The sequence below is a fragment of the Hermetia illucens genome, chromosome 4, assembly GCF_905115235.1.
Source record: "Hermetia illucens chromosome 4, iHerIll2.2.curated.20191125, whole genome shotgun sequence".
Taxonomy (NCBI): Eukaryota; Metazoa; Arthropoda; class Insecta; order Diptera; family Stratiomyidae; genus Hermetia; species Hermetia illucens.
In genome coordinates this window covers 59,522,922-59,595,010 of record NC_051852.1, presented here as the reverse complement: position 1 = coordinate 59,595,010, position 72,089 = coordinate 59,522,922, and the positions used below count along the sequence as shown (strand labels likewise).

The 72,089-nt window shown below is 43.4% G+C and overlaps 2 protein-coding genes and 1 non-coding gene across 4 annotated transcripts in view; 1 reads left to right on the top strand and 2 right to left on the bottom strand.

Annotated features, from left to right (window-relative positions):
* LOC119655643 (pickpocket protein 28-like) overlaps positions 1–26,550 on the top strand; it is a 40,667-nt gene extending 14,117 nt beyond the window's left edge. For both annotated transcript variants that reach the window (XM_038061621.1, XM_038061622.1), the window contains exons 4-10: positions 5,533–5,647; positions 9,148–9,299; positions 9,353–9,471; positions 9,526–9,614; positions 25,393–25,972; positions 26,033–26,196; positions 26,255–26,550. In XM_038061621.1, coding sequence (XP_037917549.1) covers positions 5,537–5,647; positions 9,148–9,299; positions 9,353–9,471; positions 9,526–9,614; positions 25,393–25,972; positions 26,033–26,196; positions 26,255–26,446 — 1,407 coding nt within the window. In that variant the 5' untranslated portion in view covers positions 5,533–5,536 and the 3' untranslated portion in view covers positions 26,447–26,550. The remainder of the gene's footprint in view (positions 1–5,532; positions 5,648–9,147; positions 9,300–9,352; positions 9,472–9,525; positions 9,615–25,392; positions 25,973–26,032; positions 26,197–26,254) is intronic.
* A 15,616-nt stretch (positions 26,551–42,166) lies between these two features.
* On the bottom strand, positions 42,167–42,330 carry LOC119656340. The gene has a single exon (XR_005250043.1). It is a non-coding gene; the product is annotated as a U1 spliceosomal RNA (small nuclear RNA).
* A 9,096-nt stretch (positions 42,331–51,426) lies between these two features.
* Positions 51,427–67,276, bottom strand: LOC119653944 (pickpocket protein 28-like). The gene is made up of 9 exons (XM_038059105.1): positions 67,189–67,276; positions 60,478–60,634; positions 60,197–60,397; positions 52,994–53,254; positions 52,824–52,939; positions 52,670–52,758; positions 51,971–52,562; positions 51,769–51,920; positions 51,427–51,683 (listed from the first exon to the last, which is right to left on the bottom strand). The coding sequence occupies exons 1-9, from the start codon at positions 67,274–67,276 to the stop codon at positions 51,594–51,596; spliced, it is 1,746 nt and encodes a 581-aa protein (XP_037915033.1). The 3' UTR covers positions 51,427–51,593.
* Between the last annotated feature and the right edge of the window lie 4,813 nt (positions 67,277–72,089).

The following is a 72,089-nucleotide window of genomic DNA, read 5'->3' as shown; positions in this document are numbered from 1 at the left end:
CAACCATATTCCAGGCGGAGATATATGCCATTTTATTGGCAGCAGATGAATGGTTGCGGCAAAAATAAAAGGGTCGCATCATTCGAATCTGTTCCGAAATTCGGGCCAGCATTATCAGTACTAAACAGCAACGATATATCGAGCCAGTTGGCGTGGAGTTGACATCAGGTGCTGCTGAAACTTGGCCGACTGAACGAAACAGTCCTAATGCGGTTGCCAAGGCACTCAAACATCGCTGATAACGAGGGAGCTGACAGACTGGCTTGCCAAGGTTCTGAATCTACAATGGTTGGGGCCAGAACCAGCTTTTGCAATTCGGCCGTGTATTGTCAAGTCTACTCTGAAGGGGGAAATGGCAAGGATTCAATCAGCCGAATGAGAAATTTGAACTTCTACCGGCAGGCGAATATCTTTGTGAAGGAACCCGGGGCCGCTAGAGCAGTATCTTTGTTGTTATGTTGTCTGGCCTCCTCAGACCTCAGACAAAGGTATCTTAGTAATGTTTTCTTCAAAGAAAAGTCTGCGCATTTTCTGTCTCCAGAGAATGTTCTCAGAATCGTGATGGCGTGCGAACGCCGTCGGCGATAGACTGATGAATAGGTGATCTTTGGGACTAGTACAATGTCGCTAACGAAGGTTTGAGTGCTTGGGGCTGCGGCTCCTCCTACTAAATTGAGCTAGCTAAATCTAAATTAAATGAAAAACCTATGAAATGCTACAAATACACATACCAAATGGCATGAATTATACATAGTACCGAATTGTAGTGCTTAAAAATTGTTAATGTACCCTCAATAGTTTTTTCAGGGACCCCTGGCATCCTTCAATGCTTCTTGTTTTATTGGTTTAGTAGTAACATTTTATCTTTTTTTACGGTTTTGTGTAAAACAAATATATTCAAATATTTACTTTAATATGAGATGCAGTAATTTCATTTATTTTATTTGATCTATTATAATTTTGTTTTGTGTGAAACAAAACCTTATTAAAATCAGTTTATGGTTTGTCTGTTTGTCTGTTGTCTGTCCGTCTGTCTGTCTATCTGTTGGTTTGTCACACTTTATATCTTAGAAACGGTTTCTCTTTTTGATACAAATTTTAGTAGGAAGTGGGACCTGTGAATCTCACTGCATTCAATGTGCAACATAGTTACACGTTCCGTCCCCATACATACAAAAGGGGGTGTACATTTTTTTTCACCGAGTGTAGTCATGTGGGGATTAACAAATGAAAGGCTTCGGTTAGTACCTTTCGAAACCAGTAATTAGTTTTGACGTTGGTTGCAAAGGGGGGTGCGGGTTACGAAAAAGGTCAGTTATTTTAAGGACCCGTTTTCAGAAACTACGTAACCCAAAGTTCTGAGAAGTGATATGGTGGTTCTTCTACAAGGTATCTAGGCCTCAAATACTCTCCACATCAAGATCGGTTTAAATAAAGTTAATAACGGTATATTACCATATTTATCGTAAGTACAATATATTTTTTAGAAATTGACCGGGAATCCCTCCTTAGCTTTATCCTTTATCCTCATACTTTGGAGCACGATACTACAAAATTTGGTTGAAAATCGCAATATTACTAACAGAGTTATAATAGGTCAAAGTTTGTCACTTTTGTTAAAATTTCATGCATTTTACGACTAAGGTTAAACCATACTAAAATAATTTGACAAAAGAAATGCATAAGCATTACGAACTAGGTACAAACGAGACAAATGCACAAAACCTTTCTTACCTGAAGCGCTTGTTTTACTTCGAGAATGTCTCCTGTTGACATTTCTAATGCCGGAAAAGATGGTAAAAGGTGGTTGCTGTAAATGTTCTGCTAATTCAAGGACTAGGCCATGCTCTTTAGATGATTTATTGTTCATGACGAGTATATAGTGAGTAGAGTCAGTAGCGGATTATTATAATGAAATATTTGCAACACACAGTGGCTGTCATAAATAAGTAAAGAAACTCACGTCTGAATTCACAACGATATTTTTCAAGTTTTCATTTTAGAAATGAAAAGCTAGTAATTGTTTTTGAAAACACAATTTTTTTAGTAATTAAATTAATATCATAAAATTTAATTCAAAATACACGACTCTCTTATAAGAGGGGTACAATAAAAAGGAGGAAAATGTTATACCCCATTGATAAATTAATCAAATTTTTAAGGTCCAGAATGGCTGCCATTATTTTGCGACATCCATGACAGCCGATTTGGTAAGGACAGCACGTATTTTCTACACATTTCTGGGGGAAAAGTTGACCAAACTTCCAAAATTAAATCCTTCAATGGTTCAATGGGTTGCATTACACATACACTAAGGAGTCGACAATATGTTGTAGTGTGCCTAAATGTCTAGCAATTTAGACATTGGACAAGGGAATCTCTCTCTTTGTGTGTGATTTTACGATGCAGGAAGAATTTAAAATTATATATAGAGTATGTTTCTACTTTAAACATGGGCTGCAGGGCTTTGTGTCTGCAAATAACATTATGAGGGGCACTCTTGATTCGATAGGTGTGGGGAGTTTTTTTGAGGGGCTCAAACCATTTTACCACCTGACAGTAATGGACCTCTTGTGCAGGTTGAACTTTTGTTTCGTTGATGACGCCATTTTTAGGTTGACTGTATAAAAGTTGTTAGGGTCTGTAAGTTTTTCAGTTCTGCTACAAGTTCTTGGTACTTGGTTTATAGTGCACCTTAGCCCGTGAGCATCAAGAGGATGGATGGATGATTAGCTAGAAAAGCACAGTAGTTGAAATTAGTTTGCTTTTTAGAAGCAACTTTGTTAGATTTGGGCAGGGGATGGGGAAAATCCAGATGTTTCCATCGTGTCTCGTCGACGCACGTGCCATTTAGCTACCTCGCCTCTAACCCGCGTTTATGCAACGATATTCCTTGTTGCCAAGAAACGCAATTTGCACTTCCTGTATGTAGTCTTGTAAATACATTACCGTAGCGTTGATATGGTTCATCGTATAGGGGGGTCTTAAAAAAATCTATTATTGAATTTTGCATCTAAAACTCCACACGCATGAAAGGCAGAAACCGTTCATAACCGAGTCGTGGTTTGGGTGTTCGACTTGTTACCCGGTCCTCGGCTCATACCGCGCATCACGTGGAATCGTTGAGGGATTGTTCACCACATACACACCAGTGTACGATCTTTGCAAAGAGAAAACTTGTCCAACCTTATCTAAAATCCGGGTCTTCAAGTTGAGAGAAATGGAATTAGTGCTTTATTAGAAAATATAATAAATAATAATAACGTCGGCAGGACTCACTAAAGCAGGACATTGCGAGACTGATTCAGATCAGCACTGGCAATGCCAGCAGACGGGTGAGAAATACAGTGCAGAGGGTTTACCGGAACTATGCCATCCCCAGTGAGGCCCAGTGAGATACCCGTAGTTGAAATTGTGGACACCCTAAAACAGAAACTTTCTGTCATATGCAGTCGGTTACGACGGTATGGCGAAAGTCATTCCAGACGTGTCCAGAATGCAACATACGCGAGGAACCAGCGGAGCTTTTTCAGATCTCTCAACGAATCCCAACAGAGCGTCCAGACAGTGCAGTTTTCGGTGACGGAAGCGAAAGAAAATTGGGGTGGATTTTGGGGGTTACCCGCCCAGCATGCTGAGCATGCTGAGTGTATCACCGCCGAATGCACCCGCCATGCCAATACGCCTGGCACGAATTTTGCGGATGTTACCGAAGAGGAAGTTCGACTAGCCATAAACAGCTCGAAGAATTGGAGGGGCCCAGGTATGGATCGGGTGCAGAATTTCTGGTATAAGAAATTTACCAGCGTACACAGTATAAATGAGGTCATGAGTCTATCGAGGAATTTCCACCCTTCCACATTGCGGGGATTATCTACCTTATTCCTAAGAAGGACACGGTGCACGGCTGCACTGGTAATGATGCTAGAGGGCATGGTTTTGCAATAAAGTATGGCCTACGTGCTAACTGCGAACTGATACACTTGACGTACTTAGATGACATGATACAGCTGGTACTGACAACCATCTTAGAAGTCTGTTGCGAATAATAGACATGTTGAACCGTGATATTCGGATGGAGTTTGGATAAGACAAGTGTCGAATCCAAGCCATCCGCAAAGGTCATCACGAGCTGCATTTGCAGCTATGACCGAGACAGACTTCTACAAGTACCTAGAAATTCTGCAAGGAACCTATGCTCGAGTCGGTGATCTGAAGGATGCTCTGCTGTTCGAATTCCTGCGACGTGAAAAGCTGGTGCTGAAACCACATCTCTTAGGGAAGAATAAAATAAGCGCGTTGAATGTATTCGCTATCCCTTCACTGGCTTATGCATTCGGAATATTGCCGTGGACGAAAACCGATCTGGAAAACGTCCAGCTGCCGTGGTTCGGATGAACCTGCCTTGTGACATCGGAGGTAGGGGCGTGGTTGACGTGGCGGCACAACATCACCCCCAAGTCGACACGCTGCGCGCTTATTTTTATAGCAAAGAATAGGCCTGTAGGCAAACTGTGGACTGACACTTAATTTGAAGGATCGATCTTTCAATCCTCTGAGTGGGGTGAAGTCGGATCAAAAGCGTATCGATGAATGGAAGTCGAAGGCAGTGCACGGTAAACACGTGAATTGTCTTTGGCAGCCATTTGTCGATTTGCATTTACCGAACAGATGCCTGTGTGTTGGGGAGCTACTTGCTGAGACGGAAGGGTTCATGTGTGCCATTCAGGACGGCGTGGTCGCCACCCGAGGAGAACGACCAGTGTAGAATGTATGGTTCGGCGTTAGAGACGTTGGACCATCTCATTTCTGGCTGTAATGTTATGGCACCGGTGCAATACATCACCAAGCATAATGCTGTATGCAAGGTTATCCATCAAAACCTTGCAGACAAGCATGGGCTGATCACGGGAACATGTCCGGTTTAACGATATGAGTTGCAAGCAGTACTTGATAGTTCTGCTTACAGCATGTATTGGGAACGGCAAGTTCTGACTGACCGCCATACTCCACACAACAAGCCTGACGTACTGTTAGTTTGCAAGACGGATCGCTCCGCGTATATTATTGATGTTGCTATCCCCCATAATAGCATCATTGAACGGAAATACGTGAAGAAGAAAGTGAACTTTGAGCCATTGGCTCAGGAAATCAAGGAAATTTGGCGTCCCGAGCGGCTGGTTGTAGTTCCCATAATATTGTCAGCTACGTTTATGGTACATTAATCCCTCACGGCTTCCCTTGATGTCCTGGGACTTTCTCACAGTCTGGTTCAAACCATGCAGAAGTACACCATTCTGCATACGTGCTCGATGTTGCGGGGAGTTCTCGAAGGATTCTCCCATTAACCTACCGCCGGCCACCACCACCAGCGCCCCTTTAGTTTTTAAGAAGGTAGGATCGTCCGAGCCTAATGCTAAGCACTTAGTTGCTAGTATTAGGTAAAATCTGGCATCTGCCGAGATTTTGATAACTTGGAAGAAATAATAAACAATTTGGAAGTAAAACACTCAGCTTTTGTTTAATTTTCAGGGGCATGGAAGACTATACAAACTTGCAAACATTATGTAAAAATGAGCAAGGGCTTCACATGGACAATTTAACTGAAACCGATAATTGGGAGCATTTTCGAAGTTTTATATTGAAGGTAAGTATTAATTTTATACAATATAAGCTTAATTAAACATCATCAAAGTATGTTTCATTAAGCGCTTATCCCCAAGTTAATTCCATAATTGGAAGCATTCCTCAAAGGGTTTTTTGGAGGAATAAGCCGGATATGACTAGTTAGCAAGACTCCATTCAGTCAGTTCAGTTCAGGCGGGACTCGGCAGGTTGTTTCGATGAGGGAACAGAGAAAGGGATAACTTTTTCGGTCTTTTGCTTCGTGGAAACAACAGGCACGACCTTGACATTTGGCTTAACTTGATATGTCTTCTTAGGATGAGGATAACTACATACTTGCTTTCTGTCTCTCATACACGTATACCCAACTTTATATCTTAGCAAAATCATAGACAATGAAATCCGTATCTACTTCAATACCATTGTTCGATTTCATATGACGGAATAGTTTGACGAAATAGCATACGCAATTCTTAACAGATACCAAATATTTTGTTCATTGCCAAAGAAATATCGTTAAGGAATTTACTTTTTGGGTTTCTAGTTATAATTACGCGATAAAAATAATAATCGTTGGCGCAACAATTCCAATTGGATTAAGGCCTTGAAGTGTGTTAGAGCACTTCATTCAAGACCGTAACGGTACATTACAGTACACTGTAAAAGGCAATGTGGTCAGCATTACGCTCAACCGTGATTATTATCCTGATTTAACTCCGGTACTTATTCACAGCTGAGGCGACTGGTATTCGACGTCAAATCAGGATCCAAATTGCACTGCCACCAGTGAGCTTTGAACCACGACCTTTCGTACGACAGCCTTATGCTCTAACCAGTCAGCTATCTGGACACAATTACGCGATAAGGTCCTTTTTAATAAAGGTCTTTTAACTATTTTAAAACTATGAAATCAAAATCTTTGCTATATCATATACTGCGTACACACTGCAGTGGTAGTCAGTATATGCATCTGGTATACACAAGAAGAGGATGCTATACCATTAAGAATCGCTTCCTTTACCTCTTCAGCTGTTCATTACCGCAGTAGAGAGAGTTAATATTTATGTCTCTGATTGGACCATTGAAAGCATCAATATGCGGTAGCGAAATTGTTATTTGCGGCAGCGTTTGCCTATTTCTCCAAAGTCATGGTGCACTTCTCATACTTTGCCACGGTAGCGGAGCTTCAATATTTTCAGCTCCTTATGTTTATCGATCCGCGTCCACGTTTCCGCCTTCAATCAGGTCTTGTGGCATCCTTGTAGAATGTGGTCGATAACTCTAACAATACCGGAAATAATAATAAATAATAATAAAGGAAATTTAGATGATGGCTCAGTGCTCATTAATATTTTTGGGTGGGTTATTGTTGTCCATTGTACAACAAGAAAGTTTCCTTACTATAGGACTGCTTTCCTGAATGCAGCTGGCTTTTAAAATCGGCAGCATTGAGTAGAAGGCTCTGCTTGCGAGCTGAATTCGGCACGTCATTTCATTTATTTCGTGTCCACCTTTCGTCAGTTATACACCTAAGTAGAAAAAGTATTCTACATTCTCGAAGGTGTACTCGCTAATCGTTATGTTTTGTCTGGTAGGCGTCATTTTTCTCGTTTGCGTGATAATCATCAGCATCTCTCAGGCTATTATTGGTTCTGGCTAGCGCTGTTGAGTGGGACATTGTCATTCTGGTAAGGCTTACCAGTTTTGCCAGAATTTCCAAGTTAGCATCACTTCGTACATGGCGCTCTATACGGCTGTATGTGTGAATTTAGTGTCTATTTGGGTATTGCTGTTGTTTGAAATTATTTTACGATAAACAGGGAATGCTTTCAGAGATTTCTTCAAATCCAGCTCAATGGGGTACATTTAGAAACCGCCTATTTGGATAAGCACAATAGATACTATCCTACTATTGCACTGAGATGTCCCAGAGCAACTGAACTGAATTCTTCTCATTATTTTAGCCTTTATCCCGTTGAGTTGCTTGTCAACTTGTCTGAATTGAACTCGCCAATTTTCTCGGCCGTAAGCTTGGTCGATTACCATCTTGCCTATTTCTTATTTCGATTGGCTTAGGTAGTTTCTTACTGACTTCGATGTTCGGATTATTTTAGCTATTGAGTTCTCGTCGGCGCGACTACTTCTCCATGCCATCGGAAACGTCATTGCTTCTATTTTTCCACGATAAATGCAGACTCATATTAATCTGATATGGGAGGACATAGGACATAGGACGCAGTCAATGCGTCGATTGCAAACGACGCCACCTATGGGGGTCAGTTCATTTACGTTATGCTGATGCATTAAGCAGTTTACCATTGGCTGACAGCATTGATCCGAGATGCTTAGATTGCCTAGGATTGGGCGTCAAAAATTCCGTTTCGTTCACATTTTACCTTTGACTGTATTGCGTGAGGCGATGATTCCACTTTTGGATAAGTTACTTCTTAGAGTACTGTGAGGACGTTTATTGTTTGCCCTCACAGGACCAGTCGGAAATAATTGTTTTTTGGGGTCAAGTACTGCGTTGTACTGTCTCCAAGTTATTACTATGTCAGCACTCGACTCTGAGCAACAATGATTGTTGAAAAGAGGGACGAAGACGGCTACGGCTTCTTACCAGGGCAGAGGCAAATCCTTAGACGCTGCCTCATCTCTGAAGCGGCTCGCAGGTATTGTAAGCTCCCTTTTATAATTCGTGAAACACAATAACGGTACGAATTACATTCAGCGTAATTCCGTCCATAGTTCGGACCAAAACTATTCTTGTTGTGTTTTATGAATTATAAAAGGGAGCGTACAACACCTGCGAGCCGTTTCGGTTGCGCTGCTCCCAGGGCAGAGGTGAGGCAGCGTCTGAGTATTTACCTCTGCCCTGGTAAGAAACGGTAGCCGCCTTCTTCCCTCTTTCCATTTTTGAACTTTGTGTGTTAACTCAAAAAGAGGAGTCCGTGGACCATAAAGAGTAGGAGTAAGTTGCTCTCCATTTGGTCCGGTCCGACATTAAGTGGATGTGGATTTAGGGACTCCTCAGTCCCTAAAAAGAAATTATTGAGTTTGGTTGGGTTGTAAATTGCTGATTGATGCATTTCCTATCCCGCTCCATGCTCGTATGTATATGTTGGAGCAGGATGTAGAGTATTAATTTGCACCTAAATTCAAAAATCGTCGTCTAGGGGTTTGCCAAACCAATCATTGGAACATGGCTCGACATATTTGCCTTAACTCAAATAAAAAGTGGCTCGCAATTTGTGTAGAACCACTAATTTTCTAAAATGATTGCAACGATCTGGAATAATGCACTTTCATATGGTTGGAATTGTATGTATTGTCCTGGATTTTGTGGGGAAGGATTGATTCATCCATTGGTTAGTCACTCCAAGCCAAGCGGGTCATGAATCCGCTGGGATTATATTGGATAGTATATCCTATCTATGTATGTAGGTAGACATTTCGATCTAACAAGAGAAGTAAATTATATTTTAAATTGGTTTTAAAACATTTTCATGTATCCTATCTAAGGCGTCACAACCCTGTGAAGAGATGCTGCTTTCATGCCGATATGGATCTGTGGAGAAGGATTGCAGGGATGTATTTGAATCAACTTTAACTGATGAAGGACTCTGTTGTACCTTCAATGTTGTGCACCCTGACTTCATGCTCACCGAGTACAGGTAACATTTGATATTTTTTGAATTTATAGTAAAAAAAAGAAATACTCAACCAGCCGAGACAACGTTGTTGATCCTAATGCTTACGTCAACATAATAACTCCCATCAATTGGACCCCCGAAGGTGGATTTCAAGAAGATTTGCCCGATGACTATTTTCCTAGAAAGGCTATAGGTAGAGAAATGAGATTTCATTACAGCTTTTGAAGTCTTGGTAATTTTCCTGCAGGAACTGGGGTTAATATGGGCTTAAGTTTGGTTATAAATGCTTCTACCAACGACTATTATTGTTCTACCTCACGGAGTGTAGGATTTAAGGTGAGTTACCAACCAATATTTTGCATTTACTGATTTAAGGGGTATTCCCGCCCTTTCGTCTCAAAAAAGCAGATCATCTTTTAAGCAAACTGTGTTTTATATAATATAACGATTTAATTTCTTTTGGGTAACATTGATACACTTTTGAAATATAACAAAACCATTTTTTTATTGATTTAAAATTGTTATAGTTAATTGTGATATGATTTAAATTCTTTAAAACAAAGGTAGTCCACTTCCTTTGGAAAAATGGTTTGTATTATGTGAAAACAAAAGAATAAAAAGATTCAGGACCAGTAAACAAGCTGCTATCGTTCCTATGTCAATCGGATTTTATACAAAAAACAAATCGGGAAGATAGACATACAGACAAACAGACAGCGAACCGATTTGAATAAGGTTTTGTTTTACACAAAACCTTAAAAAGACGGACGGTTGAAGAAAAAATTAGGATTACTTTTTATTATTATTATTTCAAAATATTTTATTGTTCAGAAGTTGTAAAATTTGATAATTTAATTTAATTGTGGTAGGGACGATAGCCACTCATGAATAGAATATGAAGTTTAATCGGTTGACTAGTTTCGGAAAAGGTTAACTTTCTTAAAGGAAAATCATTGATAGTTGCAGCTTACAAGCTAATCAGCAAGGCATGCATCATAGAATAGACCTTTTGATTTGCGGAAATTTCACTTTTGACCAATCTAGCCGTTCTATATTGAGTCTTGTTCCTTTTGAGGAGTCAAAGCCAAATAGCTCACGGGGCAAGGAGTGCAGGATGTGTCTTCGGCTAATACAAGCCTTCGATTTATAAAAATCGTTATAATTATCAAAGTATTGTTCGAGTTTTCATGAAATCTTAACACTGTTCTTCCCAAATAAAGCAAGTTGGAATACCGTGGGCTGGACGCTTCGAGTATAATGGTTTCGTGTTCATCTTGTGTGAACTGCGCATGTTATTTATATAGCATACAGGTCCCAAGATAAAGGAGGAGGGTTTGAGGTAAAGTAGTTTTCTTAAGATAAGGAAAAGAAATAAATGAACTATAGTTGGACTTATAAAAACATTTAAATTGGCATTTGTCCCATTAGAACCTAGCACGTATAGTTCAAAAGCCCACGGACCCTCTTCCCGACCAATCGGACCGAGGGGCGACCAACCTAAGAATGGGCTAAAGGCAACATCCAAAGGCCCGCATCACAGCGATGATGTGTTTTAACGCAAAGTGTGTGCGACCATGCGAAAATGTATTACAACATTCCGATTGTCGGATACACTTCAGCCAATAACGTGGAGGTTCTACACTACAGAGACATGGATCTTATATCGAAGACAGTGTGGATCAAGACTGAAACCCATTAGGTCAGATTGTTACCGGACAGGACTCTTCGGACTATATCACAGGTTGCAAGGATAACCGCTTTTTGCATCTCCATGTATAGTCCAGCCCTAAGATCGAGCGTTTTCAGCGCTTTATGTAAGTTCTGCGGGACTAATCACGTCGCTGAAATTACTACTGGGATTACTTCGATCTTTTGTAGTCTCCAGGTCTGCTTCATATCGTCCGCCAAGGGGCCGTAGTTCCGGATTTTTTCGTGCTGTTTTTCAACAGTGTTCCGGTCCAACGGTATGGCGACGTCGATTATAAAGCACGCTCGTTCTTCCTTCAGAAACAGAACTAGATCGGGTCTGTTATGATTAACACTGTGGTCAGTGGCAATAGTATGATCCCACAGTAGTTTGACCCGATCATTTTCCAAGATTCTCTGCGGAGTATACTTATAGTAAGGATGGTAGGTTGCCACTAAGTTATACTTCAACGCACGGTTTTGATGGAGAATCTTGCAGACGGAGTTATGACGATTGGTGTACTCGGTACTGCTCAACATCCTGCACGCAGATGTTATGCGCTGGATGGTCTCCTCTTCACAGTTGCATAACCTACAACTGGAGTTGGTGATTGAGGAGTCGTGAAGAATGTACCGTTTATAATTTTTTGTTGGGAGTGAAGCATCCTGATTTGAAGTTAGGAATGCTTCGGTCTCATAGAAAAGTACACCATTTGTCAACTATTTGTTGGAGGCTTCGATGTTAATGCCTGACAACAACAAATTTTTTTATGACCTATACCTATATTATACGACCTATACCTATATATATATATATATATATATATATATATATATACGTGCCTGGCGTACCAGGTTTATCCTCACCTGAGTTGCAAACGCAGAGCTGCATGCGACCAGACGCGTGTCATGGGTTGCGGATAATGACATGACCCACCGGGTCAGCTACGAATATTGCAAGTTAATCTTGTAAATAAGTAGCCGCGGACAAGCAGAACGTTTCCCTTGGAGTTCGTCCTGCCTTACCGATTCTTCCCGTCCAGGAGGAGTTAACCTCCTTAACAAATCCGTAATCCGGGGTGAAGCGATCGATGCGCCTATCGGATGAATTGCAGTGACGTTACACTGTATTTCAGCGGCTCCCCTCCAAATACCTTCCCTACCTTTGGAGGTAACCATGGGGCATTGCAACATTGGGGCTCTGTTGCAGGGTTGATTGCCTCCCCAATACTCGTGGGAACAAAATTGGGGAAAATAATTCAAATTTTTTTGATGGGACCCCAGGGACACGAAGACAGTACCCAACACGGTTAAGGGTCGTTCAACAACATCAGAGCGGCTCTTCGCCCTTGGATGTTGGATGTCAACCACCAAGGACGGGAGACCTAGGCGTCGTATGGTTTGGACGAACCAACTCAACGAATTTATCGTCCGCGCCTATTACCGTGTCACGCATTTGGAACGGAATCCATCAGGGTATGGTCGCACACACTTTGCGTTAAAACTCATCATCGCTGTGATGCGGGCCTTTGGATGTTGCTTTCAGCCCATCCTCAGGTTGATCGCCCCTCGGTCCGATTGGTCGGGAAGAGGGTCCGTGGGTTTTTTTAACTATATATATATTATCTGAGAATAGCTACTTTCGCGAGATGTTAGTATTCAAAGTTTCGAATTCGCACAAAAGCGGCAACTTTCACAATAGTGCGATCTCCACCATACGGTAGGATTATGCTCTGGGGTTTTACAGTCAATTACTACCAATTATAGCAATATACTATCATTGACTTTATTTGTACAGATATCGGTATGGGGTGAACTTCGAAGCCTACGCACCATACAGAGGCAGCATCTTGATTTTTTTCAGATTTTTCGGTTAGGAGATTTCTGAGAATGGGTCCGTGAAAAAATGGCCACCTTCCAGTAAAAATTAAAACTAAGAATGGCTTCGAGAAGTATTAACCGAGACTTTTCATTTGGTACCTCACAGACCTATATTTTAGGCAGGCGAGTTTTGAGATAGAGCATATATCATGAATTTCAGTCCTCAGGAACCAACACTGCTTCAAATAAAAAACTTTATCGGAGGATGTCGTACGAGAAGAAAAAAAGAATTTATGGTATATATCATCATCAACGGCGCAACAACCGGTATCCGGTCTAGGCTTGCCTTAATAAGGAACTCCAGATATCCCGCTTTTCCGCCGAAGTCCACCAATTCGATATCACTAAAAGCTGTCTGGCGTCCTGACCTACGCCATCGCTCCATCTTAAGCAGGGTCTGCCTCGTCTTCTTTTTCTTTTTCTACTATATATATTGCCCTTATAGACTTTCCGGGTGGGATCATCCTCATCCATGCAGATTAAGTTACCCGCCCACCGTAACCTATTGAGCCGGATTTTATCCACAATCGGACGGTCATGGTATCGCTCATAGATTTCGTCATTGTGTAGGCTACGGAATCGTCCATCCTCATGTAGGGGCCAAAAATTCTTCAGAAGATTCTTCTCTCGAGCGCGGCCAAGAGTTCACAATTTTTCTTGCTAAGAACCCAAGTTTCCGAGGAATACATGAGGACTGGCAAGATCATAGTCTTGTATAGTAAGAGCTTTGACCCCATGGTGAGACGTTTCGAGCGGAACAGTCTTTGTAAGCTGAAATAGGCTCTGTTGGCTGACAACAACCGTGTGCGGATTTCATCATCGTTGCTGTTATCGGTTGTGATTTTCGACCCTAGATAGGAGAAATTATCAACGGTCTCAAAGTTGTATTCTCCTATTCTTATTCTTCCTGTTTGACCAGTGCGGTTTGATGTTGATGGTTGATTCGTCTTCGGTGCTGACGCTGCCACCATATATTTTGTCTTGCCTTCATTGATGTACAGCCCAAGATCTCGCGCCGCTCGCTCGATCTGGATGGAGGCAGTTTGTACGTCTCGGGTGGTCCTTCCCATGATGTCGATATCGTCAGCATAGGCCAGTAGTTGGGTGGACTTGAAGAGGATCGTACCTCTTGCATTTACCTCAGCATCACGAATCACTTTCTCGAGGGTCAGGTTAAAGAGGACGCATGATAGGGCATCACCTTGTCGTAGACCGTTGTTGATGTCGAATGGTCTTGAGAGTGATCCTGCTGCTTTTACCTGGCCTCGTACATTGGTTAGGGTCAGCCTAGTCAGTCTTGTTAGTTTCGTCGGGATACCGAATTCTCTCATGGCCGTGTACAGTTTTACCCTGGCAATGCTATCATAGGCGGCTTTAAAGTCGATGAATAGGTGCAACTGTTGTCCATATTCCAACAGTTTTTCCATCGCTTGCCGCAAGAGAAAATCTGATGTGTTGCTGATTTGCTTGGAGTGAAGCCTCTTTGGTATGGGCCAATGATGTTCTGGGCGTATGGGGCTATCCGGCCTAGCAAGATAGTGGAGAATATCTTATAGATGGTACTTAGCAACGTGGTACCTCTATAATTGCTGCTGTGTGATATCCGCGCCTGGTGCGGTTGCTCACTGTACTTTTCTAGTTCGCAGACTTGTTGGGTCTCCCAGGCTTCCTTTTTCCGTCTGTGAAGTCGCTTCTCCGCTCGACGGAGTTGGTGTAAAGTCTCTGCGCTTGCCCGCGGTCTTTGAGAATGCAACATTACTCGGTATGCGGCATTCTTCCGTTCCGTTGCTAGCTGACATTCATCGTTAAACCAGTCGTTGCGGCTCTTTTTGCAGCTGGGGCCAAGTATGTTTGTGGCTGTATTTATGATAATGTTCTTCGGGTGGTTATGAAGATCATTTGTTGATGCTTCATCTCCAGGTCCTCTGTTGACTGCGGTTATTGCGGCATCCATTTCCCTCTTATAGGTGTCACGGAGGACTGTGTTGTGGATGGCTTTAGTGTTAACGCCCACCTGATTGTCAGAGGGGATTGTAGGTGGTGCTGTTATTCGAGCTGGGAGCACCATGCCAACGAGATAGTGATCCGAGTCTATATTCGCCCCCCTATATGTTCTGACATTCATCAAGGCTGAGAGGTAGCGTCGTTCGATCAACACGTGGTCAATTTGGTTGAAAGTGGTCCCGTCTGGAGAGGCCCACGTATGTTTGTGAGCCGCTTTCCGCGCAAACCAGGTACTTCCAACAACCATTTCGTGTGACCCTGCTAATTGAATAATCCTGCAGTCCGTTATCCGTTTAAGCTAAGGAAGCCAACGTATCGCCTGAATACGGGCTCCTTCCTTACTTGGCTGTTAAAATCCCCAAGTATGATTTTGATATCATATCTGGGACAGGTTTCGAGGGTTCGTTCTACTGCCTCGTAGAAGGTATCCTTCTCCAACTCTGCAGTCTCCTCTGTAGGGGCGTGAACGTTAATGAGGCTTATAGTTCTAATCTTGCCTCGCAAGCGCAGAGTGCATAGCCATTCGCTTATGTTTTCAAAGCCGATAACAGCAGGTTTCATTTAAGAAGGCTAAGAAACCTACTCCGAACACATGGTTTACTGGATGACCGCTATAATATATGGCTCTAGCTGCTCATCAGCTTTATCTCTGTACAGGGAGCGCACGTTCAATGAGAAAATGCGCAAATCGTTAATCCGTTGTCGTTGCCGGGTTCATCGTTGTAAAGTCCATCCTGTCCGAGGTTCCTTTCGTGGCTTCGTAACATCGGTTTTCCGTGTAGGGTTGTCAGCCCTGCCCAACCCCCAGCCTGGAGGACCAGTTGGTACAGTTTGTCCCGTTTTTAGGTGCGGGAGACTCGCCTTCATCCTTCTCCGTCTACAGCTTTTCGTTACGAAAGAGCTCCCAGCGATCACCATGTGGAGGTGGAGATAGGGTTTGGTAGTACAGCTGTTGGTGTTGGTTCAGCAGGCATTTCTCAGGTTTTATGCTCCATCGTGGGTACCAATCCATGTTTCGCCCTGGGACCTATACTACCCTTTGACCACCCTTTGTATATATCAGTCTTCAATTATTTTTTGTTGAAAGATGGTATTATTCGGCGTCGGTTGATTTGGTGGGAGTCGTGGTGAGTTTGGGTTTTCCTGATAGCAGATGCTAATTAGGTTGGCGAGTAGCTTCATTTGGAACTTGTTTATCTCCATTTTGCCATTTCCTTAATTATTTCTGGGTACAATTTTTAACAATGAGGTAGTTAAATGGACTGTGTTTTAGGGTGACTTTGGGGTTAATAAGGAATTTACGAAGAATGGGTTTCATGTACGGAAATCAGCGCGCAGATAAAGCTGGCGGCTATAATTATTGCTAACAGGGTCGTAGGGAGAAAGTTCGGAATCGAAATTGCAAAGTCAACTAAACTTTGTTAAAGAACTGGATGGGGCAATAACCATTCCCACACTCCTCTTGGTGGCCTGATTTTTGGAGATCACGATTTGCAGTTGCAGTAGAAGAATTGAAGAATTACACTTTGAAAACATTTGTTAACCTATTTCAAAAATATCTTATTCATTAATTCAACATTCAACCGACCCCAGTCCCTTGACTTTGTGCTTAATTATCTGTCGTATTTACTAATTATATATTTCCAAAATTAATTCTAGTCAATATTTTATGGATATTTTCTACATTAGACTTGTTTCTACATTTTTCCAATATTAACGTTCTTCTAATTAGCAACATTCTGTAACCTATTCGCAAAGATTCAAAATCAACTAGTTTAAAGTTTTTTTTTATGGTATTTATTGTGGGCAGCCTTTTCATTCAAAATGTCTTCGAATTCCTGTCAGTTCTCTGACATCCCAAATTTGCTTCAAACATTATATCACACACCGATGTAATAATTGTCGGAGTGTACTGTCTACTGATTTGCTTCTTTTTAGCCTTTGTTCCGTTTGGGAGAATCGTTGACATTTCTGGATCGGGTTCGCCACTTCTTTCAAGGCGCCGCTGTTTTGGTTCACCCTTGGCAATTTTATGAAGTACCATTGGTTGAGAGTATTGATCCAAGATATATTATATAAATCCTTTAGTTCTCGGCAGATTACTGTCATGGATTGTGATTGTTTCAATTTTAGCGTAGACGGTCAAAAACTGTACTTTATTTTTAGTGTCAGATTTTGTTACATTTCACTTTAGGTCGAGTTATCGGAAATCAGTTTATTGCAGGACCCTTGGAAAACACGTTGAATGTCGCGTGTGAGAGTATTGTTAGCGAAAAGGCAGAGAAGTGGCTATAAGGCACTTCCTGATAAACACCGGTAGAGATTTGGACCGGTTTTAGGGCGGGGAGGGGGGGGGGGGGGGGGGGAAGCGAGGTGTCGCGGTAAAATTGTTTGAGTCAGCGCTCCTAGATTTCGTAAAATAAACCAGGTCAGTTTGGCGGTTCTCCATGAGTAACCATGCAGCAGTTGTTCCACAGTTCCTGACAAACTTGACACGGTTGACTGTGATTTCAACGATTTTGTTTATGAACAATGCCCTTTAAAATTTTTATGGTGTGGTATACTGGGAGCACTTTCTTAACGAAAAGCTGCAGACGGAGAAGGATGAAAACGGGTCAAATTGTACCAACTGGTCCTCCAGGTTGGGGGTTGGTTTGGGCTGACAACCCCACATGGAAAACAACTTGTTACAAAGCCACAATAGGAGGCTCGGACTGGGCGGATTATACAACGACGACCCGACAAAGAAATAACGAGTTGCGCATTTTCTCATGGAACGTGCGCTCTCTGTACAGAGATGAAGCTGCTGAGCAGCTAGATGATACCCTGTCCCAATATAGGGCTGATGTAACAGCGTTACAGGAGATGCATTGAACAGGGACCGGTTTCCTGAAGAAGAGTCGCTACACCATATATTATAGCGGCCATCCAGTAAACCATGTGTTGGGAGTACGTTTATTAGTCAGCAAAAAAAGAGGAGACTGCAGAGTCGGAGAAGGATACCTTCTACTAGGCAGTAAAACGAACCTTCGAAGCCTGTCCCAGATATGATATCAAAATCATTTTTAACAATCAACTAGGGAAGGAGCCCGTATTCAGGCGATACGTTGGCTCCCATAGCTTACACCAAAATACAAATGATAACGGACTGCGGATCATTTAATTAGTAGTGGCACACGAAATGGTTGTTGGAAGTACCTGGTTTGCATGGAAAGCAGTCCACAAGTATACGCACTTTCAACCAAATCGATCATGTATTGATCGAACGCCGCCACCTCTCAGCCTTGATGAATGTCAGAACATACAGGGGGGCTAATATAGACTCGGATCACTATCTCGTTGGCATGGTACTCCGAGCTCGAATAACAACACAACCCAGAATCCCCTCTGGCAATCAGATGAGAGTTAACGCTGAAGCCATCCCCAACACAGCCCTTCGCAACACTTATAAGAGGGAAATGGATTCCGTAATAACCACAGTCAATAGAGATCCTGGAGATGAAGCATCAACAAATGATTTTCACAGTAACCTGAAGAACGTTAAAATAAATACGGCCACAAACATACTTGACCCCAGCCGCAAAAAGAGTCGGAACGGCTGGTTCGACGATGAATGTAAGCTAGCAACGGAACGGAAAAATGCTGCATACCGAGTAATGCCGCATTCTCAAAGAACACGGGCACGCGCGGAGAAGTATGATGAACTAGAGAGCGGAGAAGCGACTTCACAGAGGGATAAAGGAAGCCTGGGAGAAGCAACACGTCCAGAGGTCTGTGAACTCGAAAAGTACAGGGAGCAACCGCACCAGGCGCGGGAGTTTTACCAACAAGTCAGCTGGATGAAGCCCTACACACCTTGATGTTCATCCCGCCGAGACAAAGAGGGAAATCTGATTTCCGACAAAATGGGCATATTGGAGCAATGGGTTGAGTACTTTGATGAACTACTGAACAACCAGAAGATCGGCGAGTTGGAGGTCCCGCCAATTGAAGACAATGGACAAATACTGTCACCGCCAAGTTTAGGAGAAACAGTCCCTGTAATTCATCGGTTTAAAAATCATAAGTCGCGATGGAATTACAGCCGAATTGGTTAAATCTGAAGGCGATCAATTACACCAAGTGGTTCATCAACTTGTGATCAAGGTGAATCAATGCCTGACGACTGGCAAAGAGGGATTATCTGTTTCATACATAAAAAGGGAGATATCACACAGTGCAGTAATTATAGAGGTATCACGTTGCTGATTACCATCTATAAGATATTTTCCACTATCTTGCTAGGCCGGATAGCCCCATTCGCCCAGAACATCATTGGCCCATACCAAAGAGGCTTCACTCCAGGCAAATTAGCAGCAGATCAGATTTTCTCTCTGCGGCAAGCGATGGAAAAACTATTGGAATATGGACATCAGTTGCACCATCTCTTCATCGACTTTAAAGCCGCCTATGATAGCACAGCCAGGGTAAAACTGTACACGCCCATAAGAGAATTCGGTATCCCAACGAAATTGGTAAGACTGACTAGGCTGAACCTGACCAACACTCTCAAGGCAATTCGACATTAACAACGGCCTACGACACGGGGATGCCCTATCATGAAAGTAATCCGTGATGCTGAGGTAAATGCAAGAGGTACGATCCTCTTCAAGTCCACCCAACTACTGGGCTATGCTGACGATATCGACATCATGAGAAGAACGACTCGAGACGTACAAACTGCCTTCATCCAGATCGAGCAGGCGGCGCGAGATCTTGGACTGCAAATCAATGAAGGCAAGATAAAGGTATATAATGCAACGTCGGCACTAAAAATTAACCAACCAACAACATCAAACCGCACTGGTCAAACGGGAAGAATAAAGATAGAAGGCGACAACTTTGAGACCGTTGATAATTTCTCCTATCTAGGGTCGAAAATCACAACCGATAACAACTATGATGATGAAATCCGCGCACGGTTGTTGTCAGCCAACAGAGCCTATTTCAGCTTACAAAAAGTGTTCCGCTCGGAATGTCTCACCATAGAGTCAAAGCTCTTACTGTACAAGACAATGGTTTTGCCAGTCCTCATGTATTTATCGGAAACTTGGGTTCTTAGCAAGAGAAATAGCGAACTCTTGGCCGCGTTCGAGACAAGAATCCTCCGAAGAATTTCTGGCCCCCCACTTGAGGATGGACGATTCCGTAGTCTACATTACGACGAAATCTATGAGAGATACCATGGCCGTCAAGCTGTGGATAAAATACGGCTCACTAGGTTACGGTGGGCGGGCCACTTAATCCATATGGATGAGGATAATGCAGTGCGGAATGTCTATAAGGGCAATATCTATGGTGGGAAAAGAAGACGAGGCAGACCCTGCGTGAGATGCCAGACAGCTTTTAGGTATATCGAATTGGCCGTTGCGCCATTGATGATGATGAGATTAACTAAGTGGAATCGTAATTTAAATATTCTGCTGGACCGGCGATCTTCTGTGCATTCAAAATCACCTATCTCTCCTAATATCCGTGGGTTTTCAACAGGATAAACTTCGTAATTGTCAAACATTTGCAATGTAGGTTAAGCGTTCAACTTGTTTACATCGACATTGGTTTGTTGCGTGGTTAATCAGAAACTCCCTGTACCCGTGACATTGAAGCCACTTTCGACCTCATTCTAGAGATTTAACTAAAGGTCGAGAGTTCACACCATGTTTACAAAACAGTTGATCTTCATTTACGCATCGCCTCCACCGACCAATTATTGGTTTCTAGGTTGGTGTTTAACCACCTCAACTGATGACATTTTGAGGTATGAATACTGACCAAGCTGCGTGTACAGACGCAGTTCCCACATTGTTACATGCATTCACCTACCCTACCTCCGACAAAAAAAAAGACTGGCAGGATTAAATCTTACATTTTTTTGCCCTCTCATCTTCTGCAAGAGCCGCCTCTAAAAGTTCCGAAGTGACCGCCGATCTATCCGACTTACTTTGTTCCTATTATCATATTTTATTTTGAACCGATTTGTTTTGCAAACAAAACCTTATTAAAATCGGTTCAATGTCTGTCTGTCTGTCTGTCTGTCTGTTACACGCACTTTTCTCAGAAACGACTGCACCGATTGACACGAAATTTGGTGAGGAGGTGGGAACTGTGAACGCCTAGACATGCAGTCAGTGATATCCTTATGCGCTGAGATTTAGGGGGGGGGTCCCCATACATGCAAAAGGGGGGTGTAGAAATTTTTCTCACCGAATATAGCCATGTGGGGTATCAAATGAAAGGTCTTGATTAGTAGTTTCCGAAGCCGGTCTTAGTTTTGAGATTCGTTAAAAAGGGGGGAATGGAGCTGTTGGAAAGTGATGATTTCTTTAACGAACCCATTTTCAGAAACTGCCCAACCGAAAAATCTGAAAAATTCCATCATGGCCAGGCCTCTAAATACTCTCCATATCGATATCTGCTTAAATGAAGTAAATAATAGTATATTACCAAATTTAGTAAAACCCCCGGTAAGTTTATCCCAGAGTTATAAAAGCTGGTTGTAGTATAAAATATAATATGAAGCATATTATACCCAAGTTTGATCAAAATCATACCATTAGTAACAAAGTTACAGTAGCTCAAAGTTGACTTCACCCTGTAAATTTACTGCAACTAAATATCAATATCATACTAAAGTGGGTAGTCAGACATGCTAAATGCATATACATAACGGGCTACGTACAAATGGAATAGTTCTGCACTCAAATATACTCACATAAAAAGCCAACAAAACCTCACATACCTGAAGCGCCGAACTTCCGGTTTCCCGACTTGTTTACATGATTGAAATGTGAGGGACCTTAAAACAAGTTGCTATAGCTTTTTGGTCGAAAGGTTTCTGGATGCACTAATGAATGTTCTTATGTTTAAATATCCTAGCCATTTTTTACTTTTTTTTATAGTAACTCCAAATCTTCTTCCATTGAATAGCTAAATTTCTCCTTTTTTCGCGTCAATGAATTCTGCCCCACCTTCCAATTCAATGCTCACCCAGAACTACAATAACCACTATTTCCATATTCCTTACATTCGATTCCTTTTATCTTCAAATCGAACCTCATCACCCACCTCTTCAATTGATTTCTACATTAACCGATCCAATGTATAACCGCGATGCATGACGTCAAAATTTGTCATTATGCCGATTTCCTTGTCCTGAATACGTTTTGAAATTAACTGCAGCGGAGCACTGCAACGTATCGAATGCAACCCGAGTGTAGTTTTAAGGGTCGTTTCACACGTATACGGTTCCATTCGGTTCACTTTCGGCGGCAGCCGACAAATGTAAAATGCTGTTTCTGTTTTAATTTGGTATCTAGTTGAAACCATATTGCGCCGAATGCTTCCATGACACGAATAGGTTTTATCAGGTTTCTATATTGTTCGAATTCGTGTGCAGGGAACAGAAAACAATCAAACGTACATACGTACGGTTCAATTTGTTATTGGGAAGAGTTTTTGAGGGCCTAGTTGCCGTGTGCCCTCAAAAAATTTGCATCCCAATATCAATTCAAATGAAGTTAATAATATTAAATGGAGGGTTTTTGTAAATGGACTAGAAACCCCGTATAACCTTATCGCAGGAACATAAAATCTTCTCGGAATATAGGATATAAACCCTCTGGTTTCAATGTTACTACTATTAACATAGTATAATCGGTCAAAGTTGCGTTGAGCTTCCAGGTTCCAACTTACTTCTTACTTCCCTTATTTAAATAATTATTAATAAATAAATCGTTCGGCATCGAAGGCGTTCGCTATAAAAATGTTTCATGTATAATTAAGATCCAAAACTTATTGGTACTGTCATTATCCGTTTGAGTAACAAGTCATTGCGTACTTTAAAGTCATTTATTTCTATAATATAAAAAACACAGGATAATCAATAATATATTTTCCGTATCTTTCAATGACCATTTGCGTTTTTCCGGTAAGCTAGCATAGAAGGTCCTTTTTTTATTGATGAATAACTGAAGAAGGTGCTAATTTACCCTCATCTGAACTTAATTATATTCCAGTCAAGCAGTTTGCAAGATAATGAACCAAGTGGTCTGCCGACGTAAAGTTAGACAAGTCCTTTTCCGATACTAATATTCTGAGAGCCTAAACTTGATTGAGTTCTGTTTTAGAGTCATTTGAGGTGGATCTTTACGTTGTTGTGTATTGCACAACACCAGTTATCATTCTTTTAAAAAATGGATTGTTTTGACGTAACACTTCGCTGAGTACACCAATCTTGGGGAATGCGGTACTGGTGATTCATATTTATTTCAGACAGGTTTTCCTGTGTAAAGAAGCGCGGTGCCGCAAGAGGAAGGATAGTGTTCCCTAAACTTCCACCATCATACCTCACTTAACCCTGGAAGGTCCAGCCTCTATCACTGAAGGTGGAGCCAGCGCTTATTCTGGACAGCCTCGATACTGTCGTCGAGGGGTCGTTCGCATAGTTCAAAATCTTTGACGGAACTAAAATGTTGCAGGCAGAAGGACAGTCCGATTCCAAGGAGAGTATCCGCTTCCGAGGCGAAAGTATAATTTCCTGAATTGCGGGTTGCTAGCGCACAAATCTCTACTCTTTTTAGTGGCCTTTGACGAAGAGCAGGGAAATCTGTGTCTAAATTCTAAATCTTCCTGTTTACTACTTCAGTGGAGACCCGATTTCCCGTCTTAATATTAAATACAATAAAAACAGAGTTGCCCTCACCTACTCCCTGAGACACCTAGGTATTACTTGCCTATTGTGAGTGTAGTGACTATTCACTCTTCGTCTGTTAAATAAGCTTGGCACCGTCCATATTGAAGCATCCGCTAAGCGCGCCCTTATGGCCTCAGGCAGGGTGCATAACTATGAGATTCGGGTCGAGGATTTCAATATCGTAGTGCTTTTTACCAACAGATATGTCCGGGGTAGAGGGGGAGGAATTCTATGAACAATTTAACGAAGTTCAAGGGAAACTTTCTGCTTATGTCATTGCAGTGATCAAGAGAGCTAAATACCAAGGTGGGCTTTGATAATAGAAACACGGTCCTAGGGACGTAATGACGTTGGTGATAAATTTGCGATCTTCGGCTCCGTCGCATAATTTTGCATTGTTTGAGCACCGTGCCTGCCATATGATCAGTTGGGCTTCTAATGACCGACAACGTGCATTTAGTCAGATTGATCAAACCGCAATCGGCAGGAGATTTAGGAGTTTTTTTGTATATGCATTAGCAAGGGTTTGGCTTCGGTCACGAACGAGATCATCATTTTGATGGCAGTTTCTCTCCGCTTGTATATCCTCAGGGGGTAAGCAATGTTCTTTTTGTGCTCTTATGTGGTAGCTGCACATAATAATTAGCTCATGTAATTAGCGGGCAGAAGTGGCAATAGATAGGTCACACTTTAGCTATACCATGAAATGGTATCCACTATCTCAGAGCACCTGGAGAATGGGTCACCCTAGCAATTCTTGGTGCACGCCAATAGAGAAGAAGTGTAGGGTTCTTGGGATAATCTAGAGGGAGCTGAAGAACATTTCGTCGAATCGGAGACATTCTTCTCTTTACGGAAGTGGAAAAGTAAAATATTGCGAAAATGCAGTTTGGTTTTCTATTCCCGACTTGCTTTAAAATGTCTTAAACTCAGCCAAATCTGTCAAAGTTGCTACAAAATGAAACTTAATCCATCAGCTATCAAAGGACATATGGCAAACATATATATATACACAGAAGGTGAACTGCCTAGGCAAGGTTTGTAGTTATGCAGGACAGAAAATATAGCGTCTGGGGAGCGGGGCTGCTCAGTCAGGATCGCAGTTGCGTTCTGCCCATCATCCTTGATATTGGTTCCCATTTTTGTGTTGGTATTAGTGCATCCGACCGGGTTTGAAATATAAATTTTCCAAGTTGATGCTAAAACCTATCGTAGAAGGTGGCGAGTCGAATAATAATGCAATGACACGTTATCAATTTCCTATTGTATTTATGTATGCATGTATTGGTAGTTTACAGCTGCTTACTTAGTTACATGGATTCGCACACCTAGAAGAGATATAGAAACACGATACACAAAACATTAAGAATTGGGCAGAACGCATTGCGATCTTGGCTCGGCCTCAAACACGATAATTCACTTTTTGTCCCGCTTTTTTGACAAGTTTCACCTCCTGTGTATAGTCTTCGTGTATATACGTACATACGAAGGACCTTAGTGGTGCCAAAACTGAACCACCTAGATTGATTCGAGATGATTGATGTTCGGAGGAAAGGAATTTCGCAATCTACCTTGATATACGTACAGTCAGTGAACATATTTCTTCCATCTTTTTAATAATTTTTGGGGACAAACAGCGAATGCACTTAGTAAATTGTCAGTTTATAATCTAGGGATGACAATAATATATGTATTCAACCCACGTCTCTTTTTGGGGCCCGAAAGGATTTTTTGGGCAGTGGTTTTTAAATCATCAAATTTTATACCCAAAGCGTTTTCCTGTCATCATCTAGATCTTTTTATTCCTTCCAGATGTCGTTGCATAATCCCACAGAAATGCCTAAAATTGCTAACTACGGATATCTTCTCTCTGCTGGTCTTGAAACCCACGTCGTTATACACCCAACACTACACAACGCCGCCAACAACATTCGAAGGATCCGAAAAGCGGCCAGGCACTGTCTTTTTGCAGATGAGGTGAAGCTGAAGTTCTATCGCACCTACACCAAAGGAAACTGCGAACTAGAATGTGAATCGGACCGTATGGAGCACGAATGTGGATGCGTTACTTACTACTTGCCTCGATCTTCGAAAAACACTGTTGTTTGTGGTCTAAAAGATTTTGAATGCGTACGTCGGGTGCAATACGCATCGGAATCCTTGCTCGATGAAGATACAAGCTGCGCTCGATGCGTGCCAGGATGTGTATCGTTGAACTATTTGCCTGTCATTAGCGGGACAGAATTGTTGAAGGAAGACTTTATTCTAAAGGAAAATTTTAGCAATCCAGATATAAATATAGAAGAGCTGGCGGTTATTCACTTTTTCTATGAGTTTAATTCGTTCCGAGCGAGGACGAAGGAAGAGTTCCTTGGATTTGCTGACTTTCTAGGTAATTAGTTATAAAACCTCCATTTGATTTCATCCTTATTATATTAATCATATTAAGCAGCGAATAGTGGAGGAATTCTTGGACTTTTCCTGGGCTTCAGTATGCTATCAGTTATCGAACTCTTATACTTCATGTTCTTGCTGCCGCATACAATCATCAAAAACTACTTCAGCAGAAAGAAAGATATTCACAAAGAGGAAGATATATCCGAAGCTTCAACTTCCGTGAAAGTTATTTTATATTTAATTGATTAACAGGTTGAAAAACGATATGAAATTTCAGGTTTTCAATTCAAATATATCCGGAATTGGATCTTTTCCATCGAATCCTTATGATCCGAAACTTCGACGATACGGTGGGGATTTTCGTACATCTTATGGATATTATGGTCAACCAGGAACATTGAAAGTTAAGGGTGGTAAAAAAGTTACCGTGGAAAATAATAGAGATATGCCATTTCCTTATTATGATTAAATTTTACCTTCGCACTTTTAACTTTTTCCTATATAAAATAACCGTTATCCTTGAGTTTAAACGTATGTGTGAGAATTTCAACTCGAACTATCAATAAAGTTACTTCCAAGCTATTCTATTTGCTTATTTATCTAGGGTTGTAGATCAAATGGAGGAATATGAGATAATCGACAAATTGGGCAATCATCGTCACATTATAGGCGCCGGAAGCATATGTAAGGGTCCATTGTTAAAGAGGCTTATATTTCGGATAATGGCAGTATGCTAACAGTGAAAAAAGGTGCAATAATAATAGTTGAAAAGATTTGTTTGGTTACTCGTATCTGTTAAAATGTGTAAAGGTCGCACAGTGCACGAGCGAGCCCAATGGGTCACGTAAAAAGGAAGGAGTTTTTAGATGGCTGGATAAAACAAAACATTGTGTGAAAAGGGAAAAATAAAAGAAGTAAAAAAGGAAATTCGTTAAACGAAAAAAAATATGATCCTTGGAGAAAGAGCAAATTACTCACAAATGGTAATTTACTTTTATTACTTTCCTATTATTATTTCTGAGTTATCACAATCTCGGTAGATGCCGGGTTTTACCTAATACTAGCACTAAGTGCCAAGCATTTAGGTTCGGACGATCCTACCTACTTGAAAACTAAAGGGGCACTGGTGATAGTAGCCGGTGGTAGGTTAATGGGAGAATCCGTCGAGAAATCCTCGCAACATCGACCACGTATGCAGAATGGTGTACTTCTGCATGGTTTGAACCAGACTGTGCAAAAGTCCCAGGACATCAAGGGAAGCCATGAGGGATTTAGGTACAATATCTGTAGCTGACAATATTACGGGGACTAAAACCACCCGCTCGAGACGCCAAATTTCTTTGATTTCCCGAGCCAATGGCTCATAGTTCACCTTCTTCTCCACGTAATCTCGAACGGAACGGTGTTGCTATTATGGGCGATAGTAACATCAATAACATACGCGGAGCAACCCGTCTTGTCAACTAACAGTACGTCAGGCTTGTTGTGTAGAGTGTGGCGATCAGTCAGAACTTGCCGGTCCCAATACATGCTATAAGCAGAACTATCAAGTACTGCTTGCGGCTCATATCGGTAAACCGGACATGTCCCCGTGATCAGCCCATGCTTGTATGCAAGGTTTTGATGGATAACCTTACATACAGCATTATGCCAGGTGATGTATTGCACCGGTGCCATAACAGTACAGCCAGAAATGAGATGGTCCAAAGTCTCTAACGCCGAACCACACATTCTGCACTGGTCGTTCTCCACCCGTTTTTTCATGATGAGCTTTTTATAAGCTCGGGTGGCGACCACGCCATCCTGAATGGCACACATGAACCCCTCCGTCTCAGCAAAGAGCTCCCCAGCACACAGGCATCTGTTCGACAAATGCAAATCGACAAATGGCTGCCAAAGACAATTCACGTGTGTACCGTGCATTACCTTCGACTTCCATTCATCGATCCGCTCTTGGTCCGACTTCACCCCACTCAGAGGATTGAAAGATCGATCCTTCAAGTTAAGTGGAGTCAGTGCACAGTCTGCCTTACAGACAGCCGCATGCAAGGGACTCGCCTGCGCTTTGCTGTAAAAATAAACACGCAGCGAATCGACTTGGCGATGATGTTGTGCCGCCACGTCAACCACGCCCCTACCTCCGATGTCACGAGGCAGGTTCATCCGCTCCACGGCAGATTTTGGATGATGCATTCGGAATTTGGACATAGTTATCCGTATCCGCCGCTGGACATTTTCCAGATCGGTCTTCGTCCACGGCAATATTCCGAATGCATAAGCCAGTGAAGGGATAGCGAATACATTCAACGCGCTTATTTTCTTCTCAGAGAGATGCGATTTCAACACCAGCTTTACATGTCGCAGGAATTTGGACAGCAGAGCATCCTTCAGATCACCAACTCGAGCATGGGTTCCTTGCAGAATTCCTAGGTACTTGTAGAAATCTGTCTCGGTCATAGCTTTGATGTGGAGGTCACCAATGCTATGTCCGGCATGCGGCTCGTGATGACCTTTGCGGATGGCTTGGATTCGACATTTGTCGATTATTCGCAACAGACTTCTCAGATGGTTGTCAGAACCAGCATACAGCTTGATGTCATCTAGGTACATCAAGCGTGTCAGTTCGCACTTAGCACGTAGGCCATATTTTATTGCAAAACCATGCCCTCTAGCATCATTCAGTAGCCATGAAAGGGGGTTCAGTGCCATACAAAACCAAAGGGGACTCAATGAATCCCCTTGGAAGATGCCCCTCCGTATACGGATGGGCTCTGAGGTATTAGCACCCTCAGATGTACGCACCGATAAGGTGGTATGCCACCCTTTCATGACTGTCGTCAAAAACTTTATTAGTTTTGGATCAATGCGATACAGATGTAGGATGTCGATTAGCCAGGTGTGCGGAACGCTATTAAAAGCCTTGGCATAATCGATATTGCAACTGAAGAGGTTTCTTTGGCCTCTGGTTGCTTGTCCTACAACTACCGAGTCGATAATGAGTTGCTCTTTGCAACCCCTTGACCCAACTCGGCAGCCCTTCTGCTCCTCGGACGGAATGTTGTTGGTCTCAAGGTGTGCATTGATCCTTCCACTAATAATGGACGTGATGAATTTGTAGAGGGTTGGTAAGCAAGTGATCGGTCTTGTGTCTGCGGGGTCCTGCACCGTGTCCTTCTTAGAGATAAGGTAGGTAATCCCCGCAGTGAGGAAAGGTGGAAACTCCTCCGGCTGACTCATGACCTCATTTATACTGCGTGCCAACCGACTGTGTACGTTGGTAAATTTCTTATACCAGAAATTCTGCATCCGATCCAGACCTGGGCCCCTCCAGTTCTTCGAGCTGTTTATGGCTCGTCGAACTTCCTCTTCGGTAACATCCGCAAAATTTATGCCAGGTGTATTGGCATAGCGGGTGCCTTCGGCGGTGATCCACTCAGCATGCTGGGCAGGTAACCCCCAAAGTCCACCCCAATACTCTTTCGCTTCCGTTACCGAGAAGTGTATTGTCTGGGCGCTCTGTTGGGATTCGTTGAGAGATCTGAAAAAACTCCGCTGGTTCCTCGCGTATGTTGCATTCTGGACACGTCTGGAATAACTTTCGCCATACCGTCGTAACCGCGTGCATATGACAGAAAGTTTCTGTTTTAGTGTGTCCAGAATTTCAACAACGGGTGTCTCACAGGGGATGGCATAGTTCCGGTAAACCCTCTGCACTTTATTTCTCACCCGTCGGCTGGCATTACCAGTGTTGATCTGAATCAGTCCAGCAATGTCCTGCCTTAGTGAGTCCCGCCGACGTTCCAGACGAATTTTCCATGGCATCTCTCTTTTGTCACTCAAACCAATAAGACGAAAGCGAATATTCTGACCGTGCAATCTGATAGCCGCAACTGCACCACAATACACAAGTGATTGTAGTTGCAGCAGCGACATACCAGCACACAGTCGAGATGCAATCTCATCATTGATTGAGCCTGGGAATACCTGGTCTATGCAATGGATCCATATCCGAGAATTCTATTCACGCTCTTTGGAATTCGTCCCGAACCTCAGCGGAAACCTCAGCTGGACGGTGGAGAAGAGTGCTTCGGCGAGTACTGAACCTGTTGCTTGCAGTGCGGCGTGGTGTTGTTGATGCCGCCGCCTCTGCCCCCATCGACTCTCGGTCACCAGTTTCCCCGATGACCTCAAGTCGAACACGTTCCCTGATGGTGGCCAGGATTGTGTCGCTGCGAGCAATAAAGCGGTACTGGTCTGTCACTGACTGAATAAAACAGAATTTTATGTGGCCGACTCCAAAGAAACCTGCATAGAACTGAGCAATGTAAATACCTCGGACCAGTGATGTCAGTCAGTGTTGAACCGCCTTCTGAAATTGCTTATCGCACAACTGGCATATTTTGTGATTGACGTATAGACGAACGTCTCAAATCCAAAATTTACCGCATTGTCGTCTGTCCTGTTGCTCCCTATAATTTTGAATGCTGGCCGACTGTAAAAGGCAATTTTGCATCGGACCAGAAATACGTCTTCGATGCTATGAGCATGCGATTCAAACTGACTCGGCATGATTTGTCTAAACATCGAAATTGATAGAAAACAACCAAAAGGCCTTCTGAAAAATTATGATTTGATACGCTGGATGATGATTTGAAAGCAAAATGGCGCAACCGCCATACATGCGAAAGGTGATGTAAAATTGTTTTTCCCTGAATGAAATGTCTTAATCTTAGAACATTTTCAAACTGGTCCTGAAGGCTCAAAATGCAGCCCCAAAAAGTGAAACAGGTCTTCTCAGAACCCATCCAAAAGCAAAATATGAAAAAGTTACAATTATACATCTATATGAAATTTAGGTTTCAAAATATATCCCATTCCAATAACTGGTCTAATAAATTGCATAATAGCATTTTACCATATTTTAGAAGTTTAACCGGAAACTTCCTCAAGTTCATTCTAGAAGTACAAAATTTGACATCATTATAAGCGATAATGTAGGGCAGATTTGAAACAAATCCAACTATTATTAACAAAGTTATAGATGGTCAAATTTGTATGGAGGACCTCATCACTAAATAAGATGAACTCTTGTGAGTGGCGAGTCACAAGGAAGCATCTTAGTTTACAATTGGTGGAGACAGATATCGGCTTTAACATTACAACACTTCCTCACCTCTGTCCTGGGAGCAGCATGACCGAAAGTGGCGATTACGCTGCTCCCAGGGCAGAGGTGAGGCAGCGTCTGATGAGTTGCCTCTGCCCTGGACGAAACCGTCAGTCAACTTTTTGTCTTTTTTGTTAAACTTGGGTTTTACTCAAAAAAGAGGATTCCGAGAACTACAAAACAAGAAATATTATTACAACACTATTATTCTGGTTATTGTAATTATAATAATATGCATTAAAGAATATACTGACCTTTATGTTTTGTCACCTTTGGTCTCAGACATGTTGTACTTAACTCGCTACTATTACTGTCGAAACCTATGGAAAATTGTTGGATTGTCCTTTCACTTAACCACGTAACATTTTCACTCCTATCTGTTAAAAACTGATTGATTATAAAGAAAAGGAATTATCATCAACGTCGTAACAACCGGTATCCGATCTAGACCTGCCTCAATAAGGAATTACAGATACTCCGGTTTTGCGCCGAGGTCCACCAATTCGATACCCCTAAAAGTAATCCGGCGTCCTGGCCTACGCCAGTGCTCCATCTGAGGTCGGGTCAACCGCGTCTTCTTTTTTTGCATAAATATTGCCTTAATGAACATTTCGGTGTGCGTCATCCTCTCCAATATGGATTAAGTGAACCGCCTTATTGACCTCTGATCCACAACTAGGCGGGCGTAGTATCCCTTATAGATTTCATTATTATATATATATATATTTTTTAAGAGGTGAAAATCTTTAAAAGGTTTGTGGGATTTTTGCCCAATAAAACAACCTCTCGCCAAGCTACGACTGAGATTTCCTCATCCAACACTTTTTGCATATTTAGGTTTCGTTTTTATTGGGAGAAGACCCTGTGATCCACCTTGGTAGCTTATATCTTTAGGCATCCTTTATGTGAGCAAACCGTTTGGCTTTACTCCTTTCAGTCGTCTCCTTATATTAGCCATACTAGTCAATTTTAGGACTTCGTTGGTCTCATGTGATTTTCGTCGGTGACTATGTTTAATTGCTTGGTCTTTGATGACTTCGCCATTTTGGCTTTCTTTTTAGCAAGGTGTACCATTGGTATACAGGCGAAACAGTGTTGACCCCAAGGCAGTGCCCTGCCGTGCGCCACCTGTAATTTTTTTTTTTAGTTCACAGTAGGTTTCTTCGTATTTCATTCTGAGTAAGCGCTCTAATACATACGATTTTAAAATATCGAACATTTTTTTTTTGGCAGATCCCTATGCAATTTATATAACAGACCTTCATGTCTCACCTTATCAAACGTCTGAGCGACATCAAGAATCATTGCTGAGCACACCTGCTTTTCCCAATGCATTTTCTATCGGATTCGTTATCCTGTGCACCGGTCGGATTGTGGAATGTTTTTTGCCGAAAACAATTTGGTCGGGTGGTAATAGATTTCAATCCACAATGATTTGCTTTAGTCTGTTAAGGAGAAGCCTTTTAAATAGATTGGCTATCTACTTCTAGGGTAAAAATATTCCTCGAAAGATTCTCCTCTCAAACACGGCTAAGAGTTCGCAATTTGCCTTGCTAAGAACCTAAGTTGGCTGGCGGTTAAAGGGTAGTATAGGTCCCAGGGCGAAACGTGGACTGGTATCCACGATAGAGCATAAAACCTGGGAAACGCCTGCTAAACCAACACCAACAGCTCTGCTACCAAACCCTATCACTACCTCCACGTGGTGATCGCTGGGAGTTCTTTCTTTATGAAAACTTCAGACGGAGAAGGATGAAGGCGAGTCTCCCGCGCCTAAAAACCGGAAAAGATGTACCAAGTGGTCCTTCAGGTTGGCGGTTGGATAGGGCTGACAGTCCTATACGGAAAACCGATGTTACGAAGCCACGAAAGGAGCCTCGGGCAGGATGGATCTTACAATGATGAACCCGGCAACGACAACGGATTAACGATTTGCACATTTTGTCATGGAAAGCACGCTCCCTGTACAGTCGGATTACGGCTGAGCAGCTAGCCGATACCTTGTCCCAATATAAGGCTGATGTAACAGCGTCGCAACAGATGCGATGGCCAGGAACCGGTTTCCTGGAGCAGAGCGACTACACCATATATTATAGCGGCCATCCAGTAAACCATGTATTCGCAGTAGGTTTCTTAGTCAGCCAAAAAATTAAACCTGCTGTCATCGGCTTTGAAAACATAAGCGAACGGCTATGCACTCTGCGCTTGCGAGGCAAGTTTAGAAATATGAGCCTGACTGCCCTGCGAGCAGCGTGGCCGAAGCGGCTCGCATAAAGGAGCACTCAACATCTGCGAGCAGTTTATCGGCTTGAAAATCATAAGTCACCAGCAGTCGATGGAATTACACCCGAATTGGTAAAATATGGAGGCGACCAATTACACCAAGTGGTTTATCAACTTGTGTTCAAGGTGTGGGACAGTGAATCAATGCCTGATGACTGGCAAAGAGGCATTATCTGTCTCATACATAAAAAGGGAGATATCACACAGTGCAGCAATTATAGAGGTATCACGTTGCTGAGTACCATCTGTAAGATATTCTCCACTATCTTGCTAGGCCGGATAGAACCATACGCCCAGAACATCATTGGCCCATACCAAAGAGGCTTTACTCCATTCCAATCAGCAACAGATCAGATTCTCGCTGTACGACCAGCGATGGAAAAACTGTTGGAATATGGACATCAGTTTCACTATCTCTTCATCGATCTCTTCAGCCGCCTATGATAGCATAGCCAGGGTAAAACTGTACACGGCCATGAGAGAAGAAGAAGAATAGTGAACTCCTGGCCGCGTTCGAGAGAAGAATACTTCGTAGAACACATGAGGATGGACGATTCCGTAGCCTACATAACGACGAAATCTATAAGCGATACCATGACCGTCCGGTTGTGGATAAAATCCGACTCAATAGGTTACGGTGGGCGGGTCACTTAATCCGTATGGATGAGGATGATCCAGCCCGGAAAGTCCATAAGGGCAATATCTATGGTAGGAAAAGAAGACGAGGCAGACCCTGCCTCACATGGAGCAGGGTCTTAAAGCTGTAGTCTCCCATCATTATTGTTCGCATTGGACTTGTACTATGTGATATTGTTGCCTCTTTTTCTTTTTATTATCATGTATTTCATCTTGCCTTTATTAATGAGCTGCCCAAAACCTTGCGCCACTTGTCGCCTGCTGGATCTGGAGGAAAGCAGTTTGTACATATCTGGTTGTTTTTCCCTTGATGTCAATATAATCACCTTAGGCCTGTAGGTGGGATGATGCACCTTACATTTACATCAGCATCAGGGATCACCTTTTCCAAGGACAATTTAAAAAATATGTACGATGGGACATCTCCGTTGTTGGCATTGAATGGTCTCGAGAGTGATGGTCATATTCCAACAGTTGGGCATCATGAACTTGTAGCGACTGGGTAATTTAAAGTTTTCCACTTTAATTTTACATAGTGGCAACAGTCCTCCATTTCCAATCCTACCCATAAATCATCCAAGCAGCACCCCATACAATGATTCACAATACAATTTCTAGATAATGATAGCAATAAGAACTGGAAGAATCATTGCCAATGTAATTAAGAAATAATCAAACGCACATTTGCACTTAAGCAACAAAAGGCATTAAGTGCACTAATTTATAAGAGTATAACCTAATCATATCATCATTCATCATATGATGTGAACGTCTCAAGGGTTCGCAGCACATTAAAATCGCTGGGAAGCTTTTCAAATGATCAAGCACACACCGAACCGATCCGCAACCGATTCACATTAAGAGGCCACGCCCACAAAATATCAAAACATTTTGATGCTCCTGCAACCGTTGTTGCAACCGTTGCCGTAACCTGAGTTTGTATCGAGAATTTCTCCACAGACGTGCAACCGCACTGTAACCGGGAACTTGGTCTCCAACTTGGTTCGTCGTTTGTGGGCGCTTTAAAACGCAACTGCCGTAAACTGAAAAAATTGTACGGTTTCGTGTGAGACAGCATGTGATAGAGTCCAAACCTTTCATCAAATACCGCGGCGTTATGCTGGATCATCGATTGACCTTCAAGGAACACTTCAGCTACGCGTGTGAGAAAGCAACGAAACCTGTACCTGCGTTAACTGACATGATGCCCAATATTTGGATGACCCAAACCACCGAGGAGGCTATTGCTAGCCAGAGTTTCTTGATCCATTTGACTAAATGCAGCACCAGTTTGGACAAAAGTCCTTAATGTTGAGGCGTATAGGAGAAAATAATGTTCAGTTTATCGTCTGAATGCGTTGCTAACGCGTTTCATACAATGTCACACGAAACACCTCTCGTAGTCGCGGGAATGTTGCCCAATGATATTTGGGCTGCGATACATCCAGATTTGGATTATGCGCAGCCATGGAGATGTCGACTATCACTTGACCCAGTTTCTACCTGGGCATGGTGGATACCGTAGGTACCATCGTACATCGTGCTGGACCTGACAATTCTGAGTGTACACACGAATATGAATGCCTGGAGCACAGACTTTTCATATATCCGAGATTTGCAAATGAGAGGGAACAGCTTCAACATCTCTAGACAAGACCCTTACAAGTGTAACGATGTAAACGGGAAGCTGGTCGCTTTAGGTATGAAAGGTTTCGTTTAATTTTTTTATAGTAATATATTTTTTGAGTGTGTTTGAGTGAATTTGTCCCATTAGTAATTAGCACCTAATATATGTATATATTATGAGAGAATATCCACATGCAGTCTTGAATTTGGAAAAAGTTGCTACTAATAGTGCGATTTCAACCAAACTTGGTAGGATTATGCCCAATGTTATAGCTCAAACTGTTGCAAAATTTTCTGATGCTTTTCCTGTCAATTACTAAAAATTATAGTAATGTGCTATTATTAACTTTATTTGAACAGATATCGGTATGGAGGGCATTTCGAAGCCTAAGCACCATATAGTGGCAAGCTCTACTCTAAATCATCACCTTATCATCACTTTAAACCGCCAGGACTCCCTACCTTTCCAGCAAATGTCAAAACTAAGACGGGCTTCGAAAAGTACTAACCGAGACCTTTAATTTGATACCCCACATGACTATATTTGATGAAAAACAAATTTACACCTCCCTTTTGCATGTACGGGGACCCGCCTCCCTTAAATTGGACGTAAAAGGATGTAACTCACTGTATACGTGAGCGTTCACAGTTCGCGCCTTTCTACCAAATTTGGTGTCAATCGCTATAACCGGTTCTGAGAAAAATGCGTGTGACGGAAAGACCAGCAGACAGACAGTAAAGCGATTTTAATAAGGTAAAGAGGTAAGGAGAAGTGGTTTCTTCCTGAATGGAATTTTTATATTTCACTCGAATACCAATTATTCTCATTAATTATGAAGTCGATATCTTATTTGTACGGCTAATGATACAGCAAATTCGCGTGAAATTGAAATGTTTGAACTGCTATAACTTTGACAATAATAGCCGGGTTGCCATGGTCGATACTCTCCTCTACGCTGGTACAAAATTTGGTACTCCTAGGATGAACTTATAGAAGGTTTACAGTCAATTTCTAAAAAATGACAATATACTGTTAACAAATTCATTTGAGAACATATCGTAATGGGACATAATTGGAGCTCTAGAGGGAGATTTTCTTGTCGAATTTTTGGGTTGGGTGGTCTCCGAAAATGAGTCCTATCTCATTTTAAGTATGTACATTTTGACTATTTACTCGCGCACTTTACACTCCACGTCAAAATTAATATCAGGTTTGGAAAGCGTTAATCGAGACTTTTCATGTAACACACCATATGACTATATTCGATGAAAAAAAATGTAAATCATCCTTCTGCATGTATGGGGAGCCCTACTTTAACTTTAACTGTACCTAAATTTATGTGACACACCGGATGCGTGGGGTTTCGCAATTCCCATATGTCCACCAAATTTCTTTCGGACCGGTTTTTATCTGTTTTGGAGAAAACTGCGTGTGCAGACAGACAGACAATTCTACGCAAAACTTTAAAAATGATTGTAAACATGCAGATATATATATATATATATACTACACTATGTGCCCGTTATAAATGTATAATATAATAAAGTAGATTTAATAAGTAAATAGCAAATTCAAAATCAGTTGACCTACAGCAAAATCCTCAACCCTGGATATAACTATATAAATACTCTGAATGAATTATTCATGCGGGCGTATTCCAATAAGTTTGCTGCATATACATATATTAACAAAATATGTTATTGCCAATGAAATTTAATGATGATGATTTCAGCGTATAGTTTTAATATTTATTATGTTAAGTTATAGAATTATTTCATACACATTTTGGACAAACTTTATACATATCATGATTTAGTGCAGTAATTGAACAATCTTCTACCCAATTGCATCAGACAATAAAAAAAGCAGAGAACGGATCACTTTTTCTTGAGGTTCTGTCGCGAGGGAAACACTGCAGAACTCTTCTAGGATAGCCAGAACAATCGAAATTAATGTTACAAGAGAAATTGTATGGTAGTATGGAGCACCTAAAATCGAATGAGCCATGCTAGCGGAAGTGTTAACGACTTGTTCCCGTTCACAAGCGGGTTCGGCTCGTCGTGATCGGTTTCGCCATTTGGTTCTTTGAAAAGCCTGATCTGGATGCAAATACGAGTCTTTCAAATCCCCATCCAGCAAATCAGGCTACCGTTGTTTCGACCGGCCTTTTGGCCGATTACCATCGACTTCGATGTTAAGACCAATCTTGGCAAGTGAATTCTTCTTAGCGTTAATTACGTTACCATACCATTGAAGACGCCTCTCTCCCAATTTTTCCACGATCGGTGCAACCCCATATCGATGGGCGATATCCTCATTTTGGATGTGATCAAAACCATAGAGAGCGACAGGTTGGATGACATTGAGGTAAATTTTAGATTTGAGACGTTCGTTAATATGTCGGTCACAAAGAACACCAGTTGTGGAACGTCACTTCATCTAGGTTGCGCTAACAAAACAATTCCATAACGCAGTTCTCCATTGGCTGATAGCATTGATTCGAGATATTTAAATCGCTCATTTCTGTTGTTGAGTTGCTCGAGATCATTTTTGCTATTAGATATTAGGAAAACCTCATCTGTACAAAGTAGTGTATAGAGCGCTGGACGTTGGAAGTCCCGTGTGACAGTGTCCATAACAGAAAGAAAGAGGAGTGGTGAAAGGGCGCTTCCTTGTGGAACACCAACCGAGACACTCCACGCTTCGAACTTTTTGCACGAGTTCATCTCACACCAAGTGTTGTCGTAGAGCATACCAGATGAGTTCGTGTGGGACACGGTCAAACGCTTTCTCTAGATCCAGAAAAGTAATGTAAAGAGCGCGATGTTTCTCACGCGTTTCTCCATGAGTAACCGCGCAGCATGTATTGCATCAGTAGTTCCGCATTTCTTGACAAACACGTTATTATTTCAATGATTTCGCAAATACGATTGTCAAGAATGCGTTCAAAAATCTTCATGGACGGCGATTCGAATATTCGGCTGGACTATCTTTCTTTTTCCATATTGGAATTGTGGTACTTTCTCGCTAGTCAGATGGTGTTTCGCCTTCCTGAATAACCCGATTAAGGAATTCACTGAGCCACAGTGTTGGGTCCCAGTTATTCGCTTCCCAGGGTTCAGATGCGATGTCGCTAGGTCCTCTTGCTTTCCCCGATTTCATTCGTTTTATTGTAAGCATTATTTGTTGTCCGGATAGCTGAGTGGTCAGAGCGCAAGGCTGTCTTACGGAAGGTCGCGGTTCAAATATCGCTGGTGGCAGTGGGATTTGTATCGTGATTTGACGTCGGACACCAGTCGACTCAGCTGTGAATGAGTACCTGAGTCAAATTAGGGTAATAATCTCGGTCGAGCGCAATGCTGACCACATTGCCTCCTAGTGTACCGTTACGGTCTTGAATGAAGTGCTCTAACACACTTCAAGGCCCTGATCCACCATGGATTGTTGCGCCAACGATTATTATTTCCGAGTTATCACAGCGACCCGTCTTGTCAACTAACAGTACATCAGGCTTATTGTGTGCGGTATGGCGATCAGTCAGAACTTGCCGGTCCCAATACATGCTGTAAGCAGAACTATCAAGTACTGCTTGCGGCTCATATCGGTAAACCGGACATGTCCCCGTGATCAGCCCATGCTTGTATGCAAGGTTTTGATGGATAACCTTACATACAGCATTATGCTTGGTGATGTATTGCACCGGTGCCATAACAGTACAGCCAGAAATGAGATGGTCCAACGTCTCTAACGCCGAACCACACATTCTGCACTGGTCGTTCTCCACCCGTTTTTTCATGATGAGCTTTTTATAAGCTCGGGTGGCGACCACGCCATCCTGAATGGCACACATGAACCCCTCCGTCTCAGCAAAGAGCTCCCCAGCACACAGCCATCTGTTCTACAAATGCAAATCGACAAATGGCTGCCAAAGACAATTCACGTGTTTACCGTGCATTACCTTCGACTTCCATTCATCGATCCGCTCTTGGCCCGACTTCACCCCACTCAGAGGATTGAAAGATCGATCCTTCAAGTTAAGTGGAGTCAGTCCACAGTCTGCCTTACAGACAGCCGCATGCAAGGGACTCGCCTGCTCTTTGCTGTAAAAATAAGCGCGCAGCGAGTCGACTTGGCGATGATGTTGTGCCGCCACGTCAATCACGCCCCTACCTCCGATGTCACGAGGCAGGTTCATCCGCTCCACGGCAGACTTTGGGTGATGCCTTCTTAATTTGGACATAGTTGTCCGTATTCGCCGCTGGACGTTTTCCAGATCGGTCTTCGTCCACGGCAATATTCCGAATGCATAAGCCAGTGAAGGGATAGCGAATACATTCAACGCGCTCATTTTCTTCTCAGAGAGATGCGATTTCAGCATCAGCTTTACATGTCCCAGGAATTCGGACAGCAGAGCATCCTTCAGATCACCAACTCGAGCATGGGTTCCTTGCAGAATTCCTAGGTACTTGTAGAAATCTGTCTCGGTCATAGCTTCGATGTGGAGGTCACCAGTGCTATGCTATGTCCGGCTTGCATCTCGTGATGACCTTTGCGGATGGCTTGGATTCGAATATCACGGCTGAACATGTCTATTATTCGCAACAGACTTCTCAGATGGTTGTCAGTACCAGCATACAGCTTGATGTCATCTAAGTACATCAAGTGGGTCAGTTCGCACTTAGCACCATGCCCTCTAGTATCATTCAGTAGCCATGAAAGGGGGTTCAGTGCCATACAAAACCAAAGAGGACTCAATGAATCCCCCTGGAAGATGCCCCTCCGTATACGGATGGGCTCTGAGGTATTAGCACCCTCAGATGTACGCACCGATAAGGTGGTATGCCACCCTTTCATGACTATCGTCAAAAACTTTATTAGTTTCGGATCAATGCGATACAGATGTAGGATGTCGATTAGCCAGGTGTGCGGAACGCTATTAAAAGCCTTGGCATGATCGATATAGCAACTGAAGAGGTTTCTTTGGCCTCTGGTTGCTTGTCCTACTACTACCGAGTCGACAATGAGTTGCTCTTTGCAACCCCTTGACTCAACTCGGCAGCCCTTCTGCTCCTCGGACAGAATGTTGTTGGTCTCGAGGTGCGCATTGATCCTTCCACTAATAATGGACGTGATGAATTTGTAGAGGGTTGGTAAGCAAGTGATCGGTCTTGTGTCTGCGGGGTCCTGCACCGCGTCCTTCTTAGGAATAAGGTAGGTAATCCCCGCAGTGAGGAAAGTTGGAATTTCCTCCGGCCGACTCATGACCTCATTTATACTGCGTGCCAACCGACTGTGTACGTTGGTAAATTTTTTATACCGGAAATTCTACACCCGATCCAGACCTGGGCCCCTCCAGTTCTTCGAGATGTTTATGGCTCGTCGAACTTCCTCTTCGGTAACATCCGCAAAATTCATGCCAGGTGTATTGGCATAGCGGGTGCCTTCGGCGGTGATCCACTCAGCATGCTGGGCAGGTAACCCCCAAAGTCCACCCCGATACTCTTTCGCTTCCATCACCGAGAAGTGTATTGTCTGGGCGCTCTGTTGGGATTCGTTGAGAGTTCTGAAAAAACTCCGCTGGTTCCTTACGTATGTTGCATTCTGGACACGTCTGCAATAACTTTCGCCATACCGTCGTAACCGACTGCATATGACAGAAAGTGTCTGTTTTAGTGTGTCCAGAATTTCAACAACGGGTGTCTCACAGGGGATGGCATAGTTCCGGTAAACCCTCTGCACTTTATTTCTCACCCGTCGGCTGGCATTGCCAGTGCTGATCTGAATCAGTCTAGCAATGTCCTGCCTTAGTGAGTCCCGCCGACGTTCCAGACGAATTTTCCATGGTGGACCTCTTTTGTTACTCAAACCAATAACACGAAAGTGAATCTTCTGACCGTGCAATCTGATAGCCGCAACTGCATCACAATACACAAGTGATTGTAATTGTAGCAGTGACATATCAGCACACAGTCGAGATGCAATTTCATCATTGTTTTGAGGTGGAATTCCCGGAGTTGCTGGAGATGCATAGAGCCTGGGAATACCTGGTCTATGCAATGGATCCATATCCGAGGATTCTATACACGCTCTTTGGAATTCGTCCCGAACCTCAGCGAAACAGCTGCAGCAGGCGGAGCTGTGCTCCTGGTCGTCGTGGCGCCTAGACGTCGAACCGCCCCACGACTAGCGGTTTCGACACCGTGCTGTCCATTACGAGAGCCCGACCAAGTCACCAAGTCAGACGACTCCCGCCGGTTATCCGTACCGGACCTTAAATTTCTCCTTCTTCTCAATTTTGGTGGTGCATTTTATCCCTAACTGCCAGGTGTTGAGATAGCTTCCTTAGTGAGTAATCTGCAAGACTGCAAAGTTCCTGCACTTTCCTCACCTACCCCCTGAGACGCTGCGGTGGCGTACATCCATTCAAACTGAAGCTATCCATCCCTCCTCCTTTCACAACCGGGCTTGGGACCGGCTTCGGCGGAGTTTCGCGAACGCCATTCCCGGCTACCAAAAATTGCATGCACGAGTTATCTGCATTAGGGATAATCGCGGAGCTCAACTCGACCCTAGTGCAATGGCCAAGCCTCGCTCCGAGGGAATCGCCTTAATGATCACGGTAACCCCTGCGCCAGGTAAGTATTATTATTATTTTCCGAGTTATCACAATCTCGGCAGATGCCGGATTTTACCTAATACTAGCACTAAGTGCCAAGCATTTAGGCTCGGACGATCCTACCTACTTAAAAACTAAAGGGGCACTGGTGGTGGTGGCCGGTGGTAGGTCAGTGGGAGAATCCGTCCAGTACTCCCCGCAACATCGAGCACGTATGCAGAATGGTGTACTTCTGCATGGTTTGAACCAGACTGTGCGAAAGTCCCAGGACATCAAGGGAAGCCGTGAGGGATCTAGGTACAATACCTGTAGCTGACAATATTATGGGAACTACAACCACCCGCTCGAGACGCCAAATTTCTTTGATTTCCCGAGCCAATGGTTCATAGTTCACCTTCTTCTCCACGTATTTCCGTTCAATGTTGCTATTATGGGGGATAGCAACATCAATAATATACGCGGAGCGACCCGTCTTGTCAACTAACAGTACGTCAGGCTTGTTGTGTGCGGTATGGCGATCAGTCAGAACTTGCCGGTCCCAATACATGCTGTAAGCAGAACTATCAAGTACTGCTTGCGGCTCATATCGGTAAACCGGACATGTCCCCGTGATCAGCCCATGCTTGTATGCAAGGTTTTGATGGATAACCTTACATACAGCATTATGCCTGGTGATGTATTGCACCGGTGCCATAACAGTACAGCCAGAAATGAGATGGTCCAACGTCTCTAACGCCGAACCACACATTCTGCACTGGTCGTTCTCCACCCGTTCTTTCATGATGAGCTTTTTATAAGCTCGGGTGGCGACCACGCCATCCTGAATGGCACACATGAACCCCTCCGTCTCAGCAAAGAGCTCCCCAGCACACAGGCATCTGTTCGACAAATGCAAATCGACAAATGGCTGCCAAAGACAATTCACGTGTTTACCGTGCATTGCCTTCGACTTCCATTCCTCGATCCGCTCTTGGTCCGACTTCACCCCACTCAGAGGATTGAAAGATCGATCCTTCAAGTTAAGTGGAGTCAGTCCACAGTCTGCCTTACAGACAGCCGCATGCAAGGGACTCGCCTGCTCTTTGCTGTAAAAATAAGCGCGCAGCGAGTCGACTTCGCGATGATGTTGTGCCGCCACGTCAACCACGCCCCTACCTCCGATGTCACGAGGCAGGTTCATCCGCTCCACGGCAGACTTTGGGTGATGCATTCGGAATTTGGACATAGTTGTCCGTATCCGCCGCTGGACGTTTTCCAGGTCGGTCTTCGTCCACGGCAATATTCCGAATGCATAAGCCAGTGAAGGGATAGCGAATACATTCAACGCGCTTATTTTATTCTTCCCCGAGAGATGCGATTTCAGCACCAGCTTTACACGTCGCAGGAATTCGGACAGCAGAGCTTCCTTCAGATCACCAACTCGAGCATGGGTTCCTTGCAGAATTCCTAGGTACTTGTAGAAGTCTGTCTCGGTCATAGCTTCGATGTGGAGGTCACCAATGCTATGTCCGGAATGCGGCTCGTGATGACCTTTGCGAATGGCTTGGATTCGACATTTGTCTAATCCAAACTCCATCCGAATATCACGGCTGAACATGTCTATTATTCGCAACAGACTTCTAAGATGGTTGTCAGTACCAGCATACAGCTTGATGTCATCTAGGTACATCAAGTGTGTCAGTTCGCACTTAGCACGTAGGCCATATTTTATTGCAAAACCATGCCCTCTAGCATCATTCAGTAGCGATGAAAGGGGGTTCAGTGCCATACAAAACCAAAGAGGACTCAATGAATCCCCCTGGAAGTTGCCCCTCCGAATACGGATGGGCTCTGAGGTATTAGCACCCTCAGATGTACGGACTGACAAGGTGGTATGCCACCCTTCCATGACTGTCGCCAAAAACTTTATTAGTTTCGGATCAATGCGATACAGATGTAGGATGTCGATTAGCCAGGTATGCGGAACGCTATCAAAAGCCTTGGCATAATCGATATAGCAACTGAAGAGGTTTCTTTGGCCTCTAGTTGCTTGTCCTACAACTACCGAGTCGATAATGAGTTGCTCTTTGCAACCCCTTGACCCAACTCGGCAGCCCTTCTGCTCCTCGGACAGAATGTTGTTGGTCTCGAGGTGCGCATTGATCCTTCCACTAATAATGGACGTGATGAATTTGTAGAGGGTTGGTAAGCAAGTGATCGGTCTTGTGTCTGCGGGGTCCTGCACCGTGTCCTTCTTAGGGATAAGGTAGGTAATTCCCGCAGTGAGGAAAGGTGGAAATTCCTCCGGCCGACTCATGACCTCATTTATACTGCGTGCCAACCGACTGTGTACGCTGGTAAATTTCTTATACCAGAAATTCTGCACCCGATCCAGACCTGGGCCCCTCCAGTTCTTCGAGATGTTTATGGCTCGTCGAACTTCCTCTTCGGTAACATCCGCGAAATTCATGCCAGGTGTATTGGCATGGCGGGTGGCTTCGGCGGTGATCCACTCAGCATGCTCAGCATGCTGGGCAGGTAACCCCCAAAGTCCACCCCAATACTCTTTCGCTTCCGTCACCGAGAACTGTATTGTCTGGGCGCTCTGTTGGGATTCGTTGAGAGATCTGAAAAAGCTCCGCTGGTTCCTCGCGTATGTTGCATTCTGGACACGTCTGGAGTAACTTTCGCCATACCGTCGCAACCGACTGCATATGACAGAAAGTTTCTGTTTTAGTGTGTCCAGAATTTCAACAACGGGTGTCTCACAGGGGATGGCATAGTTCCGGTAAACCCTCTGCACTTTATTTCTCACCCGTCGGCTGGCATTGCCAGTGCTGATCTGAATCAGTCTAGCAATGTCCTGCCTTAGTGAGTCCCGCCGACGTTCCAGACGAATTTTCCATGGTGGATCTCTTTTGTCACTCAAACCAATAACGCGAAAGCGAATCTTCTGACCGTGCAATCTGATAGCCGCAACTGCACCACAATACACAAGTGATTGTAGTTGCAGCAGCGACATATCAGCACACAGTCGAGATGCAATCTCATCATTGATTTGAGATAGAATTCCCGGAGTTGCTGGAGATGCATAGAGCCTGGGAATGCCTGGTCTATGCAATGGATCCATATCCGAGAATTCTATACACGCTCTTTGGAATTCGTCCCGAACTTCAGCGGAAACCTCAGCTGGACGGTGGAGAAGAGTGCTTCGGCGAGTACTGAACCTGTTGCCTGCAGTGCGGCGTGGTGTTGTTGATGCCGCCGCCTCTGCCCCCATCGACTCTCGGTCACCAGTTTCCCCGATGACTTCAAGTCGAACACGTTCCCTGATGGTGGCCGGGATTGTGGCACTGCGAGTGATGAAGCGGTACTGGTCTGCGACTCGCTGCACAGTCACGTGCGCGAATTGCGGGAAACGCTCGACGAATCTCTGGTGCAACAAGGGGCGGTAAGATGTTGTACCCGCCCCCGCCGTTATTTCGTAGTAGGAGCGGATGATGAAGAGGTTCATTTCTTCAGTCCATTTCATCCGCTTCCTACGCGAACCTGCTGAAGTGGTCGCCACAGATTGTGGCGAAACAGCTGCAGCAGGCGGAGCTGTGCTCCTGGTCGTCGTGGCGCCTAGACGTCGAACCGCCCCACGACTAGCGGTTTCGACGCCGTGCTGTCCATTACGAGAGCCCGACCCAGTCACCAAGTCAGACGACTCCCGCCGGTTATCCGTACCGGACCTTAAATTTCTCCTTCTTCTCATTTTTTGGTGGTGCATTTTATCCCTAGCTGCCAGGTGTATAGATAGCTTCCTTAGTGAGTAATCTGCAAGACTGCAACGTTCCTGCACTTTCCTCACCTACCCCCTGAGACGCTGCGGTGGCGTACAGCCATTCAGACTGAAGCTATCTATCCCTCCTCCTTTCACAACCGGGCTTGGGACCGGCTTCGGCGGAGTTATTATTTCCGAGTTATCACAATCTCGGCAGATGCCGGATTTTACCTAATACTAGCACTAAGTGCCAAGCATTTAGGCTCGGACGATCCTACCTACTTAAAAACTAAAGGGGCACTGGTGGTGGTGGCCGGTGGTAGGTCAGTGGGAGAATCCGTCCAGTACTCCCCGCAACATCGAGCACGTATGCAGAATGGTGTACTTCTGCATGGTTTGAACCAGACTGTGCGAAAGTCCCAGGACATCAAGGGAAGCCGTGAGGGATTTAGGTACAATACCTGTAGCTGACAATATTATGGGAACTACAACCACCCGCTCGAGACGCCAAATTTCTTTGATTTCCCGAGCCAATGGCTCATAGTTCACCTTCTTCTCCACGTATTTCCGTTCAATGTTGCTATTATGGGGGATAGCAACATCAATAATATACGCGGAGCGACCTGTCTTGTCAACTAGCAGTACGTCAGGCTTGTTGTGTGCGGTATGGCGATCAGTTAGAACTTGCCGGTCCCAATACATGCTGTAAGCAGAACTATCAAGTACTGCTTGCGGCTCATATCGGTAAACCGGACATGTCCCCGTGATCAGCCCATGCTTGTATGCAAGGTTTTGATGGATAACCTTACATACAGCATTATGCCTGGTGATGTATTGCACCGGTGCCATAACAGTACAGCCAGAAATGAGATGGTCCAACGTCTCTAACGCCGAACCACACATTCTGCACTGGTCGTTCTCCACCCGTTCTTTCATGATGAGCTTTTTATAAGCTCGGGTGGCGACCACGCCATCCTGAATGGCACACATGAACCCCTCCGTCTCAGCAAAGAGCTCCCCAGCACACAGCCACCTGTTCGACAGATGCAAATCGACAAATGGCTGCCAAAGACAATTCACGTGTTTACCGTGCATTGCCTTCGACTTCCATTCCTCGATCCGCTCTTGGTCCGACTTCACCCCACTCAGAGGATTGAAAGATCGATCCTTCAAGTTAAGTGGAGTCAGTCCACAGTCTGCCTTACAGACAGCCGCATGCAAGGGACTCGCCTGCTCTTTACTGTAAAAATAAGCGCGCAGCGAGTCGACTTGGCGATGATGTTGTGCCGCCACGTCAACCACGCCCCTACCTCCGATGTCACGAGGCAGGTTCATCCGCTCCACGGCAGACTTTGGGTGATGCATTCGGAATTTGGACATAGTTGTCCGTATCCGCCGCTGGACGTTTTCCAGATCGGTCTTCGTCCACGGCAATATTCCGAATGCATAAGCCAGTGAAGGGATAGCGAATACATTCAACGCGCTTATTTTATTCTTCCCCGAGAGATGCGATTTCAGCACCAGCTTTACACGTCGCAGGAATTCGGACAGCAGAGCTTCCTTCAGATCACCAACTCGAGCATGGGTTCCTTGCAGAATTCCTAGGTACTTGTAGAAGTCTGTCTCGGTCATAGCTTCGATGTGGAGGTCACCAATGCTATGTCCGGCATGCGGCTCGTGATGACCTTTGCGAATGGCTTGGATTCGACATTTGTCTAATCCAAACTCCATCCGAATATCACGGCTGAACATGTCTATTATTCGCAACAGACTTCTAAGATGGTTGTCAGTACCAGCATACAGCTTGATGTCATCTAGGTACATCAAGTGTGTCAGTTCGCACTTAGCACGTAGGCCATATTTTATTGCAAAACCATACCCTCTAGCATCATTCAGTAGCCATGAAAGGGGGTTCAGTGCCATACAAAACCAAAGAGGACTCAATGAATCCCCCTGAAAGATGCCCCTCCGAATACGGATGGGCTCTGAGGTATTAGCACCCTCAGATGTACGGACTGACAAGGTGGTATGCCACCCTTCCATGACTGTCGCCAAAAACTTTATTAGTTTCGGATCAATGCGATACAGATGTAGGATGTCGATTAGCCAGGTATGCGGAACGCTATCAAAAGCCTTGGCATAATCGATATAGCAACTGAAGAGGTTTCTTTGGCCTCTAGTTGCTTGTCCTACAACTACCGAGTCGATAATGAGTTGCTCTTTGCAACCCCTTGACCCAACTCGGCAGCCCTTCTGCTCCTCGGACAGAATGTTGTTGGTCTCGAGGTGCGCATTGATCCTTCCACTAATAATGGACGTGATGAATTTGTAGAGGGTTGGTAAGCAAGTGATCGGTCTTGTGTCTGCGGGGTCCTGCACCGTGTCCTTCTTAGGGATAAGGTAGGTAATCAACGCAGTGAGGAAAGGTGGAAATTCCTCCGGCCGACTCATGACCTCATTTATACTGCGTGCCAACCGACTGTGTACGCTGGTAAATTTCTTATACCAGAAATTCTGCACCCGATCCAGACCTGGGCCCCTCCAGTTCTTCGAGCTGTTTATGGCTCCTCGAACTTCCTCTTCGGTAACATCCGCAAAATTCATGCCAGGTGTATTGACATGGCGGGTGCCTTCGGCGGTGATCCACTCAGCATGCTCAGCATGCTGGGCAGGTAACCCCCAAAGTCCACCCCAATACTCTGAACCGAAAAAGCTCCGCTGGTTCCTCGCGTATGTTGCATTCTGGACACGTCTGGAATAACTTTTGCCATACCGTCGTAACCGACTGCATATGACAGAAAGTTTCTGTTTTAGTGTGTCCAGAATTTCAACTACGGGTGTCTCACAGGGGATGGCATAGTTCCGGTAAACCCTCTGCACTTTGTTTCTCACCCGTCGGCTGGCATTGCCAGTGCTGATCTGAATCAGTCTAGCAATGTCCTGCCTTAGTGAGTCCCGCCGACGTTCCAGACGAATTTTCCATGGTGGATCTCTTTTGTCACTCAAACCAATAACACGAAAGCGAATCTTCTGACCGTGCAATCTGATAGCCGCAACTGCACCACAATACACAAGTGATTGTAGTTGCAGCAGCGACATATCAGCACACAGTCGAGATGCAATCTCATCATTGATTTGAGATAGAATTCCCGGAGTTGCTGGAGATGCATAGAGCCTGGGAATGCCTGGTCTATGCAAAGGATCCATATCCGAGAATTCTATACACGCTCTTTGGAATTCGTCCCGAACTTCAGCGGAAACCTCAGCTGGACGGTGGAGAAGAGTGCTTCGGCGAGTACTGAACCTGTTGCCTGCAGTGCGGCGTGATGTTGTTGATGCCGCCGCCTCTGCCCCCATCGACTCTCGGTCACCAGTTTCCCCGATGACTTCAAGTCGAACACGTTCCCTGATGGTGGCCGGGATTGTGTCGCTGCGAGTAATAAAGCGGTACTGGTCTGCGACTCGCTGCACAGTCACGTGCGCGAATTGCGGGAAACGCTCGACGAATCTCTGGTGCAACAAGGGGCGGTAAGATGTTGTACCCGCCCCCGCCGTTATTTCGTAGTAGGAGCGGATGATGAAGAGGTTCATTTCTTCAGTCCATTTCATCCGCTTCCTACGCGAACCTGCTGAAGTGGTCGCCACAGATTGCGGCGAAACAGCTGCAGCAGGCGGAGCTGTGCTCCTGGTCGTCGTGGCGCCTAGACGTCGAACCGCCCCACGACTAGCGGTTTCGACGCCGTGCTGTCCATTACGAGAGCCCGACCCAGTCACCAAGTCAGACGACTCCCGCCGGTTATCCGTACCGGACCTTAAATTTCTCCTTCTTCTCATTTTTTGGTGGTGCATTTTATCCCTAGCTGCCAGGTGTGTAGATAGCTTCCTTAGTGAGTAATCTGCAAGACTGCAACGTTCCTGCACTTTCTTCACCTACCCCCTGAGACGCTGCGGTGGCGTACAGCCATTCAGACTGAAGCTATCTATCCCTCCTCCTTTCACAACCGGGCTTATTTATTATTATTATTATTATTTGTAAGCAAAGTATCGTTCTTAACACAACAGAAATGTTCGATAACCTGGGTGCCTTCGTTTCTGCTGTTGATAAATCGATACTGATTTCTCACGCCATGCCGAGTGTCCAGTTTATCGTAAAGGTTTTTGTAACGGGTTACAACGATCGCTTTCTTTGCTTCCCGGTTGGCATTCTTATGAACTTGACCATTGGCGAGCGTTTTGTCGTGGCGCTTGAGGTAGAGGCGTTTCTTTTTACGGACCTTCATTTTAACTTTGTCATTTCAAAGCCAAATATATCTGTTGATGTACGGCTTACCTGGATTGGTGACCCCGTGTTCTTAATATGGTTTCACGAGTCTTCCAAGTTCGTAATGGCTGGTAATCGGGTAAATGCGATTACTTCTTTTTTCCTCTCACGAAATTTCCACCATTTAATACGCTGCGGGCCACTACATTCCTCAGGCTGTTTTTTCGATGATTAAGTTCGGAGAACGGCAGTCATCGGCCGATATTGAGGTGCGATGGTCTCATAGGGAACAGTTTTGCAATCAGTGACGGTGGTAAAATGTCGGCGTCTAATGAGAATATAGTCGATTTGCGTTTTACTATTCGTACCATCATATATAGGAATATGGGACAATTGTTTGATGATTCATAAGTACAAGGTCACCGTATTGAATATGTGGGCTACAAAAATAGAGAAGTTTGTAGCCATTTGTACCGCGTTCGCTTTCACTGACGCAGTTTTTGGCGCCAGAGCATCGAGTTTTTGCAGAGCACAGATATCGATGCGCCTTTTTCGAAGGGCTCTTTCGAGCTCCTCTCTCTTTTCAATTCGGGTGCCAACATTTAGCGTCCAGATACGTACTTATTGCTCCGATTGCTCGAACTAACTCACTTACGTCCTGATACCGTCCATGCGTCAAGAACCCTTGCCCATTTCTCGACAGGACTGGGGCCCGTCCTGCCGCGTCGACTGAAGTGGACGCCCTAGCATTTTTCCGATTGTTGTTACTCGATTTCTTGGTCGGCCTGCCCCAGGACCTGTCACCAAGCGAGATTGGTAATGGAATAACTCCAACTATACTCTATTTATTTCTTTCCCTGATCTCAGCATTTTATTTTTGTTTTACAGAGTACAGTAGAGAGTACTTTGCCTCAAATCCTCCTCCTTTACCCGGGCTTGGGACCAGCATACTATATTAAGAGCAGGGCGGAGTTTCTTTTTTTCTTATAGTGGAGACCTTTGAATTCAAATGAGAGAGACACTTTCGTACATAATTTTCACAAAAGAACTCCAAAGGTGGCACATTGAGGAGAGTGGCAGTAAACAAATATGCAACGTGAGAAAGAAAACATTTTAATGAATGTGATAATCAGTGTATGTATGTATATCAAATCTAATCACACATTGATAGTGAATAAACTTAGGTAAATGTAGGAATTTTTTGATTAAAATCTGGCGACACAAAGTTTTTATGCGCAACAAACTTTAAAAACTTTTTATCTTAGTCTCAATAAGCAAACGTATTTATTTTGAGAGGGTCTTGCCAAATCCAATGGTTCGTTTGTACCTCCGGGCAACATACTGTAGGTTCGCTTGGTAAGTTGGTGGTAGACCCTAAAAGAAGGACAATGTAGTACCATACTTGTAATGACGTGCAACCGATCGCGGGTTAAACTGATGAATGTACTACTTTACTCACAGTCTGCCTATTGCTTACTAATCGTTTGTATTTGACACTTGCGTTGTACCTTTGGGTGGCGAAGTAAGGACGAATCAGTATGTAATAGATAATTTCCACTATGGATAAAACGCTGAATCCAAGAAATAGACCCATCAAGCCTCCAGTGTCAGCTAAAATGAAGTAGTTTGTATTATAATTTGTATTATACTTTAAATCTTACAAAGGAATTCAGTGAATCCAACGAACTGTTGCTTGGTATGACTCCTGAAAGCTCTCTCGGTATAGTAGAAATGAACAGCCACTATATTGTCCTCGGCGTACTGCTCGGACATAGATTGGATCGGCTTATCACTGATAAGAAACTGTTTATGACTGAGGCGCGAAGAATATATGTTGGTTGAGAACCCCAGCTCAAAACAAGCTGGAATGCACTCTTCGCTGCACTGATATAATTCCTCGCTTGTTTTGTGAGTCTTGTACCGTACCGAGTCTGAACATTTCATATCGGATAGACCACAAACGTTTGCATTGGGTTCAATGTGGGGCATGTAGTATTGGACGCAATCACAACGCTCCCTGTGAAGTTTCGCCTCACATTCCATTTCACAATTACGCCTGGTATACGTGGCGTAGTAATTCAATTGGGCTTCATTTGAGAACATACACTGGCGGTACTTTCGCTCCATGTTCCGAAGTAAGTATGATGCATCTGCTATATCAGGCGTGATAGTAACCCCAACTTCGTGACCAACTTGCAATGAAATGCCATAATTTGCAATATCAGGAATTTCAGCTGGATTGTGCAGAAGAGCCTGCGGATTAGTCAAATTTCATTAGTGTGAAGAGCACAAATTGCGGAAAGGAGGATTCAGCCAATATACCAATATGAAACCTGTAATAAATTTGTGGACGTGTGTACCTTGAATCCCACCCCATTGGTTGAGGAACAGTAATACTCATCAACTTGTGCGTCTAGGACAAGACTTAATCCCATACTTTTCCCCACGCCTGAAAAATATTAGCAATGTTAATAAAATGGTAATATTAAATAGGAAGTGAATATAAAAAATAACCAGCTGCGGATCGAGGGTAGAAATTTGGAGGTAAGTTAGGCTCATAACCTTCCTCAGGAGACCAATCTACAGCAGTTATATTCGGTGGATTGAAGGCCGCAAAATGGTCAATCATGCTGAAATCAACAAATAGAAAGGTACTGTATGGATGAATAAAAATGTAAACTCACTTGGCATTTTTGTACATAAATTTGGTGTCTATTAGGTTGAAAGCACAGCAAAGGCCCTCATCCGTTACAACCGTTCGAAACAAATGTGAACAATTCATCTCATCTGATCCATAACGACACGAAACCAGCATTTTGCTACAAGGCTGGGCCACGTCTACTATAAATTTTTGGAATAAAAGCCAGTCCTTGGTGACATTCTTGCTGTTAATAGGTGGCTTTCGTCCGCACAATAGTCGCAACATTGCAAATTCAGTGGAGCCACTGAGGAAATAATACGCTTTTTTAAGTGAGAGAAAACCATGTTATCACAGAATTTCTTTAATTTTAATTAAGAAGAGAAAAGAATATGGAATGACAGCCTCCCAGTCACATAAGTACCAATGCAGGACAATACTTTAAACATGAAAGTAAGTTCATTGACTTATACAAGTAATTTAAAGTAAAAAGCATACATTATTCACTATTCAAATGAATTATCAATTAAAATTAAATCTGAAGGAAATTGAGTTTCTCACGACTTTCCCAAAAATCTGCGAAACACCATCGCATTGTTGCGGAAGCCAAGATGGGAATTTTTTCCGAAGTAATCATTAAAGTTGAAAATCGGGTGTGACTTCCGAATTTTTTCAATCAAGATCGATTGACATGAAATGTTAGATGGCTGACGTGCGGTGTGGCACCTCCCTTCGGGGTGAACATTTTTTTTTTAAATAATTACAGAAATCAACAATGTTTAGTGAAAATTGTTCATACAGGTAGTGATTTTCTAGTTATTCACGTTCAAACACGTCGTTTTATCATCGAAAAAATGCATGTTATTTAACGATTTTTTGCAAATAACTCGAAAACCATGCATTTCATATCGATATCATATTAAGGCATATTAAATAACAAAAAGAATGAATCTCGTTATTTATTGCAATATGGACTGAATTATAGTTCATAAGGCGTCAATTTTAATGCCTAAAACAAAAATATCATTTTCAGGGTCTCTACGAGACAGTAAATCGAACCCACGAAACCTGTCCCAGATATGACATCAAAATGATATTTGGGGATTTTAACAGCCAAGTAGGGACGGAGTCCATATTCAGGCGATACGTTGGCTGACATCAAAATACAAATGATAACGGACTGCGGATTATTCAATTAGCAGTGCCAAAAGAAGTGGTTGTTGGAATTACCTGCTTTGCGCGGAAAGCGGCCCACAAACAAACGTGGGCCTCTCCAGACGAGACCACTTTTAACCAAAACCACGTGTTGATCGAACGCCGCCACCTCTCAGCCTTGATGAATGTCAGAATATACAGGGGGGCCAATATAGACTCGGACCTCTATTTCGTTGGCATGGTGCTCCGAGCTCGACTTACGACACCACCTAAAATCCCCTCTGACAATTAGGTGAGAGTGAATACTGAAGCCATCCACAACACAGCCCCCCACGACATCTATAAGTGGGAAATGAATGCCACAATAACCGCAGTCAACAGAGATCTTGGAGATGAAGCATCAACAAATGATCTTTGCAATCACCTGAAGAACATTATCATAAATACGGCCACAAACATACTTGTTACGAGCCGCAAATGAAATCGGTCGGCGAGCGAAGAAGTAGAGCGATGATTGACTATTTCGACGAACTTCTGAACAACCAGCACATCGGCGAGTTAGAAGTCCCGCCAATTGAAGACGACGGAAAAATACTGCCACCACCGAGGATAGAAGAAACAATCCGTGCAATTCATCGGCTTAAAAACTATACTTCGCCAGGAGCCGATAAAATTACAGCCGCATTGGTGGAGGCAACCAATTACACCAAGCTGTTCATCAACTTGCGCTCAAGGTGTGGAACAGCGAATCGATGCCTGACGACTGTCTCATACATAAGAAGGAAGATATCACACAGTGTAGCAATTATTAGATGTATCACGTTGCTGAGTACTATATATAAGATATTCTCAGCTACCTTGCTAGGCTGGATAGCCCCATACGCTCAGAACATCATTGGCCTATATCAAAAGGCTTCACTCCAGGCAAATCAGTAACAGATCATATTTTCTCTCTGTGGCAATCGACTTTAAAGCCGCCTATGGCAGCACAGTCTCTTACCCTGGCTGCCGTGAGAGAATTCGGTATGCCGACGAAATTGATAAGACTGACTAAGTTGACGCTGACCAATGTGCCAAGCCAGATAAAAGCAGCATGATCACTTTTAAGACCATTCAACATTAGCAACGGTCTACGACAAGGGGATACCCTATCATGCGTCCTCTTTAACCTGGCCCTGGAGAAAGTGATCTGTGATGCTGGGTTAATGCGACGGGTATGATCCTCTTCAAGTCCACCCAACTACTGGCCTATGCTGACGATATCGACATCGTGGGAAGAACGACCCGAGACGTACAAATTGTCTTCATCCAGATCGAGCAGGCGGAGCGAGATCTTGGGCTGCACATCAATGAAGGCAAGACAAAACTTATGGTGGCAACGTCAGTACCAAAAATCAACCAACAACATCAAACCGAACTAGTCAAACGGGAAGAATAAAGATAGGAAACTACAACTTTGAGACCGTTGATAATTTCTTCTACCTAGGGTCGAAAATCACAACCGATAACAGTTACGATGATGAAATCCGCGCACGGTTGTTGTCAGCCAACAGATCCTATTTCAGCTCACAAAAACTGTTTCGCTCGAAACGTCTCACCATAGGTTCAACGCTCTCACTGTACAAGACAATGATCTTGCCAGTCCTCATGTATTCCTCGGAGACTTGAGTTCTTAGCAAGAAAAATTGCGAACTCTTGGTCGCGTTCGAGAGAAGAATCCTCCGAGGAATTTTAGGCCCCCTACATGAGGTTGGACGATTCCGTAGCCTACATAACGACGAAATCTATGAGCGATACCATAACCGTCAAGTTGTGGATAAAATCCGGCTCAATGGGTTACGGTGGGCGAGTCACTTAAGTCGTATGGATGAGGATGATGGAGCCCGAGAAGTCTATAAGGGCAACATCTATGGTAGAAAAAGAAGACGAGGTAGACTCTCCCTGAGATGGAGCGATGTCCTAGCAGCTTTTGGGGATATCGAATTGGTGGACCTCGGTGCAAAACCCGGATGGCTGGAGTTCCTAGCACCAGGCGGGCCTAGACCGGATACCGGTTGTTGCGCCGTTTTAAAATGGGGTATGATAGTAGTCAGTTGGAAAAATAATTTTTGATATACAAAACAAAAAAAAAAAATAAAAAGGTGTTTTTCTCTTATAAATTAAAAATAAGCGGAATCCCTTAGGAATCTGCTATATTTAAGTCCCTCGCAATAAGTTCTGAAAATTGTGCGGTTTTCGATGCTGACCATCTCTATAGAAAAACAAGTCAGCCCGTTCCGAGTGCATTGGGTGTGACAGACAGACAGCCAGACAAACAATGAATCGATTTCAATCAGATTTTGTTTGGCATACATCATTTTACTTCTTTGTCTTTAGCCTTTGTCCCGTTCAAATTGCTACATCAAAAGCCTGATCTGGATGCGATCGGAAGGGTTTTAAGCCACCGTTGTTTCGGATTTTGGACAAGTTGCTATAATGTATATGCATTTAGCATACCAGTCAATTCAGTTTTGTGTGATATTAATATTTAGTACTACAGTAAATTTATATGGAAAAGACAAACTTTAGCTACTGTAATTTTATCAGTAATAGTACGATTTTGTCCAAATTTGGATACAACATGCTTCACACCATAATTTATATTAATAACTTTAGGATAAACTTAAGGGTCAATTTTCCAAAAACAGTAATATACTATTATGACCTTTATTTGAGTAGATATCGAGACGGAAGAAAGGCAACTTTACGTTTTTTTTTCAAATTTTTCGGCTAGGTAGTTTCTGAGGATATGTCCAATTAAGAAATCATCAATTTCGCCCTCCCGCACTCCCAGCCTTTTCAACAAATGTCAATACTAAGTACCAATCGAGACCATTAATTTGATACCCAACATGACTATATTCGGGGAAAAAATTTACAGCCCCCTTTTGCACATATGAGGGCGTTTACAGTTCTCACCTTCTCACTAAATTTAGCGCAAATCGGTATAGCCGTTTCTGAGAAAAGTGCGTATGACAGACAGACAGACAGACCGACAGACGGACAGACTGACAGATATTGAATCGATTTTAATAAGGTTTCATTTTACAAACAACACCTTAAAAAGGAGTGGTGAGAGGGCGCTTCCCGGATGAACATCAACAAGGGCACGAGATAGTTTTGATACACTCGCCATTCTTCGAACTTTACTTTTCGGATCGCAGTAGAGCAATTGAACCCAGCGCACGAGTTCTTCTGGCACTAAGTGTTGTTGTAGTGCATACCAGGTGAGTTCATGTCGCATACGGTCGAATGTCTTCTCAGGATCCAAAAACTCAATGTAAAGAGGGCGATGCTTCTCATGGTGTTTCTCCATGAGTAACGGCGCAGCGTGTGTTGCGTCAGTAGTTCCGCAGTTCTTGACACACCCGGCTTGATTCACGGTTATTTGAACGATTACTTGAATAACCCGATTGAAGAATTCACTAAGCCACAGTATTTGGTTGCACCTCTTCCCTTTCTAGAGTTTAGATGCAATGTCGTCAGAACCTGTTGCTTTTTCGCACAAAACCCTCAAAAGGGAAAACAAAAATTAATGCTTATATAGAAAACCCCAACAATGGTATGGGATACTGTTAATTGAAAGCATGGCTGGCATCAAATAGTAAATACTTATTAACAACAAAAACTAGGGCTACCAAATCTGAAAATCTGAAGAAACGTACACAAAAAGGCAATTGTGTGAAACTTTTATTCATATCGTATTACGGTGACGAGATGTGGAAAATGAACGAGACCAGAGAGCAAAAATTCAATGCCTTCGAACTTCCAGTTCTCAGAATAAGGCTCTTCTGTAAGGGTGAACGATGGTGGCGAGTGAGTTGCACCTATATATCAAACGACCAACCAGAATCCCCCATTCATATTGAAATTCGAATGCTTCAGACGTCAGAAGCGCTTATTCACAGATATGGTGGAAGGGAAACGACCACCAGGAAAACACCAAAACGGATGGGAGGACTCACTAAATGTAACTTATACACTGCTTCATCATCATCATCATCATCATCAACGGCGCAACAACCGGTATCCGGTCTAGGCCTGCCTTAATAAGGAACTCCAGACATCCCGGTTTTGCGCCGAGATCCACCAATTCGATATCCCCAAAAGCTGTCTGGCGTCCTGATCCACGCCATCGCTCCATCTTAGGCAGGTTCTGCCTCGTCTTCTTTTTCTACCATAGATATTGCCCTTATAGACTTTCCGGGTGGGATCATCCTCATCCATACGGATTAAGTGACCCGCCCACCGTAACCTATTGAGCCGGATTTTATCCACAACCGGACGGTCATGGTATCGCTCATAGATTTCGTCATTGTGTAGGCTACGGAATCGTCCATCCTCATGTAGGGGGCCAAAAATTCTCCGGAGGATTCTTCTCTCGAACGCGGCCAAGAGTTGGCAATTTTTCTTGTTGTTTCCGAGGAATACATGAGGACTGGCAAGATCATAGTCTTGTACAGTAAGAGCTTTGACCCTATGGTGAGACGTTTCGAGCGGAACAGTCTTTGTAAGCTGAAATAGGCTCTGTTGGCTGACAACAACCGTGCGCGGATTTCATCATCTTAGTTGATATCGGTTGTGATTTTCGACCCTAGATAGGAGAAATTGTCAACGGTCTCAAAGTTGTATTCTTCTATCCTTATTTTTCTTCGTGTTTGTGTTTGACCAGTGCGGTTTGATGTTGATGGTTGATTCGTCTTCGGTGCTGACGCTGCCACCATATATTTTGTCTTGCCTTCATTGATGTACAGCCCAAGATCTCGCCCCAATGGCCGCCTGCTCGATCTGGATGAAGGCAGTTTGTACGTCTCGGGTGGTTCTTCTCATGATGTCGATATCGTCAGCATAGGCCAGTAGTTGGGTGGACTTGAAGAGGATCGTACCTCTTGCATTTACCTCGGCATCACGGATCACTTTCTCGAGGGCCAGGTTAAAGAGGACGCATGATAGGGCATCCCCTTGTCGTAGACCGTTGTTGATGTCGAATGGTCTTGAGGGTGATCCTGTTGCTTTTATCTGGCCTCGTACATTGGTCAGGGTCAGCCTAGTCAGTCTTATCAATTTCGTCGGGATACCGAATTCTCTCATGGCCGTGTATAGTTTTACCCTGGCTATGCTATCATAGGCGGTTTTAAAGTCGGTGAACAGATGGTGGAACTGTTGTCCATATTCCAACAGTTTTTCCATCGCTTGCCGCAGAGAGAAAATCTGATCTGTTGCTGATTTGCCTGGAGTGAAGCCTCTTTGGTATGGGCCAATGATGTTCTGAGCCTATGGGGCTATCCGACCTAGCAAGATAGTGGAGAATATCTTATATATAGGTACTCAGCAACGTGATACCTCTATAATTGCTGCACTGTGTGATATCTCCCTTTTTATGTATGAGACAGATAATGCCTCGTTGCCAATCGTCAGGCATTGATTCGCTGTCCCATACCTTGAGCACAAGTTGATGAACCACTTGGTGTACCTGGTCGCCTCCATATTTAACCAATTCGGCTGTAATTCCATCGGCTCCTGGCGACTTATGATTTTTTAGTCGATGAATTGCACCGACTGTTTCTCCTAAACTTGGTGGTGGCAGTATTTGTCCGTCGTCTTCAGTTGGCGGGACCTCCAACTCGCCGATGTTCTGGTTGTTCAGTAGTTCATCAAAGTACTCAACCCATCGCTCTAATATGCCCATTCTGTCGGAAATCAGATTTCCCTCTTTGTCTCGGCAGGATGAGCATCGAGGTGTATAAGGTTTCATCCTGCTGACTTGTTGGTAAAACTTCCGCGCCTGGTGCGGTTGCTCCCTGTATTTATACACTGCTTGGTTTTCAAAATTATTGGGATGGGGACTTCGGGAGGTCCGACATCGGACTTCATCCATAGAAGAAGAAGAAAAAAGTTTCTATGATCATTATATAAATTCGAAATTTTCGCTTCACCATTTTCAAACATAAAGTACATATGGATATCCAAATTGTTTATTTCAAACTACCCTTATGACGTCGGCTAGAACTAAAACAAGTAAGACGACTATGCTATATTTTGATTGAGTACTTACTTCTTGATGTTCTGAACTTTACCCGCCAAAGCTTGGTTCATGTTGCAAATTGTAATAGCCGGAAAAGGAATCTCATTGATGTAAGTCAAGTCAGGATTGATTCCAATGATAACAGGTGTTGCAACCCACTCCATGTATACCTCGTAAATGAAGTTGCACGAGAAGAGCACAGCAATTAGGAAGGATACGAAGAAAAATCCTCTAATAAGTATCAGAAGTGCGTTATTATGAAAATCGATTTAAGGTAGTAACAACAAAATATGGAATGATTGTATAATTACCTTTCATATAGTGATAGCCGATCGTCGCCAACAAACCTCAATCCATGCAATGAAGAATTTTTCGCAAACGCGGAAGTGTTTTCATAAAATGTTGGCTGTGCATCGTCAAAGTGTTCTTCGATGTTTCGTTTGACGACATCCGGACCACAGTTTAAGACTGGAAAAAAGTATTTTCTTGTAGGTTACATTATTCGAATGTATTTATTTTCCAAAGGCTAAGTTTGTTATTTTGGAAAAGTGCAGAAAGAATCAGATTCTTACAACAAGAACAACTACAATGTGGGAGGCACTAGTATTTATAACTCAAGATGAACTCGTTGGGGAGAGTACTGTATTGGGAATACCTTGTAAAAAGTCCGCTTGAGTTACTAAAGTTGAGTAGTATTTAACAAGTATATATTAAAATGGATACATTTTAATACATTTGCTGCATTTACTAATTCAATCTGAGCATGTTTATCTCCGAGTAATTGAAATTTCTTCTTCTCCTTCAGCCTTTTTCCCGTTCAGAAGCGGGGTCGGCTCGTTTTAGACGATTGTGCCATTTTGGTTGATCAAAAGGTTGATCTGCATGGAGCCGGGAGACTCTCATAACACAATATAGCGTATCAAACAAATGGTAATTTGCCTGGCCTTTTGGTTTTTCCCACTGATTTCGATATTCGGAACAATACTGGAAAGTGAATTCTTATTAGTTCGAATTACATGACTATGCCAACGCTTCTCGCCGTTTCGGAACGGTCGGTGCAATCATGCGGATCTTTTTTTAAGGTTTTGTGTCAACACAAAACAGCACTCCAATTTGGTATTACGTCGCGGGGCTGGATTAGAATTTATTCTGCGCTCATGTCAACATTCGTGTTCCTCTCGCGTTCATTCTTTCGGATAACTTCCTCCTGCCTAAGCTTCTTTCCGATGGCTGTAATCACTTTTTCAACTTCGGTCCATATCCCCTTGGCTTTCACCATAAGCTCCATGATATTTTCGGGTGTAAAGTGCTCCCCGGTTTTAGGTTCTAATGTAGCCCTTTGGGTTTCGAATCTGGGGCAGTGAAAAAAGACGTGTTCTGCGTCCTCTGGAATGTTTGCACACTGTGGACAATATGGCGAATCATCACGCCCAAATCGATACAGATATGCTCGATAGCCTTCGTGTCCGCTCAAGAATTGAGTTAGATCGAAACCTACTTCGCCGTGAGGTCGCTCGATCCATTTCCGGATATCCCATATGATTTTGTGAGTCCAACGGCCTTTTTCTGACTCGTCCCACTTCTCTTGCCATTCGGCGACAGTTTCAGCTCGTGCGAACTGTCGCCGACGGGCAGGAGATTCTCCGGTGAGGTACGTTCGATCGTAAAGTCGTTGTATTTCTTTCGCCAGAATCTCAATCGGGATCATTCCTGCTATCACGCAAGCTGCTTCATTAGAAATTGTTCTGTAAGCAGTATGTTCGGAGTACACTTATGCGATACGCAGTTCCAATCTTTTTCTTATTTATTATATTTTCCAGTGCATCTGCCCATACTGGGGCTGCATACAGTAGGATCGAACTGACCGCCCTTGAAATAAGGAGTCGACGGCTCAGCCTTAGGCCACCTATATTTGGTAGCATTCTCGCAACCAGCGCTTCGATGTTATATGCCTTGGTGGCTGCACCCTCCACATGCAATCTGAAATTCAACCTCTGGTCAATCATTACACCTAAGTACTTAAGTGCAGGCTTGGAATAAATTGTTTGCGTTCCAACTTTGATATTCATGGAAGTGCACTTTCTCCGCTTGGTAATAAGTACTACTTCCGTCTTATGCTCTGCGAGCTATAGACCAGCATTCTCTAACCAGGATTTAATCTCATAGACTGCTTCATTTGCATAGAGCTCGGCTTCCTCGAGAAGGCGTGCAACAACCGTCACACCAATATCGTCCGCGAAACCAATGGAGGCCACACCAGTAGGAAGGTCTAGGGTCAGTACCCCGTTATACATAATAATCCACAAGAGTGGCCCTAGGACAGACCCTTGTGGAACTCCGCATGTCGTTTGGTAGGATTTCATTCCTTCATCTGATTCGCAGCACAGAGTCCTATCGATTAGGAAGTCGGCAGCAATACGCACCAGGTACTTTGCCACGCCTAAGTTAATTAGGGACTCAAGTATCTCGCTCCATCTAGCGGAATTGAAGGCATTCTTCACATCAAGTGTAATCACTGCACAACATTTGCCCTCATCAAGTGCGGTCTTAGCTGTGTTAGCTACTAGGACAAGTGCATCCGTTGTAGACCTCCCCTTTCGAAAACCGAACTCTGAGAGGCCGCCATCCTTTTCGGCAATTCGAATTAATCGGTTATAGATTACTCGTTCGAATAGTTTGCCAGTATTATTTAGAAGGCATATCGGCCTGTAGGACGAAGCTTCACCCAAAGGTTTGTTTGGCTTGGGGACTAGAATTAATTTCTTTTTCTTCCATTGTGTAGGAAATACTCCTTCTTTAAGGCATGTGGTGAACGCCTCGGCAAACATATTTGCAGCTATTTTGACTGCTGCCTTCAGAGCTTTATTGGGGATGCTATCCAAGGCAGGTGCTTTATTTCCAGCAATTTTATCCGCAGCTTCGAGGACTTCCTTTTCGCTTATCATGGGAACTTCGGCGGTGTCTATCTCGACTGTGGGAAGGTTAGCGGTACCCACATTCTGTGGGAAAAGATCCGTTACTATTTCATCAAGCAGAGTAGGGGAGGAGATCGGTGGGGAGCGTTTGCCTTTAACTTTCGATTTTGCGGTTTTATAGGCGCCACCCCAGGGGTTCGTGTCAGCTTCATTACTCAGTCGCTTAAAGTGTTCGCTTTTACTTTTCATGATGGCCACATGTAGTTTCTTCCGAGCGTTTTTATATTCTTTATGTAATTGCTCGTATCCAGATCGGTTTCTATTTCGCTGACTGCGCCTTCTGGCCTTGAGGCAGGCCTTGCGGCATTCTCCGATTTCAGAATTTCATCAAAAGTTCGGAACTCGCTTCTGTGATACAACATACCTTGGCATGGATGCGTCACATGCTCGTCGCAACTTCTCGCCAATCTGCAAAACTTTATTTTCTGCGCTTCTTTCAAGCGCTGTATTTTGCTGCAGAACCTCTCCGAAAATCTCCTCGTCAAACTTATTAGCTGCCCACCTTTCAGCTCTCGTCCGAGACCGTTTCATTCGTTTACCATGTCTGATTTCAAAAATGATGGCCTGGTGGTCGCGATGTGTATATTCGTCACTGACATACCACTGCAGATCCTTAGCTAAAACATCGCTAACAAAAGTGACATCTATCATGGACCCCATTTCTCTCTTACGGAAAGTGTTCACGCATCCAGTGTTAGCTACTGATTTAGACGAGAAAGAGCTTCGAGTATTATTCGTCCTCTTGTGTTCGTTTCTCGGCTGCCCCATTCTTCAGCCCATGCGTTGAAATCTCCAGCCACTATCTTAGGACTATGGTTGTGTGCGTCTGTTGCTAGCCTCTCCACCAAAGAATGGAACTCCTCTGTCGTAAGGCTTGGAGCCGCATAACAACTGTAAATAGATATTTCGCATATTTTTGCTTTAGTGAAGCCATTCTCGAGGATCTTGGTGGTTCCTTCTATGGCCCGATTTCCGCATGTCCATATCGCTGCCTTTCCGCTCTTATCCGCGACTCATACTCCACTGTCTAGGTTTTTGTACTGCTCGCAGATAATAGCAACGTCGATTTTGTTTTCCAATATCGTCTGGGGGAGTAGGTCCTGAGCCGCTTGGCAATGGTTCAGGTTTAGCTGTAGGAACCTCATTTGCGCATAATGTTGATCGCCTTCCAATACACCGGACATGTGCTGCTGCCTATGACATGGGCGCTGTCAATGTCGTTTATTTGCCTGCAGAACAGACAATTGGATTTTTCTTCGCAGGCTTTTGCAATGTGGCCTTTATTTCTACATTTACGACACCGGTCGGAACTATCATGAACGCTAGTACATTTCTTCGTCACGTGCGCAAATTTCAAACACCTGAAGCATCTTTTCAGAGTTATCTGCTCTCGTAGTCGGCGGATAACCCAGCCAATCCGAACTTTACTGGCTGTGATAGCTCTTTTGGCCGCTTCAAGTGTTAGGCCTATGGACGCAGTTTGTGTGCCGCCATATGCCTTCCTCAGCCATAGAATATCTCGCTCCTGGACCGACTGTATTCCCAACTGGGATCGTAGCGCTTGAGAAAATTCTTCCTTCGTTGTGATCTCGTCCAAGTCTTTACACTCAATAACCACACGATTTTGACTGAGCTTCACTTCTGCTGCTTCACCCAGTGACGACTCGATTTTTTCTGCAAGTCGTCTGACTTGTTTTCGCCTGGTTTGAATTCCAGCAATAGGTTGCCCTTCTGTGTTCGCCTTATGCGGTTCACACTTTCACCTAGCTCCATTAACGAGGTGTCTGTTTTGATCTTGCGCAGAATATCAGCGTACGTAAGCTCACTTGTTTTTGTTATTATTAGCGGATCGGGCTTGCTTCTCTTCTGCAGCTTTTTCTTCTTTTCCACCTTAGTCCAAGTGGAACCTTGATTGGAGTTACCGTCTTTCGCCGTAGGGTCTGGTAGTCTTTCGCGAATTTGCCGTGGAGGCGTTTTCTCCATTTTGCGTTTTTGGCTACGTCGAGGAGATTCCGGTTCCCCATTAGACTCTCTCGGTCTTTTACGGAGCTCCGGAGTTTCCTTAATAGTGAAGGGGCTGCCCCTAGATGGAAGCAGCACTCTAGGCGTTGACTGCAGTGCTGCAGTTTCTCCCTGTTTCTTCCCTTCACTCTGTCTGTCTGTCTGTCTGTCTGTCGGTCACACCCATTTTTCTCGGAGACGGTTATAGGGATTGACACCAAATTTGGTAGAAAGGTGGGAACTGTAAACTCTCACGCATACAGTGAATTACATCCTTTTACGTCGAATTTAAGGGGGGGTCCCAATATATGCAAAAGGGGGGTGTAAAATTTTTTTTTTCATCAAATATAGTCATGTGGGGTGTCAAATTAAAGGTCTCGATTAGTACTTTTCAAAGCCGATCTTAGTTTTGACATTCGTTGGAAGGGTGGGGAGCGCCGGGGGTTGAAAATGATCACTTCTTTAAGGGGGCCATTCTCAGAAACTACAAAACCGAAAAATCTGAAAAAAATCAGGAGGCTGCCACTATATGGTGCCTGGGCTCCGAAATACCTTCCATGCCGATATCTGTTTAAATAAAGTTAATAATAGTATATTACTACAATTTTTCGTAATTGGTTAGAAACCCCCCCTCAAGATTATCCTAGTACCATGAAATTTTGCAGTGATATAGGCTATGATATAGAGCATGATCTTACCAAGTTTGGTGGAAATCGCACTATTACTAACAAAGTTATAATACCTCAAATTTGTTGCTTCTTTGAAAGTGAAGTGTGGATACTCTCACATAATATATGGATATATTACGTGCTACGTACTAAGAAATACACAAAACCTTTCGTACCTGAAGCGTCTAGCTTCCGGTTTCCCGACTTGTTTTGCATTTGCTCATGGTGTGCCGCGCCACTAGTCTAACGTAAAATCTTCGTATCCATTACCGAAAAGCACCATCCATTGTCTTTTATAGTCTGTCAGCACTCAGAACCAAGGAAGGTGACAGAGCGAATGACACTGCGGTAAATTTTGGTTTTGAGACGATTATTGATACGTCCATATCAAAGAACACTAGTTGTGAAACGCCATTTCATGCAAATTGTGCTGATGCGTGATACATTATCATAACGCGGTTCCTCTTTGTCTAACAGAGTCAATCCGAGATATTTATTTCGCTCAGTTCTAACCAGATCACTGTTACTGAAAGTGACATTGGCTGTCTCATTGAAATCGGTCGTCGTAAACTCTGCTTTATTTAGATTCAATCGCATGGGACGATTATACAATTTTTGAACAAGTTGTTCGCGATCAGCTTTGCTAGAAAACGCTAGGCGAACATCATCTGTATAAAGCAGTGTATGGAGTGCTTGACGTTGGATATCCCGTGTAACAGTATCCATAACGAGAACAATGAATGTCGCTTTTCTGATGAACACCGACAGAGACACCAAGCCGTTTTGATATGCCCGCCACACTTCGTATTTTACTTTTCGGATCGTGTTAACCCAGCGAATTCGATTGAAGAACATAGTGCTAGGTCACAGCTTTTGGCTTTCCAGAGCTTAAATGCGATGTTTTTAGGTGCTGTTGCTTTCCCAAACTTTATTTGTTGAATTGCTTCCTCGATTTCAGTGGCGTGCGCAGGTGGAATTAACCCATGTCTATAGTACTTTTGGAAGTGGAGGGTGAACAAATTGCTCCGATGAAATCTACTCCAGATATTCCCACCATCTATCTGTCGCAGCTCACCTATTCGTGAGTAAAATACTGTACTTGTCGTTAACGCAACAAAAGTGTTCCATATCCTGTGTACCTTGGTGTGGACTTTTGACACATTTCTTATCAGGATAGAATCGATTTGGGTTTCACTGTTCCCATTATAAAATGTTAAAAGTTGAAACAATAGTTTGATAAACCAGGTATTAACAAGTGCAAGGTAGCGAGTGTCTACAAAATCAACAAACGTCCAGGGAACAATCATCCAACAAAAATGATAGTGTCTCAAGTTCTATGTAGTGGAGCGCCATCTTAGTGAAACCGGGTGCTGCATACCATTATCACAAACAATTGGCATAACAAAATCAGTTACCATATCAGGATAACGCTCCTGATCGACGGGAACCGGTCTTGCCAGCTTCATCTTGAAACAAGTCTGAAAACCGACAGCTGTTACTTCACGTTTGTGTTCATCTTATGTGAGAAACTTTCTATGGACATTTTTCTATTCATGTATTGCTAAAAACCCAAAATATTCTTTCAAATTACAAGATATGTATATGTACATATTACAGACGAAGATATTAAGGCCGAAACACAATTTCGTTGCGTCCGGTACGTGGACGAGAGAAGCTGCGGCCGGCACGTACCTTCAAGGTACAATGAAGATTTAAGGTCGGCAAAGAACGCTCCATGTTGGCAAGGTTCGGTCTGATGACAGATTACAGTCGTAATTGGCTGTTACATTTGAATGGGATTAATTAGCACGAATTCGTTTAGCAATTCATGAAGAATTTACTTTTTCTAGGCGTTTTAAGGTTTTGTGTGAAACAAAACCTTAATAGTTGGTGAGAATGTATGGTCTGTGGGCTCCCTATACATGCGAAGGGAAAGTGCAACCTTTTTTTAAGGTTTTGTGTGAAACAAAACCTTATTATAATAGAATCGAGACGGTGTCTGTCTGTCCGTATGTCTGTCTGTCACACCTGATTTATTCGGAAACAGCTGGACCGATTGTCACGAAAATTGGTGAGAGTATGTAATCTGGTATTGCCTTTATATGCAGTAAGTGGCGCTATATTGTGTTAAGTTTAAGGGGACTCCCCATACATGTGAATGGAGGGTGCAAGTTTTTTTTTCACAGAATGTAGCCATTTGGGGTATCAAATGAAAGCTCTCAGCTAGTACTTTCTGAAACTGGTACCATATTTGATATTGGATGAAACATAAGGGAGTGACGGTTCGAAATATGACCCCCAAAAAGTGGAACAGGTCTCGTTCTCAGAACCTATCCAGTCGAAAAATCTGAAAAAAATCACGGTGGTGCATCTCTATGAAATCTAGGCCTCAAAATATATCCGGTTCCAATATCTGCACAAATAAAGTAAATAATAGTATATTATGTTTATCCCAGAAGTACAAATTTGGCATGTGCGCATAATGCACAGTTTGGTTTGAAGAAAATCCAACAATTACTGACAAAGTTATAGGGGGTAAAACTTTACAATTTTTTGTGAATTTCGTGCACTCGACAGCCAGCATGACGTCATCATCACATATCAATTCGTCAATACCACAACGAAATGAGTTCTTATGAATTGGGTCGCAGAGAATTATTTTGTTTCAGTTTTTTTAGTTATTTGTCAACCTGACATGTGTGTATGTAGGTATATAATATATGTGTGCTAATGAACTTTGCGGGTAGTGCCTAATTCAAATTGATATAAGAAGTAAATCGGAAATATGGGTACGATCAATTTATATACGTGCATATATGTGTACAGTATTCGGAAGTAGGCAGCTTGTTTAGGGTGAGCATAGTATCTATGGCTATAATATGTACGTATGTCTCGTAGTTTGGAAAAATATGACGGATTATGTTGGATTTATAGCTATATATGGATAGAGAAATGATGAGAACTCACTTGCTAGGGTTGACTTGAGCATCAGTCAATGGAAAATGACCAAAAACCGAATGGAAGCAATGACGGCTTAATACGCTGGTTAGTGAATTGAGAGCTTCTCGACTCTATCCAAGTCAGGCCTTTGACCGGGGAAAATGGCGTAATCGTTAAAGATGAGCCGATCTTACTTCTAACGAGACAAAAGAAGAACATAAAATTGAGCCAAATTGAATTTGAAGTTATGAAGAAGTTCCACATATAAGAAGTACATAAAAGCTTTCACATCTCAATTGTTTAGCTTCCTATTTATCAACTTGTTTTTATAAGTAGGAGTATGAAGAGACCTACCGCGAAAAGTTTGTTTGAACGCTAACTCTCATCAAGGACAACTTAACCTTTAGTACAAAGTTAATCAACTCCGGGTTTGGGGTCAACTAGTTATTAATTTTCCATCGATATAAATGCATTATCTACATATGTACCTCCAAATTTTATTTTAAGTTTACTTTATGTTGAATTTTCCCTACCATCTCGGTCTTCCCTACATTTTGGCCTTTGGACTGCCATTCGGCAAAATTCGATTTAATTTTTTACTCATTAAAGTACCCTTCAAAAATTCTAAATAAAGTTCAAAGGAAGAGGAAGGGTAGCCTACAATATTTACGTTTCTCACTGCAAGTGGGTGTGGTTTCCTTACGAGTTGTCGCCTGATGGTTCATAATGGTGGCTACGGGGCACTCCTAGAAACACTCAACTTATAGTATTAAGTCACTATACCACAACGTTCAGTATTGCGACCAGCTACCTTCCACACACAGTGAACTGTTAAACTGACCTGGATTCAACCAAACATCATAACCTTTCTATGATATTTCGAAACCCATCGCAGGTTGAATTATAATCAATCAAAGTAAAATCAGAAAATTAATTTACATATTATCTGTTTGGGCTATCGACGACATTCAACTTTCTTCTACATGACGTCGGTATTCCTTTTTGTATAGTCTCAATTATTATAAGTGCAACAGTGATTAAAATGGAGAATACAATGAACACCTGGCTTTTTACAAATTATGTTTTTGTACCTATTCTTTTATTGACCAAACTTGTGAGGTAGCCATCGAAGGACTTATGGAAGTTAAAACTGAGAATTACCAAGAAGGAGATTATAGATAAAATATAAAATATCCCATCCTTATACGTATATATATGTAGTTCAAAAAGCCCACGGACCCTCTTCCCGCCCAACCGGACTGAGGAGCGACCAACCTAAGGATGGGCTAAAGGCAACATCTAAAGGCCCGCATCACAGCGATGATGCGTTTTAACGCAAAGTGTGTGCGACCATGCGAAAATGTATTACTACATTCCGATTGTCGCAAACACTTCAGCCAATGACGCGGAGGTTCTACACTACAGAGACATGGATCTTATATCGAAGACAGTGCGGATCAAGACTGAAACCCATCAGGTCAGATTGTTACCGGACAGGACTCTTCGGACTATAGCACAGGTTGCAAGGATAACCGCTTTTTGCATCTCCATGTATAGTCCAGCCCTAAGATCGAGCGTTTTCCAGCGCTTTATGTAAGTTCTGCGGGACTAATCCCGTCGCTGAAATCACTACTTGCGACTACTTCGATCTTTTGTAGTCTCCAAGTCTGCTTCATATCGTTTGCCAAGGGGTCGTAGTTCCGGATTTTTTCGTACTGGTTTTCAACAGTGTTCCGGTCCAACGGTACGGCTACATCGATTATAAAGCACGCTCGTTCTTCCTTCAGAAGCAGAACTAGATCGGGTCTGTTATGATTAACACTGTGGTCGGTAGCAATAGTGTGATCCCACAGTAGTTTGACCCGATCATTTTCCAAGATTCTCTGCGGAGTATACTAATAGTAAGGATGGTAGGTTGCCACTAAGTTATACTTCAACGCAAGGTTTTGATGGATAATCTTGCAGACGGAGTTATGACGATTGGTGTACTCGGTACTGCTCAACATCCTGCACGCAGATGTTATACGCTGGATGGTCTCCTCTTCACAGTTGCATAACCTACAACTGGAGTTGGTGATTGAGGAGTCGTGAAGAATGTACCGTTTATAATTTTTTGTTGGGAGTGAAGCATCCTGAATTGAAGTTAGGAATGCTTCGGTCTCATAGAAAAGTACACCATTAGTCAACCATTTGTTGGAGGCTTCGATGTCAATGCCTGACAACAACAAATTTTTGATATGACCTTCGTGAATGGGTTTCTCTTTCCACATGTCGACCTTCTGTTGGACTGAAGTAACATTCGACATGGGATCCCATTCTCTGCTTCTCAAGTTCAAAGGAGATAATTTATTATCTGCCATGACGGTAGCCTGATGTATTTGGCCAGAGGATTGTTTCTCATAGAAAAACTCACGAAGAGAATGCACTTGATTGTAGTGCAACGTTTTTAAATCAAGTACCCCCCTTCCTCCCTGATGACGTGGGATAGTGATCCTCAATTTTTCGGCAGCTCTATTGTGCATGTTGTTGTTTGCAAGAACTACCCTTACCCGTCTATTGACAGATTCCAAATCAGTATTACTCCACTGTATCACACCGAAAGTGTATAGAAGGACGGGAATGGCGAAGGTGTTGATTGCCATGATTTTATTTTTCCCGTACAGCTCAGTTTTAAGGACAAGATCCACACGCCGTTCAAATTCCCCCAGCAACTTGGATTGGACTATTGCCACAGCAGGTGTTGTTGCTTGCAATATGCCGAGGTATTTGTAGACGTCGTCCGAATCCATACCCTCAATTCGGATGTTATTTTGGCTGTATCCTTCGTTATCAGTGTGTTTTCCCCGAACAATTGTTTTTATGCGGCATTTTTCCAAACCCAACTGCATGCCGATATCCCTGCTGAACTGGATGGTGATGTCCAGCAAGGAGCGAAGTTGGTTTTCATCTTTGGCATACAATTTGATGTCGTCAATGTACATCAAATGACTTAATGTACATTTTGACAATATGCCATGCTTGACTTGGAACCCGTATTTGCTTTCATGCAAAAGATGGGATAGTGGATTCAAAGCCAAACAAAACCACAGTGGACTTAGACAGTCGCCTTGGAAAATGCCATGCCTGATTGGTATCTCTCCTGATGTTTGTGAGGATACCGACAGCTTCGTGCTCCAATTCTTCATTACTGTTCTCAGAAGAAGAATGACGTTCGGGTTGATTTTATACAAACGTAACACTTGTAGTAACCACGAATGTGATATGGAGTCAAAGGCTGATTTATAATCGATGTAGGCTGTCGAGATATATCGTTTCTGATGGACAGCCTGCTTTACAGCT

Bases quoted from the DNA above. Each gene is read 5' to 3' on its own strand.
- LOC119653944 (XM_038059105.1), bottom strand. From the start codon at position 67,276: ATGAAGCTGGCAAGACCGGTTCCCGTCGATCAGGAGCGTTATCCTGAT. The intron at 52,563-52,669 runs GTACACACGTCC...ACTAATCCGCAG, and splicing joins CCAATGGGGTGGGATTCAAG to GCTCTTCTGCACAATCCAGC. The intron at 51,921-51,970 runs GTAAGATTTAAA...ACTTCATTTTAG, and splicing joins TGGATTCACTGAATTCCTTT to CTGACACTGGAGGCTTGATG.